The 72,089-nt window shown below is 43.3% G+C and overlaps 2 protein-coding genes across 3 annotated transcripts; both read left to right on the top strand.

Annotated features, from left to right (window-relative positions):
• Positions 1-3,499: 3,499 nt before the first annotated feature.
• LOC121542554 lies at positions 3,500-41,961 on the top strand. Of its 2 annotated transcripts, none has more exons than XM_041851963.2 (4): positions 3,500-3,655; positions 31,548-37,212; positions 37,354-37,419; positions 41,007-41,961. In XM_041851963.2, the coding sequence occupies exons 2-4, from the start codon at positions 31,644-31,646 to the stop codon at positions 41,189-41,191; spliced, it is 5,820 nt and encodes a 1,939-aa protein (XP_041707897.2). In that variant the 5' UTR covers positions 3,500-3,655; positions 31,548-31,643; the 3' UTR covers positions 41,192-41,961. The 2 variants fall into 2 exon arrangements, with proteins under 2 accessions (XP_041707897.2, XP_041707898.2); XM_041851964.2 differs by having other exon boundaries at positions 31,548-37,173.
• A 3,124-nt stretch (positions 41,962-45,085) lies between these two features.
• Positions 45,086-52,619, top strand: LOC121542555 (tubulin--tyrosine ligase-like protein 12). The gene is made up of 2 exons (XM_041851965.2): positions 45,086-45,440; positions 51,543-52,619. The coding sequence occupies exons 1-2, from the start codon at positions 45,332-45,334 to the stop codon at positions 51,692-51,694; spliced, it is 261 nt and encodes an 86-aa protein (XP_041707899.1). The 5' UTR covers positions 45,086-45,331; the 3' UTR covers positions 51,695-52,619.
• Positions 52,620-72,089: the final 19,470 nt, after the last annotated feature.

The raw sequence follows: 72,089 nt of genomic DNA on the forward strand, positions 1-72,089 counted from the left end.
CCTTCCCTCAGCCAGGGCATTGAAAATGGGTCGTGGATGGCATGACAATGACCCAAAACACACGGCCAAGGCAACAAAGGAGTGGCTCAAGAAGAAGCACATTAAGGTCCTGGAGTGGCCTAGCCAGTCTCCAGACCTTAATCCCATAGAAAATCTGTGGAGGGAGCTGAAGGTTCGAGTTGCCAAACGTCAGCCTTAAAACCTGAATGGCTTGGAGAAGATCTGCAAAGAGGAGTGGGACAAAATCCCTCCTAAGATGTGTGCAAACCTGGTGGCCAACTACAAGAAACGTCTGACCTCTGTGATTGCCAACAAGGGTTTTGCCACCAAGTACTAAGTCATGTTTTGCAGAGGGGTCATACTTATTTACCTCATTAAGATGCGAATCAATTTATAACATTTTTGACATGCGTTTTTCTGGATTTTTTTGTTGTTATTCTGTCTCTCACTGTTCAAATAAACCTACCATTAAAATTATAGACTGATCATTTATTTGACAGTGGGCAAACGTACAAAATCAGCAGGGGATCAAAAACTTTTATCCCTCACTGTATATGCAAGAGAAAAACAAAACAAAAACATATGGGTGATTGGAAGTGATGCAGACAATTACATTGCTAGAAGTTACAATCAATCTGCAATATTAAAGCTGATCTACCCCCTAAACAAAACAAGAAAAAAAAAAAAAAACTAGTTTCAGTCACTGATAAATCAGGACAGCCTTGGATTAGGTAGGAGCGAGGAATTCGAAGTCAGGTCAGATGAAGATAGAAGCAACATTCCTATGTCACACACACACCTAACCCCGTGAGAGGAACCAATTCAGTTCTAGCCAACAGTTGCCAACCATTATTGGGTGTCACTTCCAACTACAATGGTATTATCTTGCACCCTAGTCAGGACATTCCATCACAAACTAATTCTAAGATTAGCACCAGTGGGCTCCCTAGACCTCCTGGACCTCCTTGGCATTGTCGTAGAAATATTTGACTCAAGAGTAGTCAACTCAAAAATATCTCTCAAGAAACTGGAGCTTGTGAATCAAAAAATTAGACTTTATTATTGCGTAAAAAAAGCCAAGCTGCTCCATGGAACAACTGGCTCTCCTTGGCTCAAAGATCTCCTTTTATACAAATACAAATGCATAGTCATGCTTACATACTGTAGCATATACAGTTACTCCCCTTAAGGCAAATGAATAACTTCTTTCAGTGCCATGCCACCCTTATCTTTTAACATCCAGATGTCACATGTCGTTTACTCCAAAAAGGCTATGTGCGCTTTTCCAGATGAGGCCTCTTTTCCTTATGTCATTATATTGGTGGCGTGACTCAGACACTTTCTTAAAAAATAATATACATACATTCATTAAAGCATGGTTACACACTGCATTGGCTATATTCCTTATTTAGGCATGCATCTGGATGATAAAATATCAACCATGTTTACTATAGACTCCCGAGTGGCACAGTGGTCTAAGGCACTGCATCGCAGTGCTAGCTGTGCCACTAGAGATCCTGGTTCGAAACCAGGCTCTGTCGCAGCCGGCGGCGACCGGGAGACCCATGGGGCGGTGCACAATTGGTCCAGGGTAGGGGAGGGAATGGCTGCTAAATGACTAAAATGTATATTTTACCTTTGATACATAAAAATATTGCTATAGCATTCAGACTCTGTGGCACCAAGAGTGACCTATACTAATGGATTGACCTCATTCCTAAAACCCTGTATAAACACGTCATATCAGGCTATAACGTAACAAAATGTGGAAAAAGTCAAGGGGTCCGAAGGCTTTATATACAGGGAGTACCAGTACCTAGTCGATGTGCAGGGGCACGAGGTAATTGAGGTAGCTATGTATTGTACAAATAGGTAGTGGTAAAGTGACTAGGCAACAGGATAGATATTAGACAGTAGCAGCAGTGTATGTGGTGAGTGTGTCTGTGTGGCGTCAGTATGCAGTACTACTAACTCAGGTTTGATGATCACTACTTTCTCTTTTCATCTGAGGCGCTGCTTTCCTGTGCTAGTCTACAGGTGCTGCACTATATACGGGATGCTTACTTAGCCTTATATACCAATAGATTGTAAATAATTGCTTTAGTGTGATTTAAGTTTAAGTGCAGCTATGCTTTAAGCCTTTAGGATGTTTTGATGTATAAAGTCATAGTATGAGAAGAGAAAAGGGTGGCTGCATGTTAGTGAGCATGTTTGGGGAAGTGTACTCCTTGTGACCGGAGACCCACGATATGCTATCTGGCGCAACAGCAAGACTTCTGTATTTTTTTGTTTTGAGTCCAACATGTTTATTACATAAAGTTATTAAAGGTTGATTAAACAACATTATTTACTGTTAGGTTCTATTCAAGGTACAGACCAGACAGACACCGATAAAAGTTCAAACCAGATGTATTCACCCAACTGGATGTTTCAGCTGAATAGCACAACATACTAGTCACACAAGCATATACACTGAGTATACAAAACATTTAAGAAAACCTGCTCTTTCCATGACAGACTGACCAGGTGAATCCAGCTGAAACCTATGATTCCTTATTGATGTCACTTGTTAAATCCACTTCAATTAGTGTAGATGAAGGGGAGGAGACGGTTAAATAAGGATTATTAAACCTTGAGACAATTAAGACATGGATTTTGTATGTGTGCCATTCAGAGGGTGAATGGGCAAGACAAAATATTTAAATGCCTTTGAACGCGGTATGGTAGTAGGTGCCAGGCACACCGGTTTGAGTGTGTCAAGAGCTGCAACACTGCTGGGTTTTTCACGCTCAACAGTTTCCAGTGTGTATCAAGAATGGTCCACCACCTAAAGGACATCCAGCCAACTTGACACAACTGTGGGAAGCACGTCCTTGGAAATGGCTCTGTTATTTTTTACATAATAAGGTTTGGTCGCGCCACTATTGTTTGTAAATAATAATAATATGCCATTTAGCAGACGCTTTGGATACTTACAGTCATGCGTGCATACATTTTTTTTTGTTGTGTATGGGTGGTCCCGGGGATCGAACCCACAACCTTAGCGTAACAAGCGCCGTGCTCTACCAGCTGAGCTACAGAGGACCACGGTAGGGGAGGGAATGAATAGAAGGAGTAAAAACTGAATGAATAGAAGGAGGAGAAGTCAGATTGCGCCACTATTAAAGAATGGTGGTCCTCTGTAGCTCAGCTGATAGAGCACGGCGCTTGTAACGCCAGGGTAGTGGATTCGATCCCCGTGACCACCCATACACAAAAATGTATGCACGCATGACTGTAAGTCGCTTTGGGTAAAAGCGTCTGCTAAATGGCATATTATTATTATTATTATTAAACATGATGGGCGGGACGGTCAAGATGTTAAGATTGGAAACAATGGTGGAGGAACTAACCAGGGAGGGATTAAGCTAAAAAGGAGTGTACTATAAGCAAGAATGAAACTGTATATAAACTGAGAACTGAGGGTTGGAGAGTTAGTTGCTCTGCAGGGCAGCTCGGCTCTATTGCTTGTGTAATAGAGTATGTCTTGATTCTACAAAAACTCTGGAAGTACTTTATTTAAAAAAAGGATAAGGACGATTTTCCACAACAGAGACATGCATGTTTATCGCTGATCTGCCGTATGTGAAAGAGAGAGGAGCGACGCAGGCTTTATGTAAGTATCCTAGGAAATGTAACCACTCTAAAATTCATATACAGCGTTATGGATGCAAGGAATGACCATCCATGCTATCAAAATTATAGTTTTAACCATGCTTTGAGGCTATATAGTCAGTGGCGATTTTAGCATGTACATCTTGGTGGGGCAAACAACTTTTGTTGTTGTTTATACATGACAGCAAAGACACAACACTAAACAACACATTAGTTGCACTATAATGGTGACAAACGGTGCCCACAAACACCGAGGTAAAGTGATAAATTGCGTAAATTCAAATCTGGTATTGGGAACAAAAGAGGTCATTACACAGTGTAGTATCTGAAAGTCTATGATTTTGCTGACATTTGCAAATGGTGTAATATATTAACTTTACTCTGCTTTGCTGAAGCATCTGGAAAGCATTGCTACATAGGCTTCTTGGAATAGAGGACATTTGGAGATGTGGGGAGGCCAGGGATTGGTCTATCAAAAACCACCCATCTTATGTTACATAGGATATACAGTGGGGAGAACAAGTATTTGATACACTGCCGATTTTGCAGGGTTTCCTACTTACAAAGCATGTAGAGGTCTGTAATTTTTATCATAGGTACACTTCAACTGTGAGAGACGGAATCTAAAACAAACATCCAGAAAATCACATTGTATGATTTTTAAGTAATTTTTTTTTACATTTTATTGCATGACATAAGTATTTGATCACCTACCAACCAGTAAGAATTCCGGCTCTCACAGACCTGTTAGTTTTTCTTTAAGAAGCCCTCCTGTTCTCCACTCATTACCTGTATTAACTGCACCTGTTTGAACTCGTTACCTGTATAAAAGACACCTGTCCACACACTCAATCAAACAGACTCCAATGACCAAGACCAGAGAGCTGTGTAAGGACATCAGGGATAAAATTGTAGACCTGCACAAGGCTGGGATGGGCTACAGGACAATAGGCAAGCAGCTTGGTGAGAAGGCAACAACTGTTGGCGCAATTATTAGAAAATTGAAGAAGTTCAAGATGACGGTCAATCACCCTCGGTCTGGGGCTCCATGCAAGATCTCACCTCGTGGGGCATCAATGATCATGAGGAAGGTGAGGGATCAGCCCAGAACTACACGGCAGGACCTGGTCAATGACCTGAAGAGAGCTGGGACCACAGTCTCAAAGAAAACCATTAGTAACACACTACGCCGTCATGGATTAAAATCCTGCAGCGCACGCAAGGTCCCCCTGCTCAAGCCAGCGCATGTCCAGGCCTGTCTGAAGTTTGCCAATGACCATCTGGATGATCCAGAGGAGGAATGGGAGAAGGTCATGTGGTCTGATGAGACAAAAATAGAGCTTTTTGGTCTAAACTCCACTCGCCGTGTTTGAAGGAAGAAGAAGGATGAGTACAACCCCAAGAACACCATCCCAACCGTGAAGCATGGAGGTGGAAACATCATTCTTTGGGGATGCTTTTCTGCAAAGGGGACAGGATGACTGCACCGTATTGAGGGGAGGATGGATGGGGCCATGTATCGCGAGATCTTGGCCAACAACCTCCTTCCCTCAGTAAGAGCATTGAAGATGGGTCGTGTTTGGGTCTTCCAGCATGACAACGACCCGAAACACACAGCCAGGGCAACTAAGGAGTGGCTCCGTAAGAAGCATCTCAAGGTCCTGGAGTGGCCTAGCCAGTCTCCAGACCTGAACCCAATAGAACATCTTTAAAGGGAGCTGAAAGTCTGTATTGCCCAGCGACAGCCCCGAAACCTGAAGGATCTGGAGAAGGTCTGTATGGAGGAGTGGGCCAAAATCCCTGCTGCAGTGTGTGCAAACCTGGTCAAGACCTACAGGAAACGTATGATCTCTGTAATTGCAAACAAAGGTTTCTGTACCAAATATTAAGTTCTGCTTTTCTGATGTATCAAATACTTATGTCATGCAATAAAATGCAAATTAATTACTTAAAAATCATACAATGTGATTTTCTGGATTTTTGTTTTAGATTCCATCTCTCACAGTTGAAGTGTACCTATGATAAAAAATTACAGACCTCTACATGCTTTGTAAGTAGGAAAACCTGCAAAATCGGCAGTGTATCAAATACTTGTTCTCCCCACTGTAAATACCATGTTTTAAACAAAGGACAGGGAGGAACAACATATTAAGAGATTGGGCCGTTGTTCTCCAGATGTCTGCAGAAGTCTGTAAATTGACGCTGAAATCTTTTGATATAATAAACCTTTATAATCAAAGTACAGCGTCAGCGGATTTCTTGTCATCACAGCATAATCAGCATCGTTGTCTCGGACACTACAACAGTATCCAAGTTAGTCTAGTATTTATTAATGCAAATGCTTAAATGGTAAGTATGAGAGTTCGTATACTGGCTCACTGAAATACCACGCAGGGCAGACAGAGAACTGGTCCATTGTTATGAGTTCTTCTTTAAATACTCTGATAGAGATGCTCCCTGCTGGCCTATCAGAGTAGAGACTGAGCGTGGTTCACTGAAATACCACGCAGGGCAGACAGAGAACTGGTCCATTGTTATGAGTTCTTCTTTAAATACTCTGAAAGAGATGCTCCCTGCTGGCCTATCAGAGTAGAGACTGAGTGTGGTTTAGACTTACTCAGCCTATCGTTGGCGCACAGGCTGGTCCCAGACCCTTGGCGCTTCACTGTTGCCAGGCATAAGTTGTTATCTGCAGCTTGTCCAGAGAGTCAGCACCCATAGACACAGTTTCCCTGTACTTTCCCACTCTAACTGTACTCTTTGTACATATGTCCTTGAGCGGTCTAACAAAGAGGCAGTGTGAGTCACAAGCCTTATCTCCCCCTACTCCCTAACAGCTCCTCACATTAATCACAGCTTGTTAGGTTAAACAATTTATATCAGTACAGTACAAACCTTTTATGTTTAATCATTAATGCTTTCTTATTAAGCTAACAGCACATCTAAAATATAAGAGAATAATTTCCCACAAAAGTCAGATTCAGGTTGGATATTCGACGGATATTCGCCTGTAGTTTTCCACCAACAGCAGTTAGGGACCGTCAACATGGTGACATATCTAATTTTAGGGACCGTCAACATGGTGACATATCTAACATTAGCTCCTTAGTCATGTGACCTACAACCCTCACACTGCTGTCAGAATGTCCACTGACTACCCTTCTATATTGCACACCCTTTAGTTTGTCCATTGTCATTGTAGTATCTGAACAATTTATAATTTTGGCTGAGGTTAGCAAATGGTGTGTTAGATGAACTTTACTCTGCTTTGCTGAAACATCTGGAAAGCATTACTATAGGGGCCCCCTGAAACAGAGGACACTGGGATATGTGGAGGCCAGGGATTGGTCTATCCAAAACACCCATCTTATGTTACATAGGATATATACCAGGTTTTGAACAAAGGACGGGGAGAATAATCATATTTGAGATTGGGTTAGTTGTTCTCCAGATTCTGCAGAAATCTGTAAATTGATGCTGAAATCCTTGATATAATAAAAGTTATAATCAAGTACAGTGTCAGCGGATTCCTTGTCAACACAGCATCTCAGCAGCATTGTCTCGACACCACATCATCTCACATGATTTTACATACATTTGTCAAACTTTAGAATATAAATAGCTCCTTGGTCATGTGACCTACTGGACTTAAACAAGGTTCAGAATGTCCACTGACTACCCGTCTATATTGCATACCCTTTTGTTTGTCCATTTTCATCCCATGCGATTTTACGTGAATTTTTCAAACTTTCAATAGCTCCTTGGTCATGTCAGTTACACACCTAAGAAGTGTGCCTAAGTCATAGCATAACCTCTAGTTATGTATCTTCTATATATTTTTTTATTTTATTTTTTATTTCACCTTTATTTAACCAGGTAAGCCAGTTGAGAACAAGTTCTCATTTACAACTGCGACCTGGCCAAGATAAAGCAAAGCAGTGCGATAAAAACAACAACACAGAGTTACATATGGGGTAAAAAAAAAAACATAAAGTCAAAAATACAACAGAAAATATATATACAGTGTGTGCAAATGTAGCAAGTTATGGAGGTAAGGCAATAAATAGGCTATAGTGCAAAATAATTACAATTAGTATTAACACTGGAATGATAGATGTGCAAGAGATTATGTGCAAATAGAGATACTGGGGTACAAATGAGCAAAATAAATAACAATATAGGGATGAGGTAGTTGGGTGGGCTAATTTCAGATGGACTGTGTACAGGTGCAGTGATCGGTAAGGTGCTCTGACAACTGATGCTTAAAGTTAGTGAGGGAGATAAGAGTCTCCAGCTTCAGAGATTTTTGCAATTCGTTCCAGTCATTGGCAGCAGAGAACTGGAAGGAATGGCAGCCAAAGGAGGTGTTGGCTTTGGGGATGACCAGTGAGATATACCTGCTGGAGCGCAGACTACGGGTGGGTGTTGCTATGGTGACCAATGAGCTAAGATAAGGCGGGGATTTGCCTAGCAGTGATTTATAGATGACCTGGAGCCAGTGGGTTTGACGACGAACATGTAGTGAGGACCAGCCAACAAGAGCGTACAGGTCACAGTGGTGGTGTCACGGTTTCGGCCGAGGCTGCCTCTCTTCCTTGCTCGGGCAGGCTTCGGCGTTCGTCGTCTCCGGAATACTAGCTGCCACCGTTGGATGTTTCTATGTTCGTTTGTTCTGGTCTGGTATTGTACACCTGTTATCGTTTAGTGTCATTAGTGTCCTATAAGTTCTCGTTGTGTTTGTCAGGTGTTGTGTGTGATTGTTTTCCTGTCTGTTGATGTTCTACTGTTTGGGACAGACGCTAGTTTACCGTCGCACTGTTGTTCAGTGCGTAGTCGGGGTTTTGTATTCGTTTACGCACTGTTGCGTATTGTTTACCTCCGGGTTAGTTTACCCGTGTATTTTGTGCTTTGCCAGTAAAGTCAAGTTTGACTGAGCTCCTGTGTCCTGCACTTGATTCCACCACACCGTCGCATCAGAACCCTTGACAGAATCACACACCGATTCGAATGGAATCAGCAGGAGCCGCAGCAGCACAGGAGACGTTGGAAGACAGGGTCCGGGGAGCAGAATGACCAGATCCCTGCGGATGGGGTCCGCCCCTGCAGGAGGTGATCACCACCCTCCAACGCTGGGAGACCCGAGGGACACCCCCAACGCCATCTTCCCTGCCCTCACCATCGGCAAGTCAGCCCATTCCCGCTCCGGAACCCAGAGGAGTTCGACTCTCGCTCCCGAGGGCCTACGATGGGACCGCTGCCGGGTGTCAGGGCTTCCTTCTCCAGGTGGAGCTTTACCTGGCCACCGTGCACCCGGCGCCCTCGGGACTCGAGAGCGTGTCCGCCCTGATCTCCTGCCTTTCCGGCAAGGCGTTAGAATGGGCCAACGCCGAGTGGAGGAGAATAGACGCTACCACCATCACGTATGCTGAGTTCTCCCGCCGCTTCAGGGCGGTGTTTGACCATCCGGCGGGAAAGCGGCGGGGGAGCGTCTGTTCTGCCTCCGGCAGGGGAAGAGGAGTGCCCAGGAGTTCGCTTTGGAATTCCGTACTCTAGCGGATGCAGGGTGGAATGAGCGGGCCCTCATCGATCACTACCGCTGTAGTCTACGTGAGGACGTCCGTAGGGAGCTGGCCTGTCGGGACACCAGCCTCTCGTTCGATCAGTTAGTCGACATGTCCATCAGGCTGGATACCCTGCTAGCTACCCGCGGACGTCCCGAGGGGGGTCCGTCCATTTCACCCTCCAGCGCCTCCGAGCCGTGGCCCATGGAGCTCGGGGGCGCTGGCGCTAGAGAGAGGAGGGGTCGGAGTACGAGGGGGTCCATCTCCTGCACCAACTGTGGTCGGGGAGGACACACCGCGGCTAGGTGCTGGGGATGGCCTCCTAGGGGAGAGGACGACAGGCCCCGCACTGGGGAGTCCTTCCAGGTGAGTAGGCGCCCCACTCACCCAGAGCTCTCTGTTGCACACTTCTGTATACATGTGCGTTTTCCACAGGTAGCACCTCATTCCCAGCATAAGGCGCTGGTAGATTCAGGCGCAGCTGGGAATTTTGTTGATAAGAAATGTTGTTCAGCCTTAGGGATTCCCCTTCTCCCTGTTGACGTCCCCTTCCCCGTTCATGCCCTAGATAGCCGTCCGTTGGGTGCGGGCTTGATCAGGAGGTCAGCGGCGCCACTTAGGATGTGTGCGCAGGGGGTCATCAGGAGATGATCCAGCTATTTCTGATCGACTCGCCTGCGTATCCGGTGGTGCTGGGCATGCCCTGGTTGAGTACCCATAACCCGTCTATTTCGTGGCAGGAGAGGGCTCTGATGGAGTGGTCTGCCCAGTGTGTGGGTCGATGTTTAGGCGTTTCCGTAGGGGCTACCTCGGTGGAGAGTCCAAACCAGGTGCCCGCATTGCACGTTCCCCCTGAGTATGGGGATTTGGCTATTGTGTTCAGTAAGTCGAGGGCGACGCAGTTGCCTCCCCATAGGCAGGGAGATTGTGCGATAGACCTCCAGGCAGGAGCTGCGCTCCCACGGAGCCATGTGTATCCTCTGTCTCAGGAGGAGAAGAGAGCTATGGAGACTTACATAGACAAATCTCTGAGACAAGGATACATACGGCCCTCCACTTCCCCTGCGTCCTCGAGTTTCTTTTTTGTGAAGAAAAAGGATGGTGGGTTACGCCCGTGCATTGATTACCGTGGTCTCAATCAGATCACGGTGAAGTACAGTTATCCACTCCCGCTGATTGCGATCATGACGGAGTCATTGCACGGGGCGCGTTTCTTCACTAAATTAGATCTCAGGAGCGCGTACAACTTGGTGCGCATTAGGGGGGCGATGAATGGAAGACAGCCTTTAGTACCACCTCGGGCCATTACGAGTATCTTGTCATGCCATACGGGTTGATGAACGCTCCTTCAGTTTTCCAATCATTCGTGGATGAGATCTTCAGGGACATGCAGGGGCAGGGGGTGGTCGTGTACATAGATGACATTCTCGTGTACTCGTCTACACGAGTCGAGCATGTGGCCCTGGTGCGCCGAGTGTTGCGGAGGCTGTTGGAGCACAACCTGTATGTCAAGGCAGAGAAGTGTCTGTTTTTCCAGGAGTCGGTCTCCTTTTTGGGTTATCAGTTGTCTGCGTCAGGGGTGAAGATGGAGGTAGACCGGGTGTCAGCCGTGCGTAATTGGCAAACGCCAACCACTGTGAAGGAGGTGCAGCAGTTTTTGGGGTTTGCGAATTACTACCGGAGGTTTATCCGGGGTTTTGGACAGGTGGCAGCTCCCATAACGTCTCTTTTGGAGGGGGGTCCGGTGCGTCTGCAGTGGTCAGCCGAGGCGGACAGGGCGTTTGGGAGGCTGAAGGACCTGTTTACCTCGGCTCCGGTGCTGGCGCATCCGGATCCCTCTTTACCATTTCAGGTAGAGGTGGACGCGTCAGAGGCCGGTATAGGATCCGTGCTTTCGCAACGGTCCGGCACGCCACCTAAACTCCGCCCCTGTGCTTTTTATTCCAAGAAGCTCAGTCCGGCGGAGCGAAATTATGACGTAGGGGACAGGGAGCTGTTAGCCGTGGTACAGGCCCTAAAGGTGTGGAGGCACTGGCTTCGAGGGGGCTCAACACCCTTTCCTCATTTTGACGGACCACCGTAACCTGGAGTACATCCGGGCAGCGAGGAGACTGAACCCTCGCCAGGCGCGGTGGAATATGTTTTTGACCCGGTTCACATTTAAAATCACGTACATCCCTGGGTCACAGAACGGTAAGGGGCAGACGCACTGTCTCGGCGGTATGACACGGAGGAGAGGTCCGTGGAGCCCACTCCCATACTGCCGGAGTCTTGTCTGGTGGCACCGGTGGTGTGGGAGGTCGATGCTGAACTCGAGCGGGCGTTACGCACCGACCCTAGTCCACCTCAATGCCCGGAGGGTCGGAGGTACGTTCCGCTCGAGGTTCGGGATCGATTGATCTATTGGGCTCACACGTCACCCTCCTCTGGACACCCTGGTATCGGCCGGACAGTGCACTGCCTTAGTACTAAGTACTGGTGGCCCACGTTGGCGAGGGATGTGAGGGTTTATGTTTCCTCCTGCTCGGTGTGCGCCCAGTGTAAGGCGCCTAGACATCTGCCTAGGGGTAAGTTACTACCCTGCCCGTTCCACAACGACCATGGTCTCACCTCTCGGTGGATTTCATCACTGACCTTCCTCCTTCACAGGGAATACCACTATACTGGTCGTTGTGGACCGGTTTTCTAAGGCCTGTCGTTTGCTCCCTATGCCGGGCCTTCCTACTGCCCTGCAGACCGCGAGCGCTATTCACCCATGTGTTCCGGCACTACGGGGTACCCGAGGATATTGTGTCTGATCGAGGTCCCCAATTTACCTCCAGAGTCTGGAGAGCTTTTATGGAGCGGTTGGGGGTCTCGGTGAGCCTCACCTCGGGTTACCACCCGGAGAGTAATGGGCAGGTGGAACGTGTGAACCAGGATGTGGGTAGGTTTCTTAGAACATACTGCCAGGACCGGCCGGAGGAGTGGGCAAGGTCGTTCCCTGGGCCGAAATGGCCCAGAATTCCCTACGCCATTCCTCCACTAACCTAACCCCCTTTCCAATGTGTGTTAGGTTACCAGCCGGTTCTGGCACCTTGGCAGCAGAGCCAGATCGAGGCTCCTGCGGTGGATGAGTGGGTGCGGCGCTCGGAGGAGACATGGAACGCTGCACACGTCCACCTGCAGCTGGCCCTCCGTCGTCAAAAGGCGAGCGCCGATCTCCACCGCAGTGAGGGACCGGTGTACGCACCTGGTGATCGAGTCTGGCTCTCTACCAGAAACCTGCCCCTCCGCCTGCCCTGTCGGAAACTGGGTCGGCGGTTTGTAGGGCCATTTAAAGTCCTGAGAAGATTGAACGAGGTGTGTTACAGATTACAACTACCTGTTGAGTATAAAAGTATTAACCCCTCGTTCCATGTGTCTCTTCTCAGGCCGGTGGTAGCTGGCCCACTCCAAGAAAATGAGATCAGGGAGACTCCTCCGCCCCCATTGGACATCGAGGGGGCACCGGCGTACTCCGTGCGGTCCATCTTGGATTCGAGATGTCGGATGGGGGGTCTCCAATATCTAGTGGAGTGGGAGGGGTACGGCCCGGAGGAGCGGTGCTGGGTGCCGAGGAGAGACATTTTGGACCCGTCTCTCCTGACGGAATTCCATCGTGGTCACCCGACGCACCCTGCTCCGCGTCCTCCTGGTCGTCCCCGAGGCCGGAGTCGGCGCACGTCTGGAGCCGCGCGTCAAGGGGGGGGTACTGTCACGGTTTCGGCCGAGGCTGCCTCTCTTCCTTGCTCGGGCAGGCTTCGGCTTTCGTCGTCTCCGGAATACTAGCTGCCACCGTTGGATGTTTCTATGTTCGTTTGTTCTGGTCTGGTATTGTACACCTGTTATCGTTTAGTGTCATTAGTGTCCTATAAGTTCTCGTTGTGTTTGTCAGGTGTTGTGTGTGATTGTTTTCCTGTCTGTTGATGTTCTACTGTTTGGGACAGACGCTAGTTTACCGTCACACTGTTGTTCGTGCGTAGTCGGGTTTTGTATTTTACGCACTGTTGCGTATTGTTTACCTCCGGGTTAGTTTACCCGTGTATTTTTGTGCTTTGCCAGTAAAGTCAAGTTTGACTGAGCTCCTGTGTCCTGCACTTGATTCCACCACACCGTCGCATCAGAACCCTTGACAGGTGGGTAGTGTATGGGGCTTTGGAGACAAAACGGATGGCACTGTGATAGACTACATCCAATTTGCTGAGTAGAGTGTTGGAGGCTATTTTGTAAATGACATCGCCGAAGTCAAGGATTGGTAGGATAGTCAGTTTTACGAGGGCATGTTTGGCAGCATGAGTGAAGGAGGCTTTGCTGCGAAATAGGAAGCCAATTCTAGATTTAACTTTGGATTGGAGATTCTTAATGTGAGTCTGGTCAGGTGGGCGGGTGCCAGCAGCGTTCGATTGAAGAGCATGCATTTAGTTTTACTAGTGTTTAAGAGCAGTTGGAGGCTACTGAAGGAGTGTTGTATGGCATTGAAGCTCGTTTGGAGGTTCGTTAACACAGTGTCCAATGAAGGGACAAGTTGCAGCGGAGGGTGCAGAGCTGGTGGCCGGGGTAGTGGTAGCCAGGTGGAACGCATGGCCAGCCGTAGCAAAATGCTTGTTGAAATTCTCGATTATTGTAGATTTAACGGTGGTGATAGTGTTTCCTAGCCTCAGTGCAGTGGGCAGCTGGGAGGAAGTGCTCTTATTCTCCATGGACTTTACAGTGTCCCAAAACTTTTTGGAGTTAGTGCTACAGGATGCAAATTTCTGTTTGAAAAAGTTAGCCTTTGCTTTCCTGACTACTTGTGTATATTGGTTCCTAACTTCCCTGAGAAGTTGCATATCGCGGGGGCTATTTGATGCTAATGCAGTACGCCACAGGATGTTTTTGTGCTGGTCAAGGGCAGTCAAGTCTGAGGAGAACCAGGGGCTATATCTGTTCTTAGTTCTGTATTTTTTGAATGGGGCATGTTTATTTAAGATTGAGAGGAAATTACTTTTAAAGAACAACCAGGCATCCTCTACTGACGGAATGAGATCTATATCCATCCAGGATACCTGGGCCAGGTCAATTAGGAAGACCTGCTCGCTAAAGTGTTTTAGGGAGCGTTTGACAGTGATGAGGGGTGGTCGTTTGACCGTGGACCCGTTACGGACGCAGGCAATAAGGCAGTGATCACTGAGATCCTGGTTGAAGACAGCGGAGGTGTATTTAGAGGGTAAGTTAGTCAGGTACCCATGTTTACGGATTTAGGGTTGTACCTGGTAGGTTCGTTGATAATTTGTGTGAGATTGAGGGCATCTAGTTTGGATTGTAGGATGGCCGGGGTGTTAAGCATATCCCAATTTAGGTCACCAAGCAGTACAAACTCTGAGGATAAATGGGGGGCAATCAATTCACATATGGTGTCCAGGGCACAGCTGGGGGCTGAGGGGGGTCTGTAGCAAGTGGCAACAGTGAGAGACTTATTTCTGGAAAGGTGGATTTTTAGAAGTAGAAGCTCAAACTGTTTGGGCACAGACCTGGATAGTATGATAGAGCTCTGCAGGCTATCTCTACAGTAGATTGCAAATCCACCCCCTTTGGCAGTTCTATCTAGACGGAAAATGTTATAGTTGGGGATGGAAATTTCAGAATTTTTTGTGGCCTTCCTAAGCCAGGATTCAGACACTGCTAGAACTGTCACAATCCGGGTTAGAACTCCGGTCTCAGAAGTGTAGAGCTGGGGGTACTACCCCTTAGCCACAGAGGAGATGTTGTAGGACCCAAATAAAACACCCAAGGCAATACTCCAGGCAAGTAGATTTAATGTTCCCAAACAGGAGGCAAAACAAAACAACTCCACGAGGGGAGAAAAACAAACTAAAGATAACTTCAAAAACTTACTAGGACTGACACGGTGAGACAAAGCAGGAGACACACAGTCAGGACGCAATAACCAAGTGAGAAACAAGGGGAAAACACACAGCTAAAATACACAAGGGGAAACAAGGCACAGGTGACCTGGATAAGCTAATTAGGACACATGAGGAAGAACTAAGGCAAAGGGGAACACAGCTGACCTCTAGAGGCCAGGAGACAAACAGGGGAAGCAGGAAGCTGACAAGAACATTAGGGTTGGCGGAATGTGCTAACGCAGTGAATAACTCAAACTTAGGAAGGAGACTTCTGATATTAACATGCAAGAAACCAAGGTTTTTACAGTTACAGAAGTCAACAAACGATAGCGCCTGGGGAGTAGGAGTGATACTGAGGGCTGCAGGGCCTGGGTTAGCCTCTACATCACCAGAGGAACAGAGGAGGACTAGAATAAGGATACGGCTAAAGGCTTTAAGAACTGGTCTTCTAGTGCGTTGGGTACATAGAATAAAGGGGGCAGATTTCCAGGCGTTGTAGAAAAGATTCAGGGCATTAAATACAGACAAGGATATGGAAGGATATGAGTAAAGTGGAGGTAAACCTAAGCGTTGGGTAACAATGAAAGAGATAGCATCACTGGAGGCACCGATTGAGTCGGTCTCCGCGTGTATGGGGGGTGGGACAAAGGAGCTATCTAAGGCAGGTTTAGCTGGGCTGGGGGATCTACATTGAAATAGTACAATAAGAAATAACCGAAACAGCAATAAGCAAACCATATTGACATGGGAGAGAGGCATAAAGCAATCACAGGTGTAATTTGAGAGAGCTAAGACAACAGCTGGTAATGGCGACACAGTTTGGGTTGAGGCTAAACATAAACAGGATGCGGTACCGTAAAAAGGAACAGTCCAGCAGGCATCAGCTGTATAGCTGAGTTATCATAAGGTCAGGTGAACAGCAATAGGATAGTTCGGAGGTAGTTCGGGGGCTGCTAAAGCACTAGCGAGCAAGAGGCCACTGCTAGTGTGTGCTAGCGGGCCGGGGCTAGCAGATGGAATCTTCGTGTTCGACGTCATAACGGGAAGCCTGTTGTAACCACATCAGACGATTTCATCGGCAGACCAGTCGTGTTGGATCGGCAGGGCTCCGTGTCAACACTAGGTGGTCCCGTCCGGTTGACAGAGAGGTAGATAGCCGGGAGATGGGCCTAGCTCAGGCTGATTAGCCAAACCACAACGTCCATTTTGTTGCAGCTAGCTGGTAGCGATGAATCCGGTGTTAAAGGTCCAGTGATTCAGTGATTCCGGCAGAGAAACTGATATGTTCTGGGTCGATAACGCGCTGTGCAGACAGTGCAGACTGGCCGAATAATAGTCCAGGCTAGAGCTGGCTGGTAGGTGGTGCAGGCCACGGACAATGGTGAAAAACCACTAACGGTAGCTAATAGCAACTAGCTAGTTAGCTGGCTACTCCCGTCCGGTAGACTGAGAGGTAGATAGCCGGGATATGGGCCTGGCTCTAGGCTAGCTCGAGGCTAACTGGTGCTTGCATCGGGGGCAGTGGTGATTAGCCAAACAGCAACATCCATTCGGTTGTGGCTAGCTAGTTGCGATCCGGTGATTAATGTCCAGTGATTAAATTATTCCGGCAGAAAAACCCAATGTTCTGGGGGAAATACCGCTAACTGTGGCTAATAGCAAGTAGCTAGTTAGCTGGCTAGCTAGTTTCAACTGGAGATTCTAGATAAAAGGTAAGTCAATAATAGAATCCGTTCCACATTGAGTGAGGCGGGTTGCAGGAAAGTATATTTTGTAGAAGGATGAAAAGTCTGATAGGGAAATATGTACGAAAAATACAAAAAAACAGGGTATTTACAGACACACGACAAGAACAGGACTGCACTGCTACGCCATCTTGCCTGCTACGCCATATTGTTGTACATTAATATTAGTTTGACAATTAGGGGGTTCAGTCCAGTGTTCTTTACCCCTTTCTTTAATGTTTATCTAATAATTGGTAGTTCTGAGTACTTATTTTCCCTTTCCTTAAGTCTTTATTTTGCCACAGTATTTATTAGCGGTACACAATAGGAGAGAGAAAGAGAATATCTCCTTTCATCGTTAATATCAAATCCAAATCAAATGTTATTTGTCACATACACGTGTTTAGCAGATGTTATAGCGGGTGTAGCGAAATGCTTGTGCTTCTAGCTCCGACAGTGCAGTAATATCTAACAAGTAATATCTAACAATTTCATAATATATACCTAAAACACACAAAACTAGTAAGCAATGACAGAGCGGCATTGACTAAGATACAGTAGAATATTATAGAATAGAATGCAGTATATACATATGAGATGAGTAGTGCAAGATATATAAACATTATTAAAGTGATTAGTGTTCCATTTCTTAAAGTGGCCAGTGATTTCAGTAGGCAGCAACAGCCTCTAATGTGCTAGTGATGGCTATTTAACAGTCTGATGGCCTTGAGATAGAAGCTGTTTTTCATTCTCTCGGTCCCAGCTTTGATGCACCAGTACTGACCTCGCCTTCTGGATGATAGCGGAGTGAACAGGCAGTGGCTCGGGTGGTTGATGTCCTTGATGATATTTTTGGCCTTCCTGTGACATCGGGTGCTGAATGTGTCTTGGAGGGCGGGTAGTTTGCCCCCGGTAATGCGTTCGGCAGACCGCACCACCCTCTGGAGAGCCCTGCAGTTGCGGGCGGTGCAGTTGCGATACCAGGCAGGGATACAGCCCGACAGGATGCTCTCAATTGTGCGTCTGTAAAAGTTTGTGAGGGTTTTAGGTGCTAAGCCGAATTTCTTCAGCCTCCTGAGGTTGAAGAGGCTCTGTTGCCAACCTTAAAGGAAAAGGGCAAAGTATGAGAGTCATGTTAATAATTGTCCAAAGTATGGATGGAGAGTGAACTGCACGGCCAGTAAGGTAGGCTGCAGTGGGTTTGCTGGTCGATACATATACTGAACATGTAACCACAATAATGGTGGCTAGATAATCAATGAATTGAATGTTGACAAATTAAACATAAATTGTAGACCTTTAATTTTTTCCAACATGTCAACAGACACTTTACTTCAAATAAGTACAAAACATTTCACAGTGTTAACTTTCTCTTTCTCTCTGAACATCAGGGCCTCTTCAGTGTGGATGGGGTATAGCGTACCGTTTCAACAACAAAGACAGCACTTCCAGTTTGTGTTCTTCACTCTGTTGAACTCTTTTGTAGCACATGGAACCACCGTTGGCATGCAAAACATTCAATCTAAAATAGAAGCAAGCGTAACACGTTATAAATAATATCCAATATCAATGCAGTATGACAAATTAGCCATCCATTGTGTTATATCATAAATTGTCTTACATTTTAGTCATTTAGCAGACGCTCTTATCAAGAGCGACTTACGGTTAGTGAGTGCATACATTTTTCATGCTCTTACATGCCGTCACTGTTGCCAAAAGATTATATAAACATGTTAAATAAAGTTACTAACCCAGTCAGTCTTTGGGCCACATCCAGGTTCTTTATCAGTGGCACACATTAAGCAGTTGTTGGCTTTGTTGAACTCTGAAATCATAGGCATGAACTGAACATATGGTTGTCCCACACAACTACATAAAAATAAGACATTTACATTTACTTTGAATGACATTCCATTACATACCAGACATTTTTAGAATATCCTCAGCCATTTATTTTCAGTTGCTCCATGTGTTTTTGTGAAGGTTCTATATCCATTTGGGAGGGGATATTGGGGAAATTCTGTGCAACTTCCTTGGCCATCTACACCAAAAAAGAAAATAGAGTTTTTGACCTATTGGTCACATAATATGGATTATTTTCTAGTACATTTGTTGTAGAATGAAACACCTATAAAGTGGGGAAAAAAAGTATTTAGTCAGCCACCAATTGTGCAAGTTCTCCCACTTAAAAAGATGAGAGAGGCCTGTAATTTTCATCATAGGTACACGTCAACGATGACAGACAAAATGAGGAAAAAAATCCAGAAAATCACATTGTAGGATTTCTAATGAATTTATTTGCAAATTATGGTGGAAAATAAGTATTTGGTCAATAACAAAAGTTTCTCAATACTTTGTTATATACCCTTTGTTGGCAATGACACAGGTCAAACGTTTTCTGTAAGTCTTCACAAGGTTTTCACACACTGTTGCTGGTATTTTGGCCCATTCCTCCATGCATATCTCCTCTAGAGCAGTGATGTTTTGGGGCTGTCGCTGGGCAACACGGACCTTCAACTCCCTCCAAAGATTTTCTATGGGGTTGAGATCTGGAGACTGGCTAGGCCACTCCAGGACCTTGAAATGCTTCTTACGAAGCCACTCCTTCGTTGCCCGGGCGGTGTGTTTGGGATCATTGTCATGCTGAAAGACCCAGCCACGTTTCATCTTCAATGCCCTTGCTGATGGAAGGAGGTTTTCACTCAAAATCTCATGATACATGGCTCCATTCATTCTTTCCTTTACACGGATCAGTCGTCCTGGTCCCTTTGCAGAAAAACAGCCCCAAAGCATGATGTGTCCACCCCCATGCTTCACAGTAGGTATGGTGTTCTTTGGATGCAACTCAGCATTCTTTGTCCTCCAAACACGACGAGTTGAGTTTTTACCAAAAAGTTCTATTTTGGTTTCATCTGACCATATGACATTCTCCCAATCCTCTTCTGGATCATCCAAATGCACTCTGGCAAACTTCAGACGGGCCTGGACATGTACTGGCTTAAGCAGGGGGACACGTCTTGCACTGCAGGATTTGAGTCCCTGGCGGCGTAGTGTGTTACTGATGGTAGGCTTTGTTACTTTGGTCCCAGCTCTCTGCAGGTCATTCACTAGGTCCCCCGTGTGGTTCTGGGATTTTTGCTCACCGTTCTTGTGATCATTTTGACCCCACGGGGTGAGATCTTGCGTGGAGCCCCAGATCGAGGGAGATTATCAGTGGTCTTGTATGTCTTCCATTTCCTAATAATTGCTCCCACAGTTGATTTCTTCAAACCAAGCTGCTTACCTATTGCAGATTCAGTCTTCCCAGCCTGGTGCAGGTCTACAATTTTGTTTCTGGTGTCCTTTGACAGCTCTTTGGTCTTGGCCATAGTGGAGTTTGGAGTGTGACTGTTTGAGGTTGTGGACAGGTGTCTTTTATACTGATAACAAGTTCAAACAGGTGCCATTAATACAGGTAACGAGTGGAGGACAGAGGAGCCTCTTAAAGAAGAAGTTACAGGTCTTTGAGAGCCAGAAATCTTGCTTGTTTGTAGGTGACCAAATACTTATTTTCCACCATAATTTGCAAATAAATTCATTAAAAATCCTACAATGTGATTTTCTGGATTTTTTTTTCTCAATTTGTCTGTCATCGTTGACGTGTACCTATGATGAAAATTACAGGCCTCTCTCATCTTTTTAAGTGGGAGAACTTGCACAATTGGTGGCTGACTAAATACTTTTTTCCCCACTGTATGCCTTAAATGCTTATGGATTAAGAACCAATTAAAGGGTTAAAACAGAGCAGAGACATTTCTTTAGTGCAAACGCTGTGCTTTTGATAACTCCCTGCAGCTGGTCTGGGTATGTCAATGACATGTGATGGAGATACAACTCCTCGTGGTGGCTGTGTGGAGATTGGAGTAACAATGGAACTAGTGTTATCATTTGTTTGTGCTTATGACCTGACACATAGCCACATACACATAATCTCAAGGGTCCTGGGGGGATGCTTTTTGGGATTGGCTTAAATGTATGTGGTTGAGAATGGGTTATGGCCATGACATGTTTAAGTATTAATTTATATGTTTTATAATGTGTTATGAAAGTTTAAGGGTAAAACAGAATGAACATGATTGATACTTTGTACTCCAGATGCATGTCTGGATAGTGAATATAGTCAATACAGAGTGTGATTGTTCTTTAACGTACGTACATCATTTTTTGAGTCACGCCACTAATAAGATACAGAGGCCCCATTTAGAGAAGCGCAAGTAGCCTTCGTGAGTAAAGCAATGTGGCACTGAAAGAAGTTAATAATTTGCCTTAAGGGGGTAACTGTATATTCTATGTAAGCATGACTATGCATTTGTATTTGTATAAAAGGAGATCTTTGAGCCAATGAGAGGCAGGTGTTCCATGGAGCAGCTCGGCTTTGTTATGCAATAATAAAGTCTAATTTTTGGATTCACAAGCTCCAGTGTCTTGAGAGATATTTTTGAGTTGACTACTTTTGAGTCAAATATTTCTACGACAATAACAGGACACCATTCATTATTGAAAATATAACTATCAAACCTGCATTACAAAGAACCCGCAGCTGAAGGTGTCCTGCTGCATGGTGTGAGTTATTTCCCCTCCTTTCCACGATGTCCACCCAGTCGTCTTTTCCATGGCAGGATCTTATTATGTTGAAGTATTCTCTTTTTTATGTAAACATAATGGAATTCTGATTAGTTATAGGCAAATGAATACACAGGCCAAAACTGTATGCTGTTTTCCTTATCCGCATAATATAGTAGAGTTAAATTCCTTTATGCCCCATTCTACACACAGCCTAAATTATAGGCACTGAACCATTTACAGGAAAATAATAAAAGTAGCATATAGGATCCAACCCTATCACAGAGTTAATAAATGTAGAGCGTTTGTAGACTTTAAGAAAACAATATTAAGTGACAGTTTCATCAGAACGTGCTTAAAGAAAGTAATATCACAAAGATCACAGATGACAGTGCCCACCAAGTCTATGACAATATATAATTAATTGTAAGCACCAATTTAAAGTGTTTTGTCAAAATAAGATCTGAAAATGTCAGTTGTTGAACATAATACTTCTATTTGCCATAGCAATTTATGATATATGCAGTTGATGAATAATCCATGTACCAACACTACATGTAGGATGGACATTCCCACATACAGTATACACATACAAAGAGGCACTTTTCAGCTACGTTTTTACCTCTCAGAATCCAGAACGGATATAACAATGGGGCCAGAACAGGACCTAATAAGCCCTTACAACAATCTACTCTTTTGACTTCTTATCTGGTAAACTGCTACTGTGTGTCAAGAAAGGAGCCCCAATTAGGGGTTAGTGTACTCCAGTAAAAAAGGGCTGGTTTAGAAGAGAAACTATTGCCTCTGGTCAGAGGGGCATGAGAGACTAGTCAGTGGTAGAATTGAGTTGGCACTTTATTGGTCCAACCACACACAGACCCACAAGGTTGAGGTCACTCATGGACAGTAATGATGACGAGTTTCTCTGGTATCTCATACTTCAGGATGTAAGAGAATAGTTGACCACTTACAGTGAGGGAAAAAAGTATTTGATCCCCTGCTGATTTTGTACGTTTGCCCACTGACAAAGAAATTATCAGTCTATAATTTTAATGGTAGGTTTATTTGAACAGTGAGAGACAGAATAACAACAAAAAAATCCAGAAAAACGCATGTCAAAAATGTTATAAATTGATTTGCATTTTAATGAGAGAAATAAGTATTTGACCCCTTTGCAAAACATGACTTAGTACTTGGTGGCAAAACCCTTGTTGGCAATCACAGAGGTCAGACGTTTCTTGTAGTTGGCCACCAGGTTTACACACATCTCAGGAGGGATTTTGTTCCACTCCTCTTTGCAGATCTTCTCCAAGTCATTAAGGTTTCGAGGCTGACGTTTGGCAACTCGAACCTTCAGCTCCCCTCCACAGATTTTCTATGGGATTAAGGTCTGGAGACTGGCTAGGCCACTCCAGGACCTTAATGTGCTTCTTCTTGAGCCACTCCTTTGTTGCCTTGGCCGTGTGTTTTGGGTCATTGTCATGCTGGAATACCCACCCATGACCCATTTTCAATGCCCTGGCTGAGGGAAGGAGGTTCTCACCCAAGATTTGACGGTACATGGCCCCGTTCATCGTCCCTTTGATGCGGTGAAGTTGTCCTGTCCCCTTAGTAGAAAAACACCCCCAAAGCATAATGTTTCCACCTCCATGTTTGACGGTGGGGATGGTGTTCTTGGGGTCATAGGCAGCATTCCTCCTCCTCCAAACACGGCGAGTTGAGTTGATGCCAAAGAACTCGATTTTGGTCTCATCTGACCACAACACTTTCACCCAGTTCTCCTCTGAATCATTCAGATGTTCATTGGCAAACTTCAGACGGCCCTGTATATGTGCTTTCTTGAGCAGGGGGACCTTGCGGGCGCTGCAGGATTTCAGTCCTTCACGGCGTAGTGTGTTACCAATTGTTTTCTTGGTGACTATGGTCCCAGCTGCCTTGAAATCAATGACAAGATCCCGTGTAGTTCTGGGCTGATTCCTCACCGTTTTCATGATCATTGCAACTCCACGAGGTGAGATATTGCATGGAGCCCCAGGCCGAGGGAGATTGACAGTTATTTTGTGTTTCTTCCATTTGCGAATAATCGCACCAACTGTTGTCACCTTCTCACCAAGCTGCTTGGCGATGGTCTTGTAGCCCATTCCAGCCTTGTGTAGGTCTACAATCTTGTCCCTGACGTCATTGGAGAGCTCTCTGGTCTTGGCCATGGTGGAGAGTTTGGAATCTGATTGATTGATTGCTTCTGTGGACAGGTGTCTTTTATACAGGTAACAAACTGAGATTAGGAGCACTCCCTTTAAGAGTGTGCTCCTAATCTCAGCTCATTACCTGTATAAAAGACACCTGAGAGCCAGAAATCTTTCTGATTGAGAGGGGGTCAAATACTTATTTCCCTGATTAAAATGCAAATCAATTGATACCATTTTTGTACATGCGTTTTTTAGGATTTTTTTGTTGTTATTCTGTCTCTCACTGTTCAAATAAACCTACCATTAAAATTATAGACTGATCATTTCTTTGTCAGTGGGCAAACGTACAAAATCAGCAGGGGATCAAATAATTTTGTCCCTCACTGTAGATGGAGAGTTGATTCATAGTTATTTAATAGTTACAGTACTGGATTCGTATGACAAGCGGTACGGGCGTAGCCTATTGTCATCCGAATGATTTACATAGAAAATCTCTCTGTTTATATAATGCTTTCCGAGCTACTTCCATCCAACAGTTGCCAACCATTATTGAGTGTCACTCATCTCCTACAATAGGATCCCCCTACATGGTATCGTGTGGCACCCTAGCCAGGCCATTCCGTCACATACTCCTTCTAAGATTAGCACCAGTGGCCCCCAATCTATCTTGGCACGCAGACCTTCTGTCACCCACCAGTGACATAACGAACACATGGAGTGTCCTTATCCTCTCTATATGAGATCAACGACATTAACCAATACTGTATAAAAATACGTTATATCACACATTGTCTACTAACTGTCCAAGAAGAGGATCCAACGTGTTAGGAAATATTTGTTCCCATAAATGGAAAGGAGGATGTCTCTCCTCATACCTCTGGCACTTTTGTCAGACTGCCAGACATTCTGAACCTTGGTTGAGGTCAGTAGGTCACATGACCAAGGAGCTATTGAAATTCAAATGTAAATGTTTACGCTCCCTAACTAATTCAACTAGGAATATGGAAAGCTGCTCACATTTCCACGTTTATTAGCTTTGGAAAGCAAATGAATGTCCAAATCGTGAAAATAAGACCTGTGCAATGTTGTGCGCAATTTTTCCAACATCATGACACTTATTTGGAGTCTGTGGTTTGAAAACTATTGAGGTTTGAAAGCGCAAATATTGTGGTAGAAATACTTAACTCAAAAGTATCTCTAAAAAAAACGGAGCTTGTGAATTCAAATATAGACTTTATTAAAGCGCAACAAAGCCGAGCTGGTCCATGGAGCAACTGCCTGCCCTGACTCTGAGCTCTCCTTTTATACAGACTCAATGCATAGTCATGCTTATACAATCTACACAGTTACTCCATTATATGTACATGATTAACATCCTTCGGTGTCACATGTTGTTTAGTCACGAGGGCTACGTGCGTTTCTCTAAATGGGGCCTCTGTCTCTTATCTCATTAAATTGGTGGCGTGACTCAAAAGAATTATATACATACGTACGTTAAAGAACAATCAGACTCTGTATTGACTATATTCACTATCCAGGCATGCATCTGGTGTACAAAGTATCAATCATGTTCATTCTGTTTTACCCTTATCATTTCATAACACATTATAAAACATATTAATTAATTCTTAAACATGGTTTACACATGTCATGTCCATAACATACATTTAAGCCTTTCCCAACAGCCATCCTCCCTGGACCTTGAGCCACTATGGTTTTTCCTTGTGACTATGTGCATGTGGCTATGTGTGTCAGGGCATAAGCACAAACAAGTGATAACACTAGTTCCATTGTTACTCCAATCTCCACACAGCTGCAACGAGAAACAACATGGGTCTATACAGGTCTTTATCTGTTCCTGAAGTTTTTATCTCCATCACATGTCATTGACATACCCAGACCAGCTGCAGGGAGCTAGAGGGAACCATCCATTATCAGAAACACAGCATTTGCACTAAAGAAATGTCTCTTCTCTGTTTTAACCCTTTAATTGGTTCTTAATCCATAAGGATTTAAGGCATATAGGCGTTTCATTCTACAACATGCATAATTCATATAATTGGTTTTTATGTTGCGCCCCTAAGTGAGATAGAGTAGTTAACCAAAAATTCCCCACAATATCCAACCTGAAACTGTCTTTACCTCTGTCCCACAAACTGTTAGGGCCTACATAAAACTGTCCCAACAGCAGAGCTTTCTTTTCAGCACCATGGAGTGAATCCTTACCAACGCTACACCTGGCTATCAGCGGAGCCTTGTCTGGCAGCGAAACAGTTAATTCATCCTCATGTACTGCCTGATATGGCTCACTTGCTTAAACAAATGTGGTTTCTACTGACAATTGAGATGTACAAACTATGGAATGATGAGCAGATAAGAGGCACTCCGTAATTTTTATTAAGACATTAATGAGCGAGCTAAGATGGACGTAGTCAATATAACTATTTGTTAAGCACTTTTGAAATGTACAGCGACAGAATTCAGAACAGTATTCTCCTCGGACACCAAGTCGGAACTGTAGGATAAATAAAGGGGGCATATAAGTAGACAATAAAAGCTCTTACAATATTTGAAGAAGACATTTCATCACCAAGTCAGAACAGTAGGCTAAGTTATGAGGGGGAAAGGGACCAGATTATTAGGGTGAGACACATAGGCTACTAACAGCTTACTACACAACATACACTTAGTAATACTTTCTTAGCTACAGTATACATATCTCCAGGGGCGCAACTTTGGTTTTAGAAGTGGGGGGGACATAATAATACAATAGATAGATCTATCTATATATATCTCTATCTATCTAGTCAGATAAACACTCCAAACAGCCTACCCAACCACTCGGAGCCATCCGCATGGTCCTAAAGCACACCATTGCCTAGTCTTGTATCACATTCCAATGATAAAACTGATGCCCAGAGAAATCTGTGCCCCTGCATATCTCCCTGGCATATTACATCATTTTTGCAACAGCATACAAGACGTTTTTGGACTCACAGTTGTGCTGTGCTCACTTGAACAGGAAGGTGGCTCGGCGGTCCTTATTGTGGGCAGAATTTGTCATTAAACTTTGTCATCAAAGTCTGGCATTCTCTGGATTTATGGTTCTTTCAAGACAACTGGGAACTTGGGGTAAAAACTAGTCGAATCATGACGTCAGTGATCTTTAGGTCGGAGCTCTGGAAAGAGTCCAGAGTTCCCGAGTTGGAAGACCGTTCAAAACGTATTTTCCCAGTCTGAGATCCTCATATTTTAGTGGTGTTTTTAATATTAATGCCATTACCCCTACAGTTACAATGATTATTAATGACTTCTCCAGTAAGGATGTTAAGTACATTTTGTTGAGTATTATAATTGTCACGCTCGTCGTAGGAGTGAGTAGACCAAGGCGCAGCGTGTGAAACAAACATGACTTTAATTAGTTAAAGTATACCAAACAAAACACGACTCGTGAAGTCCACGGTAAACAAATACCGACACGGAACAAAAACCCACAACACCCAAGGGAAAACATACAGTTTAAATATGGCTCCCAATCAGAGACAACCCACAACAGCTGACACTCGTTGCCTCTGATTGGGAGCCACTCTGGCCAACATAGACATAGAACAACTAGACACTCAAACACAGCACATAAACACACGGAATCTACACACCCTGACTCAACATATAAAGTCCCCAGAGCCAGAGTGTGACAGTACCCCCCCAAAGGCGCGGACTGCGACCGCGCCTCAACAAAACCCCCAAACAGGGGAGGGCTGGGTGGGCATTCCTCCTCGGAGGCGGCTCTGGCTCCGGGCTTGACCACCACCCTTCCATAATTCCCCCGTAGCGCCCCTGGTCCGGTCTGACCCCGCTGGCTGGATCTGGACTGGACATTGACGGAGCGGATTGCTTACGCTCCGTTGTGGAGCAGCTGACCGGTCTTACCAGGCTGACGACTCGCACCCCGGGCTTGGTGCGAGTAGCAGGAACGGGCTGAACCAGGCTGATGACTCGCACCCCTGGCTTGGTGCGAGTGGCAGGAACGGGCTGGACCAGGCTGACGACTCGCACCCCTGGCTTGGTGCGAGTGGCAGGAACGGGCTGGACCAGGCTGACGACGCACACCGTAGGCTTGGTGCGTGGAGCAGGGACAGGCCGGACAGGGCTGGCGACGCACCCCGTAGGCTTGGTGCGTGGAGCAGGGACAGGCCGGACAGGGCTGGCGACGCACACCGTAGGTTTGGTGCGTGGAGCAGGAACAGGCCGGGCTGGGCTGGCGACGCACACCGTAGGTTTGGTGCGTGGAGCAGGGACAGGCCGGGCTGGGCTGTCGACGCACCCCGTAGGCTTGGTGCGTGGAGCAGGGACAGGCCGGGCTGGGCTGTCGACGCACACCGTAGGCTTGGTGCGTGGAGCAGGGACAGGCCGGACTGGGCTGGCGACGCACACCGTAGGTTTGGTGCGTGGAGCAGGGACAGGCCGGGCTGGGCTGGCGACGCACACCGTAGGCTTGGTGCGTGGAGCAGGGACAGGCCGGACAGGGCTGGCGACGCACACCGTAGGTTTGGTGCGTGGAGCAGGGACAGGCCGGGCTGGGCTGGCGACGCACACCGTAGGCTTGGTGCGTGGAGCAGGGACAGGCCGGACAGGGCTGGCGACGCACACCGTAGGTTTGGTGCGTGGAGCAGGGACAGGCCGGGCTGGGCTGGCGACGCACACCGTAGGCTTGGTGCGTGGAGCAGGAACAGGCCGGACCGTACTGGGAACACACACCACTGGCCTTAAACGGGGATCAGGAACGGGCCGGACCGGACTGGCAATACACCTCAGTACCTCTCGCCGTGCCTCTACAACTTCCTTCCTCCTCTCGCCAATGGCTCCCGTAACCCGGTGGCCTTCTCTCCTCGTCTCCCATTTCGCCCTGTGGCAGCCTCCTGCTGCCCAGTCGCCCATGCCGTGTGCCCCCCCCTAAAAAATTATTGGGGGTGCCTCTCGTCCGTCCGACGATGGCACTGCTGACGCCGCTGCTCCTCTCTCGCCAGGGCCTTAATCCTACCCCAAGGTCCCTTGCCCCCGAGCATGTCCTCCCAGGACCACACTTTGCCCACCTGGGCCATCGCCAGCCTCTCCATCTCCTTTCCTGGCGCTTCCTCCCATGTCCAGTCTGCCTGCTCCTGGACACGCTGCTTGGTCCTTTTACGGTGGGGTTTTTCTGTCACGCCTCGTCGTAGGAGTGAGTAGACCAAGGCGCAGCGTGTGAAACAAACATGACTTTAATTAGTTAAAGTATACCAAACAAAACACGACTCGTGAAGTCCACGGTAAACAAATACCGACACGGAACAAAAACCCACAACACCCAAGGGAAAACATACAGTTTAAATATGGCTCCCAATCAGAGACAACCCACAACAGCTGACACTCGTTGCCTCTGATTGGGAGCCACTCTGGCCAACATAGACATAGAACAACTAGACACTCAAACACAGCACATAAACAATGACAATAATAGTGTGGTTTTCTTCATACACTTCAAGGAAAATTCCACCCAAAAACGATATATTGGTATTTGTTTCATTAGTCGATTGTTGATATGTCAGGCATCAGGTTTTCAAGATTATATAACTTTAAAAATACAGCTGTATGATGCATTTAGTGTCACGGTTTCGGCCGAGGCTGCTCCTCCTCCTGGTTCGGGCAGGCTTCGACGGTCGTCGTCCCCGGAGTACTAGCTGCCACCGATCTATGTTTCATGTTCGTTTGGTTTTGTCTTGATGTTGTACACCTGTGTCTTGTTAGTCCTCGTTAGTGTCCTATTTAGTTCTTGTTGGTTGTGTGTGTCTTTGTGTGTGATTGCTCTTCTGCTTCGTGTTGGAGCTACTATTTTCCCTCCAGTGTTTTGGAGAGGTTCTTTTGCACATGTTAGTACGCCGTTTGTTTTGTCGCCTGTGTGCGCCGTGTATTCGCCTTCGGGCTTATTGTGCTTATGTCTTTTGTGAATATTGCACTAAAGCCTTTGGACTGAGCCTCTGCGTCCTGCGCCTGATTCATACACCACACCCACCTTCAGCACCCGTTGACATTTAGCATCATATGATGCTAAATGCACCCTACTGGCTGCGTGGCACGGTGGAGCAATATGTTGGCATATGCACAATGGTTGGCCTGTCAGTCTCAAGGTTCTCCTCTGCAGAGCTGATGGCCTTTAGACCCTCTTAGATAGGAAACACAGTTTCTACTCTACATCCCAACCCCCCTGTGACTCCACACCACTTGATTAACTCGTCCCTCTCACGGTTCCAATCTCAGTGTTTCCTGCTTATAACTACTAATATTATTGTCATCTTAAATGTTTTTTTCCCCAACTGTAACACCAGTGTTACCCTACTGTATACATCCTGATGTTATACTAGGAAAATTGTGTTTCCATAGTTAGGGCTGAGAGTGAGGACTTGTGAAGAGAATAATCAACAACCTATGCATAATTAAGACATTTGCTTTGTGAGAAGGTGTTAACCGTCGAAGGTGTAAACCAATTTCCACAGTTAGCCATTGTTATGTAAATTAAGCTGGAAAGTACCAGTGGCCTAACCTTGGCTCCAAGTCAGAGCAGGTCCACTGGAGCCATGGCCCAGTGAGACACGGGTGCCAGTGTGGTATCTAAACATATGATGCTAATTATGCTGTGAGAACAAGGAATCCGCTGACGCTGTACTTTGATTATAAAGGTTTATTATATCAAAAGATTTCAGCGTCGATTTACAGACATCTGCAGGCATCTGGAGAACAACCGACCCAATCTCTTAATATGTTGTTCTGTCCTCCTTTGTCCCAACCAAGGTATTTATAATCTGTGACATGATATGGGTGGTTTCCCCTACAGACCAATCCCAGGATGCCATAAAACAGACTTCCTCTGTTTTAGGGTGCCCCTATAGAACTGCTCTCCAGATGCTTCCTTAAGCTGAGTCAACATCCTCTAAAACACCATCTGCAAACATTAGCAAAGTCATAAATTGCTTAGACACCACACCAGCTTATGTAGATGGAAACAGAAAAGTCAGAGTCTTTTGGGTAGAACACTGGGGTAAATCCTCAATGGAAATGCGCCATCATGTCCTTTTTTCAGGCCTATCGCCAGGCTATCAGACTCTTGAACAGCCATCACTAACCGTCTACCAAGTGATTCTAACTCACAGAAGAAGAAAAAACACATGCTATCACACACACACCAACACACACAACCAATGCTGCTGTTCCATTTTATAGAGACATTAAAACACTGGACACTTCCCGTTTCACACTGTATTTAAATACTGTATTCTTGATATGGCTCATTCTAATATCTCTACTACTGTACATTGCATTTTAGTTACACTGTTTATACTATTAGGTTCTGAACAATGGAATGAATAGGCTCCATTGTTATGCTAACCGTTTAACCATTGTGATTCATTCACTTCAAGGTTGCATCTCTGCATCACTTCAAGGCTGGAGACAGTTGTTGTGTGGTCAATTGTCATAATAATGATTAGCCTGAGACAAGTTACCTTGGTTTAATCCTGAGAAAGGGCCTTGGATATCAACAATGCCATATTATACACCAAACAGATGTGGAGGGTCCAACACCCTCCCTGATTCCTCTGGAGAGTCAACCTGACCTGAGTTGGAACTCTCCTCCTGCCCAGACTGCTATTTGTGGGGCACAGGCTCCTCCTATATGAGTGTGTACTATGTTGATGGTGTTAGTTGACTGTGAATTGTGTGCGGCTCTCTAACTAACTTTCAACCCATAATGTCTGAACTGGCAGTCACATGTCCTAAACATGTTTCAGAGTTGCAGTGTATGTTAGAAAAATCTATAACTTGGTTGATTGATAACAATTGCATAGTTTTCACAACTGTTTCTCTCTTTTTTTTCTGCAGAATTGACCTCTCACAATTCAACTATTGAGGATGTTGCCCCATATGCTTGAAATGCTGCCCAGCTCAATGTGCTGGGTCAGATAGAACTGACACTACATGGATAACACTTGGAGCGATGGTGACGGATGCAGCCGCCATAATATGGCTCACTGGGAAAGTGCTCCACCTGCTGGTGAAAGACAGTACCTCACCCACTGGGAAAGGGAACGCCAGTGGCTGAACCATGAGGAAGAAGCTGCCATGCGGGCCCACTACAACTCCCATAGACAAATCTCTCAAATGGACTTCCGTGGACATGGGGCACAAGAGATCCAGCCGCCTCCTCTGTATCATCAGGGCCATCACAGAATGGCTCAGAGTCAGAACATAAGGGATTGGCCCAATCTCTCTGGACCCTTAAGAGGCCAGTCACCCCCTAATGTAACCTTACTCCGCAGTGGAGAAAGAACAGAAGCATGGACTAAGTATGAACCCCACTTCCCCAGCTATGAGTTTTTACCCCCAATCTTTGTCGAAAGAGGGCATGAGGACATTTCTCTTCACCATAACGCTGACCGTGATTATATGGTTGGTCGGACAGTGAAACATAACAATCTCCATTACTTGGAAAGCAAATGGCAGATGTTCAATCCCACCCATTCCAATGAACATTCAAGGGGACATTCTAATGAATACTCAAGAGGATGTTCTAGGGGTGGCTCTAGTATACGGTCAAGGGGTGGCTCTAGTGAACGTTCTAGGGGTGGTTCTAGTAGACGTTCTAGGGGTGGGTCTAGTGGATGTTCGAGGGGTGGGTCTAGTGGACATTCTAGGGCCCATTCCAGCAGGTCTCCCAGGCTGGACTTCCAGGCTAAGCATGTCAACCCTTCTCAAACTACGACCAACAGTTCTCCAGACATTCAGAACGCCAACATCACTCCAACTGTTCCTGTGGTCAACAATGAACACAGTGAAACAACATCAGGACGAACAGCAGGTCCTGTGAGAGATTCTACATCACTTGTGCAGGCCTTCACTGCGACTGCACAGCAGTGTGTTTCTATGGATCTCCCTTCCACGGGAGGTAGAGAATCTGGTGTCATTTACCTAAAAGCAGCCCAGGTAACAAATGCAAACACCCATGGTATACTAGGACATAGTCTTCCTTCCCAAGCCATAACACAACAAACCGATAATCTTCCTGGCAATGCTGCTCTGGTTTCTCACACCCAGACCTCTGCCACCCCTGAACAGCAACATGCTCTCTTTCCTTCTCCCAAACCTCTCACTGAGACACCTCAGGACAAACCACCTCATAAACATAAGATCTCACTCAATGAAATACAGGACTGGCTCCAGAGTGTTTTAAGATCTAAAAATGGACCCGTAAATGGGAACAACTCTACACAAGACCTCTCTCAGTCCCAACAATCCAGCACAGAGAAGATGGATGTTTTACAAGCAGGCAATACGTACCGACATCTAAACACCAAAAACGACCAGGCGAGGCCCACTGAGAGATTTAATGCTGAGGACTCCACTGTACGGCTAGAGATTACGTCCACCCCCAGGTGTATGACCCTGACGGCAGTCGCCACCGCTCCGCCCCCCGTGGCTATCGTCCCTCCAATGGGTCCACAGCAGTCCCCAGAGCCCATGGAGACAGAGAATGCAGGCAATGAGGTGCCATTTAAGGTTTTACATGCCTGGTCCATCAACGAACAACAGGCAGAAAGCCTTTGGGAAAGAGCTAAAGATGATGCAAGTTCTCGAACTGTCCTAAATGAGACGGTTCAAGTTGAGAGTGTTATGGAGTATTATAAGCCTGTAGATGCATCTGCAACATGTTCACTGGCATCTACTGGAGAGGACATTGATGAGGTACTTCAGGTCAATCCACAGATGGACAAGAGTTCACCTTCACCATTTGTCCACACCAACCCTCAGGCAACTGATATTGTACGCATTTGTGGTACCCAGACAATTGTGGACGTTAGCGCTAATGGCGCAGATGAGAGAACTCTTGATTTGTCCACAATTGATGAAGTTCAGTTTAAGTTAAGTACGCTGCAACAACTGGTTAGTTATCTGGAGAGTGCAGCAACAATCACAGAGGCAAAGGATGGTTGTCTAGAGGCCATATTGGAGATGTATTGGGGCGGGGATACCTCTAACCTGTTAAAAGCTTTAAAAGACAAAAGGGATGAGAAAATCATGCAGGATGTGTCTGCCTGGGCTGCAGAGGATGAGAAGGCAGTGGTTGTCTTTGCAGTCAGTGGTATATCACTGGGAGAAGTCGTCGAGAACTTTCCCATTCCAGCACATATTGACAGCTCTTCCCAGGTGGGTTACAGGTCATCATGGTTAAATGTCAACGAGAAGCTGTATGACATTGACAAAGAATCTGGAAGAGCTTGGTCTCTGTGGTTTATACCAGATAAAGCAGAGGAGAGTTCCAAAGTGGTTGGGGGAGTAAAAATGGATGACACCTTCCACAGCAAGATGGAGACTGTGGACTTGCCTGCACAACAACCTGTTGAAGCAGAAGTAACAGACTCTGACCTCGCAACAAACACAGTCCTCATGATGGACGCAGACCCCCTAACAGACGCAGACTCAGAGACAGAACCCCTTTCCCCAATGATTTTGACCGTCCTCACATCAGAGGATGCTGTGAGACTGCTTGCTGAATCAGAGGCACCAGATGCAGACCTCACAACAGACTCAAACTGCCCAACAGATGCAGACCTCAAAACCGTCACAGACCTCACAACAGACTCGGACACAGACTCCCTTTCCCCAATGAATTTGACCATCCTGACATCTGAGGATAACATGAGACTGTTTTGCCAGATCGAAAATGGCTCTGACCTCCAACTCGGGTCCCCTGAACCATGCTCTGAAAACCAAGATAAGACACAGACAAAGCAACTAGAGAATATAGTAAGTGGCAGCTTAGATAAGTCCTGCTACTGTCCTTGTATTATTGAAACTGACAATGGGTTTGAAAGTGGCCTATGCTCCAGTTGTCAGAGAGAGAAAGGATTGCAGCAAGGTACAAGATGTATAACAATCGCTCACTGCTTTACCGTGTCAGATACAAGCGAAAATTCAGATCAGGAGACAGAAGCAACAGACTCGGACCTCACAACAAACACAGCCCTCATGATGGACGCAGACCCCCCAACAGACACAGACCTCCCAACAGATGCATTCTCAGAGAGAGAACCCCTTTCCCCAATGATTTTGACCGTCCTCACATCAGAGGATGCTGTGAGACTGCTTGCTGAAACAGACTCTGGGGGGAAGGCGACTGTGGACAATCAATGCAGGGACAAGAAGCAGATACAATCAACTGAAGAAGAGGGTGATGACAATCAATCCAGTGACAATAAAACAGAGGGAGAAATGCAGAAATGTACAAGCGTCGTACCGATCACTGACTTTTTTTTCTGGTCAGATACAAGTGAGGATTCAGATCAGGAGACAGAGGAGAACCCTAATGAACTACATGCTCAGATTGAGGCTCATGCTTCTAATGTTAAAAGGACAGAGCCTGAAACTGATGCCAAAGCACCATGTGAGTCAGCCCAAGAACATAATACCCAAAGCAAAGTCAGTCTTGGTTCTGAGGATAGGGAAAGACGGCAAGAGAAGGACCAAGACTGTAGGATGAGTACATCACCACTTCCCAAGGTTGAAACCCCCTCTAAGTTAAGATCTAACATCATAGCAGACAACTGGTGTTCACCTATAGAGGACTGTGGTTCACCTGTATATAAGTATGACAAAGTTGCTGACTTTGTCACCCAATACAAAACCTGCAAGTCAAATAAAAAAATATATATATATATGGAAAAGGAGAAAACCCTCCATCCAAAGTCATCTGATAGACAAAAGCCCAAGAAAAGCCATGGGAAAGCAGAGAGGGGACAGTCACTATCCCAACCCCCTAAGAGCTCTGGGGTGAAGGCAACTGTGAATAATCAACGCAGGGACAAGAAGCCACATGCGTCACGCAAGAGGAGACATTTGACAAAGAGTGATGAAAATCAATGCACAGACAAGAAGAGGGGATCATCAACTGAGAAAGAGAGCGAGAACAATCAAAGTAGGGACAAGAAGAGGAGACCTTCAATTGAAAATGTGGGTGAGGGCAGTCAATCTAGGGACAATATGTCACAGATGAGGAGAACTTCAACTGAAACTGAAGGCAGGAACTCAGGTGACTCCAAAGAGTTGCAGTGCCAGTTGGTGGAAAGAGAGCAGGACAGCGGCAGTGGAAACGCACCGCTGTGCCCTGGGGTGAAAACCCTCCATGTGCAGCAATCATCAACTACCACCGTTCCTCTCAAACTCTCCATAAATGTCCCCAAAAAGCCTTCCACAAATGGCTCACCATCCAAACATACTGAGGAAGTCCCCAAAATGACAAAGGAACATCCAAAGAATAAAGCCCCGAACAAAACTAGCAGGCACCGCTCCCCTGCAAAGTCAGTGTCTCCTGTTGTCAAAGAGAGGCAGAGGAATGGCGTCAAACACAAGCAAAAAATGCAACGCCTGGAAGTCAGATTGGAAAAGCTGTCCTTTTCCAAACATCTTGTCAGGAAAGGTTCTCCACCAAGCCGGAAGAGGGTGGAGGATAGAGGAGACCCTGGGGGTTTAGGGGTAAAGGTTTCTAAGAATGCTGACTCGTCCATGAAACTAAAACGTAAGGCAGAGAGCGACTTGACATCCCAACAGACGTTGACAAAGATTCCGAAGGAGTTGAATAGGAATGAGAAAGGATGGTTTTCAAAAAACGAGTGTGAGAACGACTCGCCGCCCCCCAAGCCAAAGCTGCCAAGGATTCCCAAGCTTCCGAGGACTCCAGAGGTTTCAAAGGATGGGAATGAGGGAGAGAACAGAGAAGAGACATCTCCCAGTGCTTCACCTGAATCACAAACGCTGAACAAACCTGCAAGAGTGGCACACAAGCCGAAACCTTTTATCAAGCCTGCCAGTTCCAATGGTAATAGCCCAGGTAGTCATGCTTGCCCTAATCCGGCTAGGGTATCGCCGCCATATGGCAATGGACATTTTGGGGAAAAAGTCTCTGCGAGGCAGCAGGTGTTCTCTGATTGGGAGAGCAGCTTTGTCCCGACTCCAACCCCCCGGACTCGCAGACGATCAGGGTGTCCTCCAGAGGAAGTGGAACGTCCACAGGCCAGTCCCAGGTCCAGCTTGGAGACCAGGATCATCCGACCCATTCTAAAACGTGTCGATGCTCCGCCAAAACCCAAGCAGAACATCAGCTTCGCTTTGAATCCAAGGGCGGTGCACTACTTCATGCCCCGTGAATCTGAAAATTACGTCATGTTCAACAGGTCTTACATGGATCCTGAAGATGCACAGCGTTCTGACGAGGATGAGGAAGATGCTCCTGTGAACTGCCAGAACACGAAGGAACAGCCCCCTGTTAGGGAAGAGAAGCGGCAAGATATAGGGGAGCTGAAGCCTGGACCAAGCGGTGCATGTGAAAAGAGCTTCAAAAGGAAGCGTGAAATGCAGGAGCCCACTGCCATTTTGATGAAGAAGAGCATTGTTCAGGCAAACCATTGGATGAAGTCTCTCCATCGTGAACCTCCAAAAGACTCCAGACACTCGGGTAAGGACACCGATCACAAGCCACTGGCAAACAAATATGGTATGTATTCCCTCAGTTTTTGTGTAATATGTATAGCTAGCATTGGCATGAAAAACGAACACACAGTATAACACACTACAGGTCAATATTTAGTTACATTTTATTGGATTTCCAGTCATTGACAAGTTCTTCTGGTTACAGCAAAAAAAAATGGAGTTGGTTACAAGTGGTCAGAGAAACAGACGAAGAGGCCAAATGAAATTGAAGGTAAGTTGCAGGCTATGCTAGCCTCACATGGTAGGCTACTTTTACAATTGCGCCAATGATTTCCCAGTATTTCAAACAAAGTTGTATATGTATTTTTCCTTTTAGAAAAATGTCAGACGTAGACAGTTTAATGTTGGGTTCTGATTGGAAACAACTAGATCAGGGTCTCCAAAAGTCAGGACTGGGCCCCCCGGGTGCACGTTTTGGTTTTTGCCCTTGCACTACACAGCTGATTCAAATAACCAAAGCTTGTTGATGAGTTGGTTATTTGAATCAGCTGTGTAGTACTCAAGCCAAAAACAAAACGTGCACCCAGCGAGAGCCCTTGGACGGACTTTGGTAATCCCTGATCTGGATGAAAGGTTATGTTATGATGAGTTTCTGGTATTGAGAAGTTCAGGATGCAAGAGAGCAGTCGACACTCAGCTGGAAGTTTGATTTACATTTATTTCAGTACTGGATCATTTAATAAGATGAACGTACTTTGCCTCTTATCATATGACTGACTTCCTTACCACATCTTTCAACTTACAGTGAGGGAAAAAGGTATTTGATCCCTTGCTGATTTTGTACGTTTGCCCACTGACAAAGAAATTATCAGTCTATAATTTTAATGGTAGGTTTATTTGAACCGTGAGAGACAGAATAACAACAACAAAATCCAGAAAAACGCATGTCAAAGATGTTATAAATTGATTTGCATTTTAATGAGGGAAATAAGTATTTGACCCCTCTGCAAAACATGATTTAGTACTTGGTTGCAAAAACATTTATTGTAGTTGGCCACCAGGTTTGCACACATCTAAGGAGGGATTTTGTCCCACTCCTCTTTGCAGATCTTCTCCAAGTCATTAAGGTTTCGAGGCTGACGTTTGGCAACTCGAACCTTCAGCTCCCTCCACAGATTTTCTATGGGATTAAGGTCTGGAGACTGGCTAGGCCACTCCAGGACCTTAATGTGCTTCTTCTTGAGCCACTCCTTTGTTGCCTTGGCTGTGTGTTTTGGGTCATTGTCACGCTGGAATACCCACCCACGACCCATTTTCAATGCCCTGGCTGAGGGAAGGAGGTTCTCACACAAGATTTGACAGTACATGGCCCCATCCATCGTCCCTTTGATGCGGTGAAGTTGTCCTATCCCCTTAGCAGAAAAACACCCCCAAAGCATAATGTTTCCACCTCCATGTTTGACGGTGGGGATGGTGTTCTTGGGGTCATAGGCAGCATTCCTCCTCCACCAAACACAGCGAGTTGAGTTGATGCCAAAGAGCTCCATTTTGGTCTCATCTGACCACAACACTTTCACCCAGTTCTCCTCTGAATCATTCAGATATTCATCGGCAAACTTCAGACGGGCATGTATATGTGCTTTCTTGAGCAGGGGGACCTTGCGGGCCCTGCAGGATTTCAGTCCTTCACGGCGTAGTGTGTTACCAATTGTTTTCTTGGTGACTATGGTCCCAGCTGCCTTAAAATCATTGACAAGATCCTCCCGTGTAGTTCTGGGCCGATTCCTCACCGTTTTCATGATCATTGCAACTCCACAAGGTGAGATCTTGCATGGAGCCCCAGGCCGAGGGAGATTGACAGTTATTTTGTGTTTCTTCCATTTGCGAATAATCGCACCAACTGTTGTCACCTTCTCACCAAGCTGCTTGGCGATGGTCTTGTAGCCCATTCCAGCCTTGTGTAGGTCTACAATCTTGTCCCTGACATCCTTAGAGAGCTCTTTGGTCTTGGCCATGGTGGAGAGTTTGGAATCTGATTGATTGATTGCTTCTGTGGACAGGTGTCTTTTATACAGGTAACAAGCTGAGATTAGGAGCACTCCCTTTAAGAGTGTGCTCTTAATCTCAGCTCGTTACCTGTATAAAAGACACCTGGGAGCCAGAAATCTTTCTGATTGAGAGGAGGTCAAATACTTATTTCCCTCATTAAAATGCAAATCAATTTATAACATTTTTGACATGTGTTTTTCTGGATTTTTTTGTTGTTATTCTGTCTCTCACTGTTCAAATAAACCTACCATTAAAATTATAGACTGATAATTTCTTTGTCAGTGGGCAAACGTACAAAATCAGCAGGGGATCAAATACTTTTTTCCCTCACTGTATATAATGCCCTTCCAACCTACTTTTGTCATACCCAGTTGCTAACTATTACTCAACTGCCACTCACTTCCTACATATCATTCCTCTCCTTGGTGTCATGTGGCACTCTAGCCAGGCCATTCCATCACGTACCCATCCTAAGATTAGCACCAGTGGCCCCCAATCTTTCTTGGCACACTGACCTTGTTTTCCTCACTTGTGATACCACTAACACATGGTGTGTCCCTGTTCATTGTCACTCATTCAGCTTAGGAGTTTACACACATTAATGAATATTGTGTCACAAATCATCATATCAGGTTATTATGTTATTTATAGGAGCTGAGTAGTGAATGCAAATGTATCATGCTATTGTACACAGGCCTTTGAGCCTGGGTCAATATGACCTAAGTAAAGTTGGGAGTCAAAGTGAGAGGGATGACACAGAATAGGGGTGGGCAGACAGGTGTTTTTCCCAACTCACACAGGATGTGACTCAATTCATTACCATATGTAATTGATAAGGGTCATTCCATTTGATTTCAATCACTTTTTAACCGCACCCCTTTTGATTTGAACAAAACTTCCCATACATATTTGCCCATGGTAGAAGATGTCAGAAAGTGACTTTTTGGACCAGAATGCCAAAACATTCAGGAGATAGAGGTGCCCAAAGTTGACTCATTTTGCATACCCTACCATACATCCATATCTTCATCACTGGAAAAGATTAACGGTTGAGTTTGATATCATTTAAAAGCTTACAAAAAAATATTGGCAAGAGTATGCTGTGTCTCAACTGATGGCTGGCACAACACATACACCTCAGATTATGTAAATGAGGGTTTAAGATACAACATATGCTAAAAAAATATTGTTTACACGTTTTTGATAATTGATGTTGAAGTTTAAAAAACATAAATTTGTATAAATAGTTTACACGTTTGTGCGTATTCTGAATGGGATATGCAAAATGGGTCAACTTTGAATGTTTTTGCATTCAGGTCCAAAAAGTCACTTTCTGACCACTTCTACCATGAGCAAATATGTATGGAAAGTTTCGTTCAAATCAAAAGGGCTGCAGTCAAAAAGTGAAATGGAATGACCCATAAAGTAAATGAGAAAACTTGGGGAAAATATTGATGTACTTGTTCAGAGTGTACAAAAACTTCCCATACATATTTGCCCATGGTAGAAGATGTCAGAAAGTGACTTTTTGGACCTTATCGATGATAACCAACTTGTTGTTAGGTAACTGAAACCTATATAAGTGCAACTTGTTTTGACTGGGTTGGAACATGTTCTAGCCATGCTCTGAGTATATTCTGAGGCAGTGTTCCCAGGATCCTGTGTACGGTGAATAAATAGACTTCTGAACTGAAAAGTTGCCTTACTGATCCTTCATCTCCACTTGGAAAGCCAGTAGCTGGGGGACGGCTATTTCCTACAGTGCTAATGTAAATATTTCTCACCTGCTTGCTTATGTTTGCCTCTTAGGTTCCTCTCCGAATGCAAGGCCCACTCACAGTAACCATCCAGCTTCCTCTCAGAATGTAAGCCCCCCTCGGGGTCACCATTCATCCTCCAGCCAATTGAGAAGAGTTGAGCCAACAGCCAGGCACCATAGCTCTCCCATGAACGAATGGAACGAGCGGTGGTCAGGAGACAGAACTGATTCGTAAGCCAATCAGTCGGCCCTGACAGGATACACCAGACAAAACAGTAGTTGATGGCAACTAGCAAAGACAATACTTTTACCTCAAACCTGACATTGTGCATATGCTGTTATTTTTTCAAACTTGAAACACTACAGACTGTGCCTATAAAGCCATATTTTGGCTACATTATGAAGTTTACTTTTCTACATGTTTTTAAATAAATAAATGTCTGATTTCTCTCTCTATAACAGGTTCTTTAGCTGTGCTTGAAACAGTCAGAAGTGTGTTTTATATACTATGTATATGTGTTATTGTAACTCTTGACATCTAAGGGTGATTGGTGTTTGGTTACCCGTATTCCTATAGTATTGTTTGCCTACATTGTTAGGGCATCATAGTGTTTGAATCATAGTGATGTATTGGAAATTGGATTTTGTTTGTTTACGGTATTTTTTTATAGACTATTTCTATTGCAGCCAGAACCAAAGCTAAAGGGGAGAAACCAGACTGAACTTATTGTTTAATGAGATTCTGCTGTACAATACACACAAAAAATTTTCAATTGTGTTTTTTAACACTGGTGGTAAAGTAGGTAAATGTATCATGGATATCCGACATCAAATGATGTTTGAAAGCCATTATGTCACTTTGTTTGATGTGGTTCCTTGCAATGGGTTTATAGTTATCTGTGGCTATAGATGTTTTTTGTAGTTATATTCAACTGATACTGCTAATGTTTCGGGTATTGAGGAATGTATGTACAGTTGAAGTCGGAAGTTTACATACACTTAGGTTGGAGTCATTAAAACTCGTTTTTCAACCACTCCACAAATTTCTTGTTAACAAACTATAGTTTTGGCAAGTCGGTTAGGACATCTATTTTGTGCATGATACAAATAATGTTTCCAACAATTGTTTACAGACAGATTATTTCACTTATAATTCACTGTATCACAATTCCAGTGGGTCAGAAGTTTACATACACTAAGTTGACTGTGCCTTTAAACAGCTTGGAAAATTCCAGAAAATGATGTCATGCTTTAGAAGCTTCTGATAGGACAATTGACTTCATTTGAGTCAATTGGAGGTGTACCTGTGGATGCATTTCAAGGCCTACCTTCAAACTCAGTGCCTCTTTGCTTGACATCATGGGAAAATCAAAAGAAATCAGCCAAGACCTCACAAGAACAATTGTAGACCTCCACAAGTCTGGTTCGTCCTTGGGAGCAATTCCCAAACGCCTGAAGGTACCACGTTCATCTGTACAAACAATCGTACGCAAGTATAAACACCGTGGGACCACGCAGCCGTCATACTGCTCAGGAAGGAGACGTTCTGTCTCCTAGAGATGAACGTACTTTGGTGCGAAAAGTGAAAATCAATCCCAAAACAACAGCAAAGGACCTTGTGAAGATGCTGGAGGAAACAGGTACAAAAGTTTCTATATCCACAGTAAAACAAGTCCTATATCGACATAACCTGAAAGGCCGCTCAGCAAGGAAGAAGCCACTGCTCCAAAACCGCCATAAAAAGCCAGACTACGGTTTGCAACTGCACATGGGGACAAAGATTGTACTTTTTGGAGAAATGTCCTCTGGTCTGATGAAACAAAACTGAACTGTTTGGAGGAAAAAGGGGGATGCTTGCAAGCCGAAGAACACCATCCCAACCGTGAAGCAGGGGGGTGGCAGCATCATGCTGTGGGGGTGCTTTGCTGCAGGAGGGACTGGTGCACTTCACAAAATAGATGGCATCATGAGGAAGGAAAATTATGTGGATATATTGAAGCAACATCTCAAGACATCAGTCAGGAAGTTAAAGCTTGGTCGCAAATGGGTCTTCCAAATGGACAATGACCCCCAAGCATACTTCCAAAGTTGTGGCAAAATGGCTTAAGGACATCAAAGTCAAGGTATTGGAGTGGCCATCACAAAGCCCTGATCTCAATCCTATAGAACATTTGAGGGCAGAACTGAGCGTGTGCAAGCAAGGAGGCCTACAAACCTGACTCAGTTACACCAGCTCTGTCAAGAGGAATGGGCCAAAATTCCCCCAACTTATTGTGGGAAGCTTGTGGAAGGCTACCCGAAACGTTTGACCCAAGTTAAACAATTTAAAGGCAATGCTACCAAATACTAATTGAGTGTATGCAAACTTCTGACCCACTGGGAATGTGATGAAAGAAATAAAAGCTGAAATAAATCATTCTCTCTACTATTACTCTGACATTTCACATTCTTAAAATAAAGTGGTGATCCTAACTGACCTAAGACAGGGAATTTTTACTAGGATTAAATGTCAGGAATTGTGAAAAACGGAGTTTAAATGTATTTGGCTAAGGTGTATGTAAACTTCCGACTTCAACTGTACTTCACAGGTCACTGGTTTTATACTATGTCTTAAAAATTGGTCGAAATGCCATGTTTTGTTTTTAATATATGTCAGTTTTTGTCAGTTTTGATGCTGTATTGTTTTGTTTTTTTACCTCTGTTTACTGTATTGTTATGGCACTGAACTAATATCAATACAGGAAATGTCCTCTCAGACTACACAGCATCCAATGAAGAGAGTTGTGGTATTATTTCCCCCCATCACCAGTCAGACATTATTTGAGACACACACAGTTATACCACTAGAGGGAAGCAAAGTACAATGTTAATGTTCATATCATTTCAGTCGCTCACTTGTGCAAGGCTTTTAGGTTCTCCTATTTGTTGAGACTTGAGAGACTCACATAGGTGAATGGATAAGAACAGATAAGAGGGGGATCTTCAGTCATGTTTTCTGTTTCTACACAACATGTATTGTATATTTATTGGAGAAAGCCAAGCAGAAACTGCTGCCTACAAGGACAAGAGTGGTGGAGGCCTGTTGAGAATGTATAGTTAACCAATAAGGCACGAGGGGTGTGGTATATGGTCAATATACCACGGCTAAAGGCTGTTCTTAAGCATGACGCAACACGGAGTGCCAGGATACAGCCCTTAGCTGTGGTGTATTGGCCATATACCACAAACCCCTGAGGTGCCTTATTGCTATTATAAACTGGTTACCAACGTAATTATAGCAGTAAAAATAAATGTTTTGTCATACCCCTGATATTCAGTGTGATATACCATGGCTGTCAGCCAATCAGCATTCAGGGCTGATGTATCTCATCACGAGTTGAAAAGTCCTAACCTTACATACTTGAGGTCAGCTTGCTTTTGTTTCTGTTATCGCTTTCCTCAACCCCAGTTTTTTACTTAATAGCCTATAGGATTCTGTACATGACTGACCTTGCCTGGGGGATCGGAGGATTAATATCCAGCCAGTATTCAAGCAATCCATGAGAGAGAATTATGGAGTCAGCCAATATAATAGGAGCCTTTCTCCTCCATCCTCCTCCCTGTTCTCCCCTCTTATTCCATCTGTCTCTGTGACAGGAAGGCAGGTTCTCAGCAAGGGGTCATAATATCACACTGTCCTCTGAATGGCTGTAAATGAGCTGTGTGTGTTTTGATCTCAGCAGCACAGGTGTCAGATGAGAGGCACTGGGCTGTGGAGGAAAGGCCCTTCCCAACACAGTGCTAAAACTCTCATGGTCATTAACCTCACCTCACCAGTCATTAACCTGAGGAAGTCAATTGTGTCTGTTGCATAGGATAGGAATATTGGGGAAATAACAGACTAGATGCTGTATGTTAGGCCACATAAACATGTCCACATAAACATTTTAATTAACTTAATCAATTCAGAGAAAATTAACATAGCCTGCAGCATGCAAAATATTGATTAACATGTAGACTACATACAGTGCACATTATGCACCCAATTCACTTAATTTATGCATCAGATTTGAATGTCCCGCCCTGCCACACGACGAGCGTGGCATGGAAGCAAGCACACACACCCCACCCACCCGAGCTCGCGCTTCCCACACTGTTCGATTCTGTATTGTCAGTGCTACCAAGAGCCGACAACCAGCAAGTATTCTCTTCGATATTTCAGTACAGTTAAATATGTCTTTGAAGAACAGGAAACTATTTTAATTGTGCGTCGGGAACACTGTCATTCTGCCATTTACAAAGACTAAAGAAACGTTTTTAAACCAGGTTTATTCTCGCTTTGTAGATGTCTCTGTTGGAAAACTAGGAACGGGAAGACGCTGATCTGTGAACCAAGATGAGTGGGACCAACGCGTTGTCTGGAGCGGCGCCCTGCGGCTTCGCTCACTACTTTGTGATATGCGGAATAGACACCGAAACTGGGCTGGAACCGGACGAATTAGCCGGTAAGATTACTTACATACTTTCTATTTATTTAAATTAACCTTTTCCCTGTGAGGTACCTATAAGAAAACAACGGATTTCATTTTAAACTAATACACATTAATCTTAGTGACACTATCAATGCATATCATTTATTTGGAACATATTTTACAGTCTCTTAAGGTAATAAATTATGTGCTGTGTTTACAGGCGAGGCGAGACACTACGAAAGAGAGGCTACTCACTCAAATCTAATTTTATTTGTCACATGCTTCATAGACAACTTGTAGACTAACAGTGAAATGCTTACTTATGGATCCTTTTCCAACAAAGCAGAGTTAAAGATAAGATAAAATAATATACAAATATAAATAGTGACACAAGGAAGAAATAAACAGTGAATAACAAATAAAAATAAAGAGTAAAAATAACATGGCTATGTATAGGGAGTAGAAAATAACATGGCTATATACAGGCAGTATAAAATAACATGGCTATATACAGGCAGTAGAAAATAACATGGCTATATACAGGGAGTAGAAAATAACATGGCTATATACAGGCAGTAGAAAATAACATGGCTATATTTTGAGGTAGCTATCTACATATAGGTAGGGGGTAAAGTGATTAGGCAACAGGATAGATAATAAACAGTAGCAGCAGTGTATGTGGTGAGTGTGTGTGTGGCGTCAGAATGCAGTACTACTAACTCAGGTTTGATGATTGTGATAGAGAAATTAACATGTAACATGTTTACCTGCTTTGTTTAATATTAATAGTTAACAATTGTTCTACTAATGCTGTGTTTTTGTAAAGGGATGGTTTCTACTCCAGCTCCCTGCAGCTAGTCTAGGCGTGTGGTCAAGGACATGGGTTTTACTCGAGATAGTGGTATCTGGAGCTGACAATTGATTTATGAATGGTTTGGTGATAAAACCTACAGCATGCATTCCATAGAATGAGTTGGTGTTAGTGTAATGTAAGATACCAGGGAGGGATGGCTCAGGTATGGATAATGATGAGAGGAACCTTGTCTTAGGGGCCAAACTCTGGTTTCCATACAATAAGAACAGTCTTCACAGCAAATGCTATCTGGCTGGGGGATACTCCTTTCTCATATATCAAGTCTCACCTTTTGACTCATTCCACACATCTGCTGTTTGTCATGTAGACTGAGAGGGTGTATCTTTGCTATGAAATATATTTGTATTCTTTGTATGTCAGATCTTTGTATGTCGACCAGCCTCAACATTTCAGAGCACTCACTCCATTTACGTGTGTGGGTGGTGTGACCTGCTGCCTTATTAATTTGTTTTGAATAAAGTAATATCCTGATTGGTGATTGACCTTGTCTCTCCTCATTATTGATTAGAATTTCCACGACATGATCACTAGTTTCTCCTTTAATCTGTGGCGCTGCTTTCTTGTGCTAGTCTACAAGTGGGGGTAGAAGTAATCCTTCTACCCCCCCCCCCCCATTAAAAAAGAAAAGTGGTTGTCCCACTGGCTTTCATAAGTTGAATGCACCAATTTGTAAGTCGCTCTGGATAAGAGCGTCTGCTAAATGACGTAAATATAAAAATGTAAAAGTGCTACACTATATATGGGATGCTTACTTTGCCATATATACTGATAGATTGTAAATAATTGCTTTAGTGTGATTTAACTTTAAGTGCAGTTATGCTTTAAGCCTTTGGGATGTTTTGATGTATAAAGTCATAGTATGAGAAGAGAAAAGGGTTGCTGCATGTTAGTGAGAATGTTTGGGGAAGTGTACTCCTTGTGACCGGAGACCCGACATATGCTATCTGGCGCAACAGCAAGACGTCTGTATTCTTTTTGTTTTGAATCCAACATGTTTATTACATAAAGTTAATAAAGGTTGATTAAACAACATTGTTTACTGTTAGGTTCTACTCAAGGTACAGACCAGACAGACACCGGTAAAAGCTCAAACCAGATTTATTCACCAAACTGGATGCTTCAGCTGAATATCATAACGTACAAGCCATATACAACATTTAAGAAAACCTGCTCTTTCCATGACAAACTGACCAGGTGAATCCAGCTGAAAGCTATGATCCCTTATTGATGTCACTTGTTAAATCCACTTCAGTCAGTGTAGATGAAGGGGAGGAGACCGGTTAAAGAAGGATTAAGCATTGGAGTCAACATGGGCCAGCATCCCTGTGGAACGCTTTTGACACCTTGTAGAGTCCATGCCCTGATGAATTGAGGCTGTTCTGAGGGCAAAAGGGGGAGATGCCCCGAACCTCAATATTAGAAAGGTGTTCTTAATTAATGTAGCTGTCATGACATTTCTCCAAACAGCCTTTCTCCGCTCGCTGGAGAACTAATTGAGGAAACGAGTCGAGATCGGATTATGTAAACACTCTCCCGGTAGAGAGATGATAATGAAAGTAACACGTTGTTTGACAAAGTAACTGTAATAATATTACCCAATTTGAAAAAGAAACTTTACTCTGTTAATCATAAAAGTAATCTGATTACGTAACACCTTACTTTTTTCAAACACTTTTTCAAACACGTATAAATATTGGACTATAAATTGTGCCTTCCTGTATTATACTGATACTAAAATGTTTATTCTATTCTACTGAGCCATTTACTTTATGTTTGTACTCTTATCTTTTATTATTTCTTATCGTTGTATTGTCAAAGGAACCTGTAAGTAAGCATTTAGTTGGACGGTATAGACCATGTGTATCAGGTACATACAACTAATAAAACTTGAAACTTTTGTAAGTACGTAATACAGTTGTATTATCGTTCTCTCTCTACCCCCTCCTCTATCTCTTTCTCTCTGTCTCTCTATCCCTTATATCTCCACCTCTCTCTCTTATCTTTCTCTGTCTACCTCCTCCCCTTGTTTATTTCAATTCAATTCAATTTAAGGGCTTTATTGGCATGGGAAACGTATGTTAACATTGCCAAAGCAAGTGAAGTAGATAGTAAACAAAAGTGAAATAAACAATAAATATTAACAGTAAACATTACACTCAGAAGTTCCAAAAGAATAAAGACATTTCAAATGTCATATTGTGTATATATACAGTGTTGTAACAATGTGCAAATAGTTAAAGTACAAATGGGAAAATAAATAAACATTAATATGGGTTGTATTTACAATGGTGTTTGTTCTTCACTGGTTGCCCTTTTCTTGTGGCAACAGGTCACAAATCTTGCAGCTGTGATGGCACACTGTGGTTTTTCACCCAGTAGATAAGGGAGTTTATCAAAATTGGGTTTGTTTTCGAATTCTTTGTGGATGCTGTAATCTGAGGGAAATATGTGTCTCTAATATGGTCATACATTTGGCAGGAGGTTAGGAAGTGCAGCTCAGTTTCCACCTCATTTTGTGGGCAGTGTGCACATAGCCTGTCTTCTCTTGAGAGCCAGGTCTGCCTACGGCGGCCTTTCTCAATAGCAAGGCTATGCTCACTGAGTCTGTACATAGTCAAAGCTTTCCTTAAGTTTGGGTCAGTCACAGTGGTCAGGTATTCTGCCACTGTGTACTCTCTGTTTAGGGCCAAATAGCATTCTAGTTTGCTCTGTTTTTTGTTTGTTCTTTCCAATGTGTCAAGTAATTCTCTTTTTGTTTTCTCATGATTTGGTTGGGTCTAATTGTGTTGTTGGTCTGGCCTTGAACTGGCTACAGTCTCAGAAACAATAGATAGGCCAACTGTTATTGTCCACATTCTTATTGATAATCTCACACTTTGCATGGAAATGATCCCACGCATGGTTTACACACAGATTTGTGCTTACGCATTATTGATCAATAAGGCCTTGTAAGTAAGCATTATTCGGTGAATGTGACAAATACATTTGATTTGATCTATTGTTTCTGAGACTAGCCAGTTCAAGGCCAGACCAGCTGTCCTCCTGTTCCCACAGTGTATACAATTAGCCTATCTTGTGAATGTGTGAGGAACTCTGTGAGGAATGTAGAGCTCTCACACGTAAAGGTACAGAAACGTACACACAAACGTATGTATTAATACACCCAGGCCTCACCTCTGTCCCCAGTGCCCCACTTGAGCAGAAGGTAAGGAGGGGAAGCAGCGGAGGACCAGCAGCAGCTGCATGAAACAGCAAAACATGCATAGGCGTAAGGTTGTTACTCTGTATTTTTTAGGTCCCTACATTTACAGACCTAAAACTCATGTATGGCTACTGGGGCTTGTTGGGAATAATATATTTGTTCAAGGTGTGGGAAATGCTGGTGTAGCCGGCGCGGTCTGTCTCTTGCCGACTACTGCGTTGTGTTCCGGTGCACTGAAGACAACACACTGGCGTACTTGAAGGCACTTTATTGTGTACAGCTCTCTCACTCTCTCCCAGCCGAGTACAATGCAGACTGTTCCACATCAAAGAGAGAAAATGTTCAACACTCTACCCTCGACCAGAATCCGCCTCTCCCAGCCGAATACAATGCAGACTCAGTATAATCACATTCAAAAATACAAGGAATAAAATACAACATCATTGGAAAATAAACATTGCATCTGGTGTATATCTTATGTATGTGTCATATTCATGTTATCTCTGCCAAAAACTCTGAGCTTTTAGCCTTTACATTAATACTGTGCAACATGACATAAACCATCTTTCAAACAGGTAATACATACAGTAATATGCACGAAGCAACATGTAATCCTTCACATTTGAGCTTTTCAGTGCCATTAAACACTAATCAATACATGAAAACATTTTAAATGAACACATTTTTAACCTGATATAGGGAATACATACCTGTTCCACATCAAAGAGAGAAAATGTTCAACACTCTACCCTCGACCAGAATCCGCCTAACATAAAAAGAACAACGTGAGCTTCGTCACAAGAGGATAGAATGATGATTGCTAACTTACAGCTAAACAGAACACGAGGTTAGCTAAGTTAGCAATTTCTCAACTCTCAAAAATGGCTATATTCACGACACAGCTTGATTAAATGTACGTACACTCATCATATAATATACATACAAGTTACTATGTGCACTGAAACGTTTTAGTTTTAACAGGTATATCAAGTTTATGTCACGCCGAAGTGAACACGTACCTCTCCCAGCCGAATACAATGCAGACTGAGAAAAGCACAACATCCCTCCGCATATAACCAACTCTAGAGGGCGCACTTACACAACTAACTCTCCCAATATCTGTAGACTACACGAAATGCTGAACAATACAATATTTTGGTGAAATCAACTCACAAAATAAAATAAAAAATAGAAAATGAACGGTTGCAAAAATCTGTAATTCTTTGACCTGTTACACTGGATTAAAGGATAAAGTGAACATGTTTGATATGTTTCAAGGTTTAATAGAGATACACATATGGGGAGACAGACACGTTCCCTGGAAGGTCTGTACCAATCTGCCGAAGAACTGAAGGACAAACCAGTCATTATGTACTCCTAACCTCAGAGGTCACACAGATGCTACAACAATAATTTAGAGGGCATTAAGAATTTAGGACCCAACAGGCTAGGAGGGTGAGAGTGCAGTTGGTTAGTTGTTTTCTGTTATTTCAAATGTGGTCCTGTGTGGCTCAGTTGGTAGAGCATAGCGCTTGGAATGCCAAGGGTCATGGGTTCGATCTCTGCTGGGGCCACCCATACGTGAAATGTATGCACGCATGACTAATTCACTTTGGATGAAAGTGTCTGCTAAATAGCATACGTTATGCTCTCAAATCTGTCAGAGGAAGATTGGATGGCTTAACAGTTGATTAGTGATGTATAACACAGATATTGATCCCTACATAGGTTTAGTTTCACTAAACTGCGATCATCTCAGCGTGTAGGAAAACTGCTATATATCTTAGTGGGAGTTTCCTGTAGTGATAGTTTCCCCCAGGGGGATAGGTACAATAGCACTGTTCATCTATAAACCAGTAGTGATATTATTGCAGAGTTTTACCAGTGTAGGCTGTTGTACACGAAATAGCATATACTTTATCAAATTTCTCACACTTAATTTGTATTTCTTAATTTCTCATAAATCTCATTTTAGTTGTATTATATGTCATCCATTATTAACCCCTGCTAATAATATCCAGTGTATGATCCAACCCTCTATGATCTGTTCCTGGATCAGGTGAACGTGTGATGAAGCCTCAGATCCTGGAGGTGAACTTCAGTCCAGACTGCGCCCGGGCCTGCCTCTATCACCCTGGCTTCTATGACCACATGTTCCAAACGCTCTTCCTGGATGAGGCTGATCAGTGCCCTGTCACTCAGGTCTCATGATGACTTCTAACCCCTGAACTCAAACACCTTCCATATTACGCAGTTGAAAAGACCCATTTGGAAAATGTGTTTTTCCCCTTTCTTGTAGGAATTGATCATGAGTAATGGTCTGGACCAGAGGTGCCAAATTAATTTTGCCCCGTGGGCCACATTCGGTCTCCACCGAGGTCCGGAGGATCGCTCTTAAAATGGATTATATTTCCTTGCCATCAAAATTAGCAAAGAAATTGTTTTTAAATCACTTTTGGATTTTTCTATGCTCACTGACTGTCTAGATTTTGTTTCGATGACTGTAGGTTCATGATCATTTCTACACAGTTTTGATTTGGCTTTAGTAATTTTGAATGTCAAATGAGTTTTTCCCCGAATGTATTTATATTTTTTTATAAATTCAAACCTCCTGCGGGACGGATTGAAGGGCTTGCGGGCCGGATCTGGGCCACAGGCTTTATTTTTGACACCCCTGGTCTGGACTGATGCACACTGATCACTCTCACACACCCACCCACCCACACACCCACCCAGTGTAAAGTAGGTAGGCCCAGAGTAGGGGTGGTAAGGGGAGGCCAAGGTGGGGAAAGAGTGGGGACAAAGTAGATGTTGGGTAGGTGATCTAGAAGGAGGACAAGAGGAAAGGCAAGTTTTCGCCACTCCAGTACAAAACACTGGAGGAAGTCAACCACTGCACTTCCTGCTGGAGAGGACTGCTGATCAGGCAGTCTCTGTCTCACACACACACTTAAGCCCTTCACTCCTACATATCTGTATCCTGTAACAGGGAGAGAGAGTGAAGTAAGGGCCTTGCACTGTTCTGCTCTGTGGTTTCTCTCTCTTCTCTCTGTCTCGATCCTTCTCCAACTTCTAAGGAAACAGGTTTATGTTGTATATTTTCTGATTGGTATTAAACCTCATGGAAATGAACTGACAGAGTGTGGTGTATTACTATTAATTTGTGTGAAGAGCCGTTCATAATCATACCCCAATCATAAGTATGGGTGATTGATACAGATTGATGGGTTACAGGGTTGTGGAAAAATCTGATCTTGTAGTAAAGAAACGGTTAAGCATTCACCCAGGGTTTATTTAAGCAATAAGACACCTCAGGGGTTTGTGGTATATGGCCAGTATACCACGGCTAAGGGCTGTATCCAGGCACCCCGCGTTTTTTTGGCAAGCTTATCTATTATATACTGCCACGTTTCATACTCCCCTTCCTCAAATGCAGATTTGTCTGGTTCTAGTTCGATAATAGCTTTAAAGCACACAGTACAGTTGTCTAACACAATTGTCATTAAGCTTAATGTTTTCCTTCACAGCAGTAGGTGTGAGTATAACTTACAATGACCAACTTCAGAAATGTATGTATATGTAGATAATGTAGGACCACACTAGTGTGTCTTTAGACAAATATGTGGATTAGTTGCCCTTAGACATGCATGACAACTTCGATGACAATGTCCTCCTGACTAAACATGTTTTTAGCAATGGGTGGAATTTCACCATTGAATATGCTTTCTAAATAGCTGCAGAGTCAAGAAAAGGTCACGTTTTCGATATATAGATAGCCAGCCATTACTTCAATATCACTACGCATTAGTTCAGTAATAAAGCACACAACGAAACAACTGGTTATTTGTTTGAGCACGCTCAACGGTCAAATTATAACAGGAAGAAATTATAGACAGAACAAAACCTAAAACAGCAGAGGAATGTATAAAGTGTTTATTCTGTTCATTAATTTGTCTTGTGGTAAAAACATTTTTTTTTTTTTTTGTCATTTGCTTCAATAAAATAATGATTAGAGAATACTGCCAATCAGTTGAGAAGGAGCAGAGAATAACTCTGGGAGCGTGGAACATGAATCTACTAGTACCAGCCACGCGCTCTTACCAGAGATACATTTGAAGAAGTTGTAACAGAAGAGAGGAGTGGTTTTGGCAGTAATGCACTATAACGTTGGATGCCGATAAACCCCTCAGAAGAAGCGTGCGAGTTGTTGATTGCTAGATCTCGGTTGGAGACATGCATGTTTACCGCTGATCTGCCGTATGCGAAAGAGAGAGGAGCAGCGCAGGCTTTCTGTAAGTATCCTAGCTCTATATTCTCTTAGGAAAATCCAATGGTTGACATGAAAAACAATGCTATCTATGTTGAATAGTATTTTCTATTTGTGCAACAAAAAAAAGCATCGGATTTACGCATGGGTATTGTTGTGTCGAGTTAAATGTCGCTAGTTATTGCTGTAACAAAGGAGTCCGCTCATACAAAGGAGTCGGCACCAACGATGTTAGGATGAAACAGTCAGAGGTCACCAAGTGCAACATAGCTTCAGCGTGTAAATTAGCTAGAAAGATGTGTCGGCATCGAGTAATTGTCTCTGGCCTCCTCCCAGTTAGGGGGAGTGACGAGCTCTACAGCAGAGTCTCAGCACTCAATCGCTGGTTGAAAACTGTTTTCTGCCCCTCCCAAAAGATAGAATTTGTAGATAATTGGCCCTCTTTCTGGGACTCACCCACAAACAGGACCAAGCCTGACCTGCTGATGAGGGACGGACTCCATCCTAGCTGGAGGGGTGCTCTCATCTTATCTACCAACATAGATAGGGCTCTAACTCCTCTAGCCCCCACAGTGAAATAGGGTGCAGGCCAGGCAGCAGGCTGTTAGCCAACCTGCCAGCTTAGTGGAGTCTGCCAATAGCACAGTCAGTGTAGTCAGCTCAGCCATACCCATTGAGACTGTGTCTGTGCCTCGACCTAGGTTGGGCAAAACTAAACATGGCGGTGTTCACCTTAGCAATCTTATTAGGATAAAGACCTCCTCCATTCCTGCCATTATTGAAAGAGATCGTGATACCTCACATCTCAAAATAGGGTTACTTAATGTTAGATCCCTCACTTCAAAGGCAGTCATAGTCAATGAACTAATCACTGATCATAATCTTGATGTGATTGGCCTGACTGAAACATGGCTTAAGCCTGATGAATTTGCTGTGTTAAATGAGGCCTCACCTCCTGGTTACACTAGTGACCATATTCCCCGTGCATCCCGCAAAGGCGGAGGTGTTGCTAACATTTACGATAGCAAATTTCAATTTACAAAAAAAAAATGGCGTTTTCGTCTTTTGAGCTTCTAGTCATGAAATCTATGCAGCCTACTCAATCACTTTTTATAGCTACTGTTTACAGGCCTCCTGGGACATATACAGCGTTCCTCTCTGAGTTTCCTGAATTCCTATCAGACCTTGTAGTCATAGCAGATCATATTCTAATTTTTGGTGAATTTAATATTCACATGGAGAAGTCCACAGACCCACTCCAAAAGTCTTTCGGAGCCATCATCGACTCAGTGGGTTTTGTCCAACATGTCTCTGGACCTACTCACTGCCACAGTCATACTCTGGACCTAGTTTTGTCCCATGGAATAAATGTTGTAGATCTTAATGTTTTTCCACAAAATCCTGGACTATCGGACCACCATTTTATTACGTTTGCAATCGCAACAAATAATCTGCTCAGACCCCAACCAAGGAGCATCAAAAGTCGTGCTATAAATTCTCAGACAACACAAAAATTCCTTGATGCCCTTCCAGACTCCTTCTGCCTACCCAAGGACGTCAGAGGACAAAAATCAGTTAACCACTTAACTGAGGAACTCAATTTAACCTTGCGCAATACCCTAGATGCAGTTGCACCCCTAAAAACGAAAAACATTTGTCATAAGAAACTAGCTCCCTGGTATACAGAAAATACCCGAGCTTTGAAGCAAGCTTCCAGGAAATTGGAACGGAAATGGCGCCACACCAAACTGGAAGTCTTCCGACTAGCTTGGAAAGACAGTACCGTGCAGTACCGAAGAGCCCTCACTGCTGCTCGATCATCCTACTTTTCCAACTTAATCGAGGAAAATAAGAACAATCCAAAATTTCTTTTTGATACTGTTGCAAAGCTAACTAAAAAGCAGCATTCCCCAAGAGAGGATGGCTTTCACTTCAGCAGTAATAAATTCATGAACTTCTTTGAGGAAAAGATCATGACCATTAGAAAGCAAATTACGGACTCCTCTTTGAATCTGCGTATTCCTCCAGGGCTTAGCTGTCCTGGATCTGCACAGCTCTGCGAGGGCCTGGGATCGGGAGAGACACTTAAGTGTTTTAGTACTATATCTCTTGACACAATGATGAAAATAATCATGGCCTCTAAACCTTCAAGCTGCATACTGGATCCTATTCCTACTAAACTGCTGAAGGAGCTGCTTCCTGTGCTTGGCCCTCCTATGTTGAACATAATAAACAGCTCTCTATCCACCGGATGTGTACCAAACTCACTAAAAGTGGCAGTGATAAAGCCTCTCTTGAAAAAGCCAAACCTTGACCCGGAAAATATAAAAAACTATCGGCCTATATCGAATCTTCCATTCCTCTCAAAAATTTTAGAAAAAGCTGTTGCGCAGCAACTCACTGCCTTTCTGAAGACAAACAATGTATACGAAATGCTTCAGTCTGGTTTTAGACCCCATCATAGCACTGAGACTGCACTTGTGAAGGTGGTAAATGACCTTTTAATGGCGTCAGACCGAGGCTCTGCATCTGTCCTCGTGCTACTAGACCTTAGTGCTGCCTTTGACACTATCGATCACCACATTCTTTTGGAGAGACTGGAAACCCAAATTGGTCTACACGGACAAGTTCTGGCCTGGTTTAGATCTTACCTGTCGGAAAGATATCAGTTTGTCTCTGTGAATGGTCTGTCCTCCGACAAATCAACTGTACATTTCGGTGTTCCTCAAGGTTCCGTTTTAGGACCACTATTGTTTTCACTATATATTTTACCTCTTGGGGATGTTATTCGAAAACATAATGTTAACTTTCACTGCTATGCGGATGACACACAGCTGTACATTTCAATGAAACATGGTGAAGCCCCAAAATTGCCCTCGCTAGAAGCCTGTGTTTCAGACATAAGGAAGTGGATGGCTGAAAACTTTCTACTTTTAAACTCGGACAAAACAGAGATGCTTGTTCAAAGTCCCAAGAAACAAAGAGATCTTCTGTTAAATCTGACAATTCATCTTGATGGTTGTAAAGTCGTCTCAAATAAAACTGTGAAGGACCTCGGCGTTACTCTTGACCCTGATCTCTCTTTTGACGAACATATCAAGACTGTTTCAAGGACAGCTTTTTTCCATCTACGTAACATTGCAAAAATCAGAAATTTTCTGTCCAAAAATGATGCAGAAAAATTAATCCATGCATTTGTTACTTCTAGGTTAGACTACTGCAATGCTCTACTTTCCGGCTACCCGGATAAAGCACTAAATAAACTTCAGTTAGTGCTAAATACGGCTGCTAGAATCCTGACTAGAACCAAGAAATTTGATCATATTACTCCAGTGCTAGCTTCCCTACACTGGCTTCCTGTTAAGGCAAGGGCTGATTTCAAGGTTTTACTGTTAACCTATAAAGCGTTACATGGGCTTGCTCCTACCTATCTTTCCGAGTTGGTCCTGCCGTACATACCAATACGTACGCTACGGTCACAAGACGCAGGCCTCCTAATTGTCCCTAGAATTTCTAAGCAAACAGCGGGAGGCAGGGCTTTCTCCTATAGATCTCCATTTTTATGGAACAGTTTGCCTACCCATGTGAGAGACGCAGACTCGGTCTCAACCTTTAAGTCTTTACTGAAGACTTATCTCTTCAGTAGGTCATATGATTGAGTGTAGTCTGGCCCAGGAGTGTGAAGGTGAACGGAAAGGCTCTGGAGCAACGAACAGCCCTTGCTGTCTCTGCCAGGCCGGTTCCCCTCTCTCCACTGGGGTTCTCTGCCTCTAACCCTGTTACAGGGGCTGAGTCACTGGCTTGCTGGTGCTCTTTCATGCCGTCCCTAGGAGGGGTGCGTCACTTGAGTGGGTTGAGTTACTGACGTGATCTTCCTGTCTGGGTTGGCGCCCCCCTTGGTTTGTGCTGTGGTGGGAGACCTCTGTGGGCTATACTCGGCCTTGTCTCAGGATTGTAAGTTGGTGGTTGAGGATATCCCTCTGGTGGTGCGGGGGCTGTGCTTTGGCAGAGTGGGTGGGGTTATATCCTTCCTGTTTGGCCCTGTCCGGGGTTTCTTCGGATGGGGCCACAGTGTCTCCGGACCGCTCCTGTCTCAGCCTCCAGTATTTATGCTGCAGTAGTTTATGTGTCGGGGGGCTGGGGTTAGTTGGTTATACCTGGAGTACTTCTCCTGTCTTATCCAGTGTCCTGTGTGAATTTAAGTATGCTCTCTCTAATTCTCTCGTTCTCTCTTTCTCTCTGAGAACCTGAGCCCTAGGACCATACGTCAGGACTACCGGGCATGCTGACACCTTGCTGTCCCCAGTCCGCCTGGCCTTGCTGCTATTCCAGTTTCAACTGTTCTGCCTGCGGTTACGAAACCCCCTACCTGTCCCAGACCTGCTGTTTTCAACTCTTAATGATCGGCTATGAAAAGCCAACTGAGAGACCTGAGCCCTAGGACCATACGTCAGGACTACCGGCCGTGGTGACTCCTTGCTGTCCCCAGTCCGCCTGGCCTTGCTGCTATTCCAGTTTCAACTGTTCTGCCTGCGGTTATGGAACCCCTACCTGTCCCAGACCTGCTGTTTTCAACTCTTAATGATCGGCTATGAAAAGCCAACTGAGATTTATTCCTGATTATTATTTGACCATGCTTGTCACTTATGAACATTTTTGAACATCTTGGCATGGTTCTGTTATAATCTCCACCCGGCACAGCCAGAAGAGGACTGGCCACCCCTCATAGCCTGGTTCCTCTCTAGGTTTCTTCCTAGGTTTTGGCCTTTCTAGGGAGTTTTTCCTAGCCACCGTGCTTCTACACCTGCATTACTAGCTGTTTGGGGTTTTAGGCTGGGTTTCTGTACAGCACTTCGAGATATTAGCTGATGTAAGAAGGGCTATATAAAATAAAATTGATTGATTGATACTGAACTTTGATCACAAGATTTCAGCATAAGTTTACAGGTGTCCAGACCACCCGGAGAGCAGTCGTTCCCAAATTGCAATGTCTGCTCTAACGTCTTCTTCGTTTAAACCCAGTATATATAATCTTCCCCAAAATATGGGTTGCTCCCTTTACTGTCCAATCCCCTGTCTTCCCTGGGGCGTCGCCCTAAAAACCATTCCCTTTGACACTAAATAAACATCCTCTCAGATTCCACTTAAAACCTTAACTAAGTCATAATCTTAATACACTACATATTCCCCCCTTCGAGACTAACTAAAAGTCTCGAAAACAAAAAGAACAGGATTATGACAAGTAACAATTTATCTTATTGAGTATCTTTAGCAATAAACCCCAAACACTTTTCTCTGGAGTGTTAATACCTTTCTATGAAATATGAACAAATCTTTATGAAGTGTGAATACATTACTATGAAATATGAACAAATCTTTATGGAGTGTAAGAGCGAAAAACCTGTCTGGCAGCCTTCTTTTCAAATATCCATCCATCAATCAAGACAGTAAAATTCTCTCACGGCCCCTCTGCCCCAGGCAACCACCTAGGTACTCAAGATCAATTCATAAATCTTTATCAATGCATTTGAAACTATGATGCAATTAAATACACATGTAAGCCCCTGCAAACAAAATACTATCCAAAAAATATCCACACTAAGGCTGGTCGACCCATCGGACCCTACAGTGGATCTCTATCCCTGCCTAGACTCCATGTCCCTAAGCATTCACGAAATAAACAAAAACATCTAAGATCCCCACATGTATTCAATAACATCAAATATCATTCTACAAAAATTAATACCTAAGAATATGACACAAATTATGTATTACACATGCAAATATGTCTATATTTCATTGCAGACACTGGAATGTAGTCCACTACACTTCATCTCCTCCGCAGTGTTGATCCAATGCATCGTTGATGATGGAATCGGAGCATTTCCACACCTTCCTTGTTCCATCTCCTCCTTTCCCTCATATTCTCCTTTCATATTGTCCTTTCATATTGTCCTTGTTTGAGTATTTCAATCTCTACATATTCCCCCAAATGCTTCTGGAAGAAAAGAAAAGACCAAACAGTATCTTTTGCAAAACAACACTTTCAAATTAAAACATCAATATCAACTAAGAATATAAAAAATGATATAAAATGATATATGAATCAATTATCCTATTTCCCCCCTTTGATTCATAACAACATACTAAAATCACACTAATATTGAAAAACATTTGAAAAATGATCAAATAATCAAAAAGGATATTTATCCATCACTACTCCATCCAGTCCCACTTGTCCCTCTTCATCCAGATCAGGAACAGTCAACAACGGCATCTGAGTGTTGTCTCCAGGCATCACTACTCCAACCTATCTCAATATCATAGCTTTCTCAAAGGTCAGTAACAAAATACAAAAGCAAAACATCTTCGACAGAAGATTAAACCCTCTTATCGTTTCATTTGCAAACCCTGCAAGGTATAGGTAATATTATCAATATGATCTTCCCAAATTTTACACCATACCATGGAAAAATCCCCACTTCTCTCTTAGACTTATCCTCCAATGATAGGCTTCCCCGACTATGAAATTCCTCTAAAATTGATGCTGGAGCTATCTGCTCCCTTGTAATCAAATGCGATATATTTATGGCTTTAATAACTATCAATGTTGAAAGAGTTAAATTGCTTCCCACTGTTGTTATAATAGACTGAAATGTTGATGTCCTTGTTGTTACTTCATCCATTCTCCCTAAGACTTTTAACTCCTTACTTGTATTTCCATCTATCACCACTAGTGTCACTACATTCACTCTCTCTTCCTACTAACATTGAAACTTAGCTTACTGTCCTAGAGTTCCTTCAACCCTAGTTCTCCTAACTTTTTTAATCTAATATTTTCTCCTAACTTTTAAAAACCTTTTCCACTGATTTATTCACAAAAGCCTTTTACCACCAATTTTTTGAATATGTGATTGGGAAGTCCCCACCTGCTTCTGACTTCTTTACACACAGACTTGGCAAACGATCAAACATCTTTTAGCCTAGTTTGAAATCTCCTGCACCTCTTGGTGTAGGAATGTAACCAAGAATAACAGTCACCCCTTTTAACTTTATTTTTCAGACAGATTGTCTAATAGGCAGTCTAATAGATTATCATCCTTCGTATGATATTATCTATTCAAGCAGATATGATTCCCAAAAACCCTACTCTTTTAAAATATTCTACCAGACAGCCGTCTAGTGTACATCTTATTGTACAGTTCAATTTACACAATGCATCTCTTCCCAACAATGCAATAGGTATATGTTCTGATACCAGTATGTGTATTTTAATTTCTCTTTGATTTTTTATAGCAGAGCTCAATTGGTTCCTTAAGAGTAATCAGCTGTTTTATTCCCTCAAATCCCTATCCTAATTAGTTAATTTTACATAGTGATATGTTTAACCTCTTTAGGCTCAACACAGATAAAAGCTTTTCCACTATCCCTTCTCCTAGTCCTTTTTATTTTCACTTCAATTGTTGGAAAAAAAAATTCTCCCTAATCGGTGCTATCAGCTGACACCCCCCTTCGGATCTTCTAGGCACTCTAGAATCCTTGCTCCTTTAAGGGTTCACCTGGAGGACAGGTGATCTTCACTTGCTCCTTTATCTTCCTCAGAAATTTCCTCTGTTGTTTCCTCCTAGCGCATTGCACTCACAGGTAAAGTAACCAACCTGTCCACAATTATAACACTCTTCTGAAAGTTGCTGGAAGTGTGGCTGAAACCTTCCTCCTCCTTCTAAGCCTTCTCGTCCTCTTCCTCTCCAATTCTGTGTCTGTCCAGAAACTGGCTGTGGATATGGAACAACTGGAACCGCTATTGGTGGCTGATACAATTGCGATTGGAACTGGTCCTGTTGAAGCTGTGGCAGTGATTGTTGATTTGGTTCACTCTGATTCTTCATAACCAAAGCTTGCTTCTTCTCCTTCTTATTCTCCACCAGTTGTATTTGATTGAGTTTTCTGAGAGTTTCTTCGTCCTGTTCTTTCTGGTTGTGTTCCTTTTTTCTGTACAAATCCACTTGATGGGCTATATGATCTGTATAGACGCCTTTTGTCATGCTTCCAAGTCCAACCACCTCTGCCAGTTTACTCCTTACTGGTGAGGGCAGTCCCATCTGCAATTTAGCTCTCAAAATTGACTGCTCAATTTGACTCACGTCTGGATCATTTCCAGTAATATTTCTCCACACTTGATGAACTCTTGACACATAGGCTCTCGGATTTTCTTGTTGTCCTAGTGGGTCAATCAGAATATTATCAGGATGCACATTTGTTGGAAATTTATCTTTCAATGCTCTCCACAGACGATTCCTACTTGCAGCCAACAATTCAGGATCATTCACTGCAGTCCCCACATATCTATTCAGTCCCGCTCTCTGAAAAATGTCTTCCATACATGGAATCCCCAGGAGATTTGCAAAAAGTCTCTTAATGTCTCCTATAGTAGACTGTGTTCCCATTGTAATTTCTTCCAATTTTGAAATCCAAGGATAGGCTCCATCTTGAAGAATAGGCAGCTTCTCAAGTATATTTGACATATCGGTACTTTGCAAAGGCTTATATTCTAAGTTTTGACCTCGAATGATCACCGGCATAATTTTCTTACTAGTGCCCTCTTTCCTTGGCCTCAATGTATATTTTTTCTCAGATTCTTGGGATTCTTTTCTCAGCAGCTTATTTTTCTTTATCTTCAGCGTCTTGAGTTGTTCCTCCAGTTCTTTTACTTCTTCGAAACTCCTCGCTTTATCCAGGCATGATACGCATCGGTCTATATCTCTTTCTATTTCTTCTGTGCTAGTCATTGTTGGATAGAATCCTCTTGAATATGAAGCACCCTTACTCTCCCACTCTTTATCGATGTCTTCATCTTCGCTTTTATCAGAACTCGAATCTCTTGTTGTCTTCTTCAAACATCCATCACCCCTTCTTTCCGCTCTTGCCAACCTCCGTCTGATCACAGGGTCATATCCACCCATGATTTATTCTGAATCACTCTGCTCATCATCATCGTCTTCATCAGGTTCCATTCTCCTGAACCTCATTCTACCCTTAGTTTCCAGACATCTCGGTTTTTTCTTACTTCTGGAGTTTGGATTCATTCTTATGGTAGTTTCTGCTTGTCCTCTCTCTATTATTCGTTCATCTTCATCTCTGATGCAATAATCACCCTCCTGAACGATCACCGGAAGCTGAGGATAAACGTCGTTAAGCTCTACTTCTTTCTCATAAGGTGGGGGTCTTTTTGCTGAATCCGTATGTGAGAAAGGTATACTGACTTCTGCCATTAGTTTTTCTGTCGCCTTCTCTTCCTTTAGCATTTTCTCTATACCTTTGTTTATCTTATCGCTGGCATCTTTCATCAGTTTTTGTCCTTCATTCTCAAACAGCTTAAGAACACCCAGCTCTCTTTGTCTCTTTTCTTTACGTTGTTCCCCTTTTTTCCCTTTCTTTTGATCTGCTTTATGAATTGACAGAAGCACTTTCATGATGTTGATGACGTCAGGGTTAAGAGTCCCTTCCACTGGCCATGGTTGTTCAATGTCAGGCCAACGTTTGTTCCATTTGCCAGATAACTTTGCAATCCCATTAACTAGAGGATTACTATTTTGTACTATATCAACAGGTGTAATTACCTTCATAGTCCTGATATCCTTTTTCCCCATTGTAACAACTGTTTTATATTCCTTTAATGTGAATTATTTTTATTATTTTAGACTATATAGCCTATGGCTTCCTCCCTTTAATTTTTAATATAAACCCCCCAAAAAAAATATATATATTTTTTTTTGTAAATCTAAACAAAAATCAATCAATAAAAATATGAATATTCTAAAAAAATTAATTCAATTTTTTTTCCTCCCAAGTAAACAATTACTCAATAAATGTATGAATAATCAAAAATATATATTTTTTTCTATTTCCTATTTTACTAATTTATCAATTAGTGGCTATCTTACCTTTCCTGATTGAAGGTGGTATGTATACTATCTATAATCCAGCAACACTACAGTACTCATAAACCCCATTATTTAATAAGCACCCAATTATCTCAATCTTACAGAATAATGTCAGTACTCGATTCCCAACAGAACTCTAATCAAACCCACTCATTCACAGAAACTCCAAAATGCAATTTTTATTTTAATCAATTGATCAATCTTCTGCCAAGTCTTTGTGAAATTGTCATAACATCAAATATCCTGTAGGGGAAGACTTTGTAAACAGAACAGCACTAGCCTGATTTTGACTCGATCCTCTGTCGCGTCACACCTTGTCACGTGATGTACACGTCAGCACCTCTCTTTCTCTCTCTCTCTCCTCGTTCCTCCTATTATCCCTCATATGACAAAAGAACATAGAAACAGACAAGAATTTAAGTAGTTTATGCAGTCACTGAGTTACTTCAACCATTCAATATTCCTCCGTTCACATTCGCTCTAAGAATCAACTCAGGAATCGCATAAACAGCTCAATAACATTTTTATTTTATTTACTTATTTAATTACTTTTATTTTTAATCCGTCAACATCTCTCTCATTTATCAATTCAATAGGTCTCAAGAAAACAGTTTCATCTTCAAACAACAGCCGATGTAACAACCAGAATACACCATTAGACTCTAAATGTCTCTGTCTTTGTTCCTTCGTCTGTCTCCCCGCAGAGGAGTGACCTATGTACCCCTACGTCACTCTAGTGTCGTAAAATCACCCGCATGCGCAGTACATTCATCACTACGATTTCACCATGGAAGCAGCTCCAGACAACAGAACGTTAGCATTCTGCTATAGCTCCTCTCTTTTACCCCTTATAGACAAACAATAACACTTAACAGTTCACAAGACACCAGGCACCAAGCCCAAGCTAACTAAACACATTTCTGATGGCTCGTCCCATTCCTATGGACCACCAAGGAAGAAATATTAATCATAACCCTCATCAAAAATTGGCATGTAGCATGAATTAGCATTAGCATTTAGCATTAGCATGTAGCATGAAGCATAATTAGCAGGCCATGTTAGCATTTCTCCCTCCGCCGTGCCGTACAATTCCATTTGTTAGCTAAATTTGTGCTACCACGAGATCTGTGGAACCGACACGAGAGATTGCATCAAACAAGCCATTCGTCAACCGCCAGCTGAGGGGCAACATACATCATCAATATACCACGGTCTCCAGCCCATAGGGCTCACCTAAAACACATATAACGCGTTATCAGGATTTTCTGGCCCACCTTTAGGAGGTCGCCTGTCTACCAGGGCTTTTCACATCTGCCTAGGCATTCCTTATTCCACTTAATCGATTGTTCTTGAACTGTTATTCAAGCAAATATCTCTATAGACACTCTATATGCTCTCTCCCCCCTTTTGCGCTGTCTACCAGTGCAAACAAGTTTAGAATGGTTAGGCCAGACCCCTTATAGTCAACAGCAATAGAAGCAACACAAAGCACACATCGGTCCCCAACGGTACATCTCCCCAGCGCACATACCCATAACCAGACGAATGAAACGCACACAAGACCGTGAGAAATCTCACCTTATGCCAGCATCTTGAGCGAGAGTCACGTCGTTGCTCATGAATATAACACTGAAGAGACGCAGACCGTCCCTTTTCGTGACGCCATTCTGTTGTGTCGAGTTAAATGTCGCTAGCTATTGCTGTAACAAAGGAGTCCGCTCATACTGAACTTTGATCATAAGGTTTATTCATATCACAAGATTTCAGCATAAGTTTACAGGTGTCCAGACCACCCGGAGAGCAGTCGTTCCCAAATTGCAATGTCTGCTCTAACGTCTTCTTCGTTTAAACCCAGTATATATAATCTTCCCCAAAATATGGGTTGCTCCCTTTACTGTCCAATCCCCTGTCTTCCCTGGGGCGTCGCCCTAAAAACCATTCCCTTTGACACTAAATAAACATCCTCTCAGATTCCACTTAAAACCTTAACTAAGTCATAATCTTAATACACTACAGTATTCATTCTCCAGGAGTTATCCAAGTAAATACATGGAGGACCGTTTCAATGTGTTTTCTCGTCACTTTGTAACACATCTTAAAGCAGCAATCAGCAGATGAAACAATAACAAATTGAATCCCTGCCACTGTTTCTGTAAAAGGCTGAGGGATGGGGCTGGATAAATGTAACCACTCTAAAATTCATATATAGCGCTGTGGATGCAAGGAATGACCATCCATTATATCAAAATTATAGTTTTAACCATGTTCCGAGGCTATATAGTCAGTGGCGATTTTAGCATGTAAATCTTGGTGGGGCAAATCACTTTTTGTTGTTTATGCATGACAGCAAAGACACAACACTAAACAATACATTAATTGCACTATAACGGTGACAAACGGTGCCCACAAACACCGAGGTAAAGACAGATTCAGGTTGGATATTCGTCTGTAGTTTTCATTACGTCCACCAACAGCAGTTGGAGACCGTCAACATGGTAACAAATCTAATTTTTCAAATGTCAATAGCTCCATGGTCATGTGACCCACACACCTCAAACAAGGTTCATAATGTACACTCAGTGGATCTACACATTGCACACCCTTTTGTTTGACAATTTGCATCTCATTAGATTCTAAGATCATTTTTAAATGTTTACATTTCAATAGCTCCTTAGTCATATGACTTACAACCCTCAAACTACTTTCAGAATATCCACTGAGTAGCCTTATATGTAGCACAACCTTTTGTTTGTCCATTTTTATCTCACGCGATTTTACATAAATTTCCTATGTTTTTAAATGTTCATAATTTCAATAGCTCCTTGTTCATGTGACCTACAACCATCAAACTACTTTCAGAACATCCACTCACTAGCGTTATATATTACACACCATTTTGTTCGTCCAATTTCATCTCAGGTGATTTTACATGAATTTTTCAGTTTTTCATTGTTTTCGAATTTCAATAGCTCTCTGGTCATGTGACCTATTGACCTCAAACAAGGTTCAGAATGTCCACTGACTACCCTTCTATATTGTACATTTTACATTTTAGTCATTTAGCAGACACTTTTATCCAGAGCGACTTACAGTTAGTCAGTTTATACATTTTTATTTATTTTTTCATACTGTAATATTGTACACCCTTTAGTCTCACACGATTTTACATTCATTTTTCAAACTTTTGAATTTCAATAGCTCCTTGGTCATGTGACCTACTGGACTCCAACAAGGTTCAGAATGTCCACTGACTAGCCTTATATATCGCACACTCTTATTTGTGTACTGTAATCTCACGCGGTGTTACGTAAATTGTTCATATTTTTGAATTTTAATAGCTCCTTGGTCATGTCAGTTACACACCTAAGAAGTGTGCCTAAGTTATAGCATAACCTCTAGTTACGTATCTTCTATATTGTTGTACATTAATATTAGTTTGACAATTAGGGGGTTCAGTCCAGTGTTGTGTTTACCCTTTTCTTTAATGTATTTATCTATAATAATTGGTAGTTCTGAGAACTTATTTTCCCTTTCCTTAAGTCTTCATTTTGCCACATTATTTAACAGCGGTAAACAATAGGAGAGAGAGAATATCTCCTTTCATCGTTAATATCAACCATAAAGGAAAAGGGCAAAGTATGAGAGTCATGTGTTTTTATATATATATTTTTTAGGGGGTAGATCAACTTTAATATTGCAGATAGATTGTAACTTCCATCAATGTAATTGTCTGCATCACTTCCAATCCCCCATGTGTTTTTTTGTCTCACAAATATATGTGTGTATATATATAAACACATACATACATACATACATACATACATACAGTGGGGGAAAAAAGTATTTAGTCAGCCACCAATTGTGCAAGTTCTCCCACTTAAAAAGATGAGAGAGGCCTGTAATTTTCATCATAGGTACACGTCAACTATGACAGACAAAATGAGAATTTTTTTTCCAGAAAATCACATTGTAGGATTTTTAATGAATTTATTTGCAAATTATGGTGGAAAATAAGTATTTGGTAAATAACAAAAGTTTCTCAATACTTTGTTATATACCCTTTGTAGGCAATGACACAGGTCAAACGTTTTCTGTAAGTCTTTACAAGGTTTTCACACACTGTTGCTGGTATTTTGGCCCATTCCTCCATGCAGATCTCCTCTAGAGCAGTGATGTTTTGGGGCTGTCGCTGGGCAACACGGACTTTCAACTCCCTCCAAAGATTTTCTATGGGGTTGAGATCTGGAGACTGGCTAGGCCACTCCAGGACCTTGAAATGCTTCTTACGAAGCCACTCCTTCGTTGCCCGGGCGGTGTGTTTGGGATCATTGTCATGCTGAAAGACCCAGCCACGTTTCATCTTCAATGCCCTTGCTGATGGAAGGAGGTTTTCACTCAAAATCTCATGATACATGGCCCCATTCATTCTTTCCTTTACACGGATCAGTCGTCCTGGTCCCTTTGCAGAAAAACAGCCCCAAAGCATGATGTTTCCACCCCCATGCTTCACAGTAGGTATGGTGTTCTTTGGATGCAACTCAGCATTCTTTGTCCTCCAAACACGACGAGTTGAGGTTTTACCAAAAAGTTATATTTTGGTTTCATCTGACCATATGACATTCTCCCCAATCCTCTTCTGGATCATCCAAATGCACTCTAGCAAACTTCAGACAGGCCTGGACATGTACTGGCTTAAGCAGGGGACACGTCTGGCACTGCAGGATTTGAGTCCCTGGCAGCGTAGTGTGTTACTGACGGTAGGCTTTGTTACTTTGGTCCCAGCTCTCTGCAGGTCATTCACTAGGTACCCCCGTGTGGTTCTGGGATTTTTGCTCACCATTCTTGTGATCATTTTGACCCCACGGGGTGAGATCTTGCGTGGAGCCCCAGATCGAGGGAGATTATCAGTGGTCTTGTATGTCTTCCATTTCCTAATAATTGCTCCCACAGTTGATTTCTTCAAACCAAGCTGCTTACCTATTGCAGATTCAGTCTTCCCAGCCTGGTGCAGGTCTACAATTTTGTTTCTGGTGTCCTTTGACAGCTCTTTGGTCTTGGCCATAGTGGAGTTTGGAGTGTGACTGTTTGAGGTTGTGGACAGGTGTCTTTTATACTGATAACAAGTTCAAACAGGTGCCATTAATACAGGTAACGAGTAGAGGACAGAGGAGCCTCTTAAAGAAGAAGTTACAGGTCTGTGAGAGCCAGAAATCTTGCTTGTTTGTAGGTGACCAAATACTTATTTTCCACCATAATTTGCAAATAAATTCATAAAAAATCCTACAATGTGATTTTCTGGAGAAAAAAAAATCTAAATTTGTCTGTCATAGTTGACGTGTACCTATGATGAAAATTACAGGCCTCTCTCATCTTTTTAAGTGGGAGAACTTGCACAATTGGTGGCTGACTAAATACTTTTTTCCCCACTGTACATATGCTTTAAAAAATATATATTTCCCTTTATTACTTTCCAACCACACCACCCCTTCCCTAATTGGAGTAAACTAGTGAACAACAATGCTTAGGCCTCTACTTCCAGCTTATACATACTATATTCATTTTATGGACACAGTCACTAATTATATTTTGTTTGTTTTTACTCCTGAACTTCCTCTACCCTCAACCTCTCCGCTCATTTTCATGATGTCCATCTGTGCTCTTTCACAAAAGCTCTCAACCTATAGCCTATATACTTATTATGGACACCGCATGCTTTACATTATTAGTTATCTTGTTGTTATTAGTTGTTGTTAGTTGTTATTAGACCCATCCTTCAATTCCATTCAACACCACCCATCTATCTCTTAATACCATCCATATTGGATTTCTATTTGCCATATATTTTTCAACTGTACTGTGATGTTTTACAAAAGTTCTGAACCTTTCTATTCTCATTGTTTCTACAGATTGTAAATTGAAAATAAACATTTTTGTTAAAAATATTATTATATTATTGATCGATTGACTATGACTTTTCAGATCACCCAGTAATGCTATCTGCAGGGTTAGCTCCAGGTAAATATTGCAAAACAAGCTACAAATGTACAGTACCAAAACAAATTATCTAATGATTCTGTCTCTTCGCAGCAAAATCTGCAGAGCTGGGAAGATTGTATTCCCCATATAAATAACATTCTATTGGTAGCAAGAATTTTATACAAGAATTTAAATGGAAAAATTATAAGTTTTGAATTCGGCGTCGTTTTGCGTATCAGTTCATAAACATTATGCCATGGAATCGGTACGTTAAAAATCTCTTCCCAACTACAGTGGGGAGAACAAGTATTTGATACACTGCCGGTTTTGCAGGTTTTCCTACTTACAAAGCATGTAGAGGTCTGTAATTTTTATCATAGGTACACTTCAACTGTGAGAGACGGAATCTAAAACAAAAATCCAGAAAATCACATTGTATGATTTTTAAGTAATTAATTTGCATTTTATTGCATGACATAAGTATTTGATACATCAGAAAAGCAGAACTTAATATTTGGTACAGAAACCTTTGTTTGCAATTACAGAGATCATACGTTTCCTGTAGGTCTTGACCAGGTTTGCACACACTGCAGCAGGGATTTTGGCCCACTCCTCCATACAGACCTTCTCCAGATCCTTCAGGTTTCGGGGCTGTCGCTGGGCAATACGGACTTTCAGCTCCCTCCAAAGATGTTCTATTTGGTTCAGGTCTGGAGACTGGCTAGGCCACTCCAGGACCTTGAGATGCATCTTACGGAGCCACTCCTTAGTTGCCCTGGCTGTGTGTTTCGGGTCGTTGTCATGCTGGAAGACCCAGCCACGACCCATCTTCAATGCTCTTACTGAGGGAAGGAGGTTGTTGGCCAAGATCTCACGATACATGGCCTCATCCATCCTCCCCTCAATACGGTGCAGTCGTCCTGTCCCCTTTGCAGAAAAGCATCCCCAAAGAATGATGTTTCCACCTCCATGCTTCACGGTTGGGATGGTGTTCTTGGGGTTGTACTTATCCTTCTTCTTCCTCCAAACACGGCGGGTGGAGTTTAGACCAAAAAAACTATTTTTTTGTCTCATCAAACCACATGACCTTCTCCCATTCCTCGTCTTCCGTGTGGATGGGTTATAGCATACAATTTCAACAACAAAGACAGCACTTCCAGTTTGTGTTCTTGACTCTGTTGAACTCTTTTGTAGCACATGGAACCACCGTTGGCATGCAAAACATCTAAAACAGAACAAAGTGTAACACGTTTTAAATAATATCAAATATCAATGCAGTATGACGAATTTACCATCCATTGTGTTATATCATTAGTTGTCACTGTTGCCAAAAGATTATAAACATGTTAAATAAAGTTACTAACCCAGTCTTTGGGCCACATCCAGGTTCTTTGTCAGTGGGACACATGAAGCAGTTGTTGGCTTTGTTGAACTCTCAAATCATGGGCATGAACTGAACATATGGTTGTCCCACACAACTACATAAAAATAAAGAATTGACATTTACTTTGAATGACATTTCATTACATACCAGACATTTTTAGTATATCCTTAGCCATTTATTTTCAGTTGCTCCATGTGTTTTTGTGAAGGTTCTATATCCATTTGGGAGGGGATGTTGGGGAAGTTCTGTGCTAACCATTCATTATTGAAAATATACAGTTGAAGTCGGAAGTTTACATACACTTAGGTTGGAGTCATTAAAACTTGTTTGTCTACTACTCCACAAATTTCTTTTTAACAAACTATAGGTTTGGAAAGTCATTTAGGACATCTACTTTGTGCATGACACAAGTAATTTTTCCAACAATTGTTTACAGACAGATTATTTCACTTATAATTCACGACTATCACAATTCCAGTGGGTCAGGAGTTTACATACACTAAGTTGACTGTGCCTTTTAAACAGCTTGGAAAATTCCAGAAAATGATGTCATGGCTTTAAAAGCTAATTGACATCATTTGAGTCAATTGGAGGTGTACCTCTGTAGGATGTATTTCAAGGCCTACCTTCAAACTCAGTGCCTCTTTGCTTGACATCATGGGAAAATCAAAAGAAATCAACCAAGATCTCAGAAAGAATATTGTAGTGCTCCACAAGTCTGGTTCATCCTTGGGCGCAATTTCCAAATGCCTGAAGGTACCACGTTCATCTGTACAAACAATAGTACGCAAGTATAAACACCATGGGACCACGCAGCCGTCATACCGCTCAGGAAGGAGACACGTTCTGTTTCCTAGAGATGAACATACTTTGGTGCGAAAAGTGCAAATCAATCCCCGAACAACAGCAAAGGACCTTGTGAAGATGCTGGAGGAAACGGGTACAAAAGTATCTATATCCACAGTAAAACAAGTCCTATATCGACATAATCTGAAAGGCCGCTCAGCAAGGAAGAAGCCACTGCTCCAAAACCAC

Source organism: Coregonus clupeaformis, chromosome 28 (assembly GCF_020615455.1).
Source record: "Coregonus clupeaformis isolate EN_2021a chromosome 28, ASM2061545v1, whole genome shotgun sequence".
NCBI lineage: Eukaryota > Metazoa > Chordata > Actinopteri > Salmoniformes > Salmonidae > Coregonus > Coregonus clupeaformis.

Coding starts and splice junctions, on each gene's coding strand:
- LOC121542554 (XM_041851963.2), top strand. CDS start 31,644: ATGGATAACACTTGGAGCGATGGTGACGGATGCAGCCGCCATAATATG. Junction 37,213..37,353: donor GCCACTGGCAAACAAATATG/GTATGTATTCCC, acceptor TTCTGGTTACAG/CAAAAAAAAATGGAGTTGGT. Junction 37,420..41,006: donor GAGGCCAAATGAAATTGAAG/GTAAGTTGCAGG, acceptor TTTGCCTCTTAG/GTTCCTCTCCGAATGCAAGG.
- LOC121542555 (XM_041851965.2), top strand. CDS start 45,332: ATGAGTGGGACCAACGCGTTGTCTGGAGCGGCGCCCTGCGGCTTCGCT. Junction 45,441..51,542: donor GGAACCGGACGAATTAGCCG/GTAAGATTACTT, acceptor TTCCTGGATCAG/GTGAACGTGTGATGAAGCCT.